A 71,423-nucleotide genomic window follows, 5' to 3' on the forward strand; every position below is an offset into this window, starting at 1 on the left:
TCATTTGTAGAGGTTTGACTGTGTTTGATGGAAGTCCAGCCAGAAGAGCATTGCAGTAGTCCAGCCTAGAAATGACAAGGGCCTGGACAAGAAGTTGTGCAGCATGCTCCGTCAGAAAGGGCCTGATCTTTCTGATGTTGTGTAGTGCAAACCTGCAAGATCGAGCAGTCTTTGTAGTGTGGTCTTTGAAGGTCAGCTGGTCATCAAAGATTACACCAAGATTTCTGACCGAAGTTGATGGGGTAATTGTTGATGAACCTAACTGGATCGTGATGTCATGCTGTAGAGTCGGAGCGGCAGGGAGGACAAGAAGCTCAGTCTTTGCCAGGTTGAGCTGCAGGTGATGTTCTTTCATCCATGCCGAGATGTCTGCCAGGCAACCTGAGATCCTTGCAGCTACCGTTGGATCATCTGGTTGAAAAGAGAGATAGAGCTGCGTGTCATCAGCATAGCAGTGGTAGGAGAATCCATGTGCCTGTATGATGGGACCCAGTGATGTAGACATAAACATGATATATTGAAGCAAAATCACATGACTTGATGCGCATTAAGAAATTTATTTGTTAAATGTGTTTCCATCGTCATTTATGTGCATTTCTTCTTATCAGATAAAACATTTGACTCAATTGAGCGCATAAGTTTTTTTATGCGCATTTTTAGAATTTCTGTGCATATTGCCATTTCCACTCCATTCCAGAATATGCATAAAAATAGGTAGTTGGAAACATAGCTAGTGAAGCACAAACCTTCAATTGATTTAGTTTGAAAGATTTGCTGCATTTTAATGATCAAAGACCAGAAACCACTCATTAATTCAGTACAACCACAAAATAGCAGAACGGTCCAGTTTATTAAACAATAAGAACACTTCAGGATGAGGAAAAACAGTAACAGTAAGAAAACAGTAAATAATGCAGGTTGCTTCTAAGTTAATCTTTTTTCTAGTATAGAAGAGCTAATTTAATGCAGCTAAAAAAAGATCCTTATGAAACATCACATCTTCAAACTGTCCTATATAAATCCACACCCAGAGAAACATCAATGGTAAATCTATTATTCCTGCGGTTTCTGGCATGATCACCTCAAGCCTGTCTCAGGAGAGAGAGAGAGAGAGAGAGAGAGAGAGATGCACTGTGGGTGGAAATCCCGAGGCTGTGATGATTCTTCAGGAAATGTGTCTGAGTTGCAAAGGGCAGCATTGAAGCCTTTTTCTGCCACCACAAAACAGCAGTCTGATATGGACCATATATGAAATCTTCAACCCTCACACACCACAGTGACTCTGGAAAAACCCCTCACTGACCAAACTGCATGTATTCGGAAATGTACATCAATTACAAAGTACATATAAACATGATTAGAAACAAAACTGAGGCTTTCTGTTGTCCGTGTAAATGAGCTATAATAAACTGCCATGAATTTTTGATCTGGAACCAATTCATTAGCAGAACCAGGTGACCGCAGTATCTGGCCAAGCCAGTGGTTCAGATTTTCACTTGCCCTGTTCAATTTTCCATTACAATTTCGATACCACAGCAAAAACTACTAGACTACCTAATGTAAAGTTAAGTAATAAAATGAGAACAAATTACAAGCAATTTCACAAATAAATATGATAGAACAGATTCAACTGTTCTCCTAGACCTACATGAACTGTTTATTTCAGTGTATTTAGGTAAGAAATATTACAGAAATTGAATAATCAAGTGTACACTGATTCTTATTAAAGTCATTGAGTCAAGAGCAGTGAGTGATTTTCCTCTTTTTCTTTCAGTAATGACAGACAGCAGCGGGTTTATTAGGCTGCTGTCACTTTAAGACAGAATGCACAGATCAGACATGCTGAATATACGGTTTACATTCATTTTCCTCAGCATGTGCTGATTTTGGTCGATCGGCAATTCATTTTCTCAAAAAGCTAAAAATGTAAAATTGAGTACTCTCGCATTTTCATGCGCTTGAATGGTGCTTGGATATTTAAATTGGCAAGACTTAAAACCACATGCATATAATAAACTACACTTACAGTTTTGAGTTTATAATCTGTGATCTACATGCTTATAGATCAAATAGTATGTTCATTTCATAATTATACAGAATACAAAAAAAAAATTTCACTTACAGTTTTTAGGGTTCTTCTGCAATTCAGTGGTAGCTAATTATTATTACTGTACTATTTATTATTAAATATTTAGGTCAGGTACATTTTCTGTAAGATGCTGTAATATTCTAGTGCTTTCTGGAACATTCCAGTATGGTTTTCAGGTACTCTTCACACCTCTGATATTTAAGGTTTACAGGTTGTTTTAATAAAAAGGTTTGGAGTGTAAATTCATCTATAGACACGTTTGATGATCAGTGGGCTTGAGTTTTTACCTTCATTGTTTAGATTTGGGCAAAAAAATGGATAGAGTTTGTCAGTGAAATGCTGAGCAGTGAAAGAGTAGATATGAGAGCCGGACTCCACATCATGAAAGGACACCAGACCGTCCTCATAATCCACAAACACACCGACCTGCTGCGGCGTCACTTTCAGATCCAGAGAGACAGGACGACCGTAAAGAGCCTTATATTCATTTCCATCGCTCAGATTCACAGCCCAGCATCCAGTACCAGGACATAGTTTCATCCTTTCCTTCCTGTCGATGGATTCTCTGGCCACTCCTAAAGTCCAGTCAGTATTTCCCTTCACCTCCACCTCAAAATAAAACCTCCTTGAGGAGAATCCCACCTTACCCAGGACGCAGGGATATCTCTCAAAACTCTTTGGGCTGTTTGGGAGTTTCTGTATAATGTCGCCATGTGCCACTTGTTTTCCATCATCAGACAGGATGAGATACGGATAAGCTGTATCAGGATCCAGAATCACATTCACTGAGAAAACAGAGAATATTAAAAACAGTATTAGATTAGAAAGATTTTATGATGATGATGATGATGTTTGTAAAATGTATTCCAGATTTTCATCAAATGGTAGTGTAGTTAAAAATCTGCGAGTATATGAATGTAAACTGGTGCAGTGCAGACAGACAAATAGGCAGTAAAAGACCTCCAGTCTTTTTGTAAAAGACCTTTTTTTGAAAAAGAAATGCATATATTTATGTAGTGTGAAGTCTGATCTTTGAGAAAATATAAAGGGTCACTAACTTTGTCAATTCTTTCACTGCTTTTTTTAACATTTAAATGAACTGTACCATAAATTCGTCCTATGGTGTGACATAGCAAAAACAATAACAAAACAAAACAAAAAACAACCAACAACTCTTAATAATACATAAATAGCATGAGCGAGATTTATCTCCATTGTTAGACACTTATTTTCATATAATGCTATTTATTTAATATGACTTGTTGGACAATTTCAAGACAAACTTTGCTGTCATCTGTTCAAAACTGCTGAAAATTATACCATTTTGAGCTGAGTGATATTTATATCTCCCCTACTGCAATATATTGTTATATGTTTTGTTTTTTTAAAGATGTTTTGAGATAAAAACAAATCTGTGGTTCTTTTATGTGTGTCACACTAAAGGACAGAAATGGTGGTTATTAAATTATTTCTATTGAATTTAGAACATGTCAAAGGAAAAAGAAAGTTTAACTTTGATACAAACATTATCAACATGTTTTTAAACAAAACAAAAACAATTATTTTCATCAACAAAATTCAGTCTCTTAGTTACTCAGTACGTTACTGAAACTCTTCTAGCCCCCCGCTGCATGTGCGGCACAGCTAAATATGATTGATATTCAAACTATATTCATTAAAAAGAGTAGCCATATAGTTTTAAAAGATTCATTCGCATCTTAAGGCATCATTTTAATTCTATTTTCTTTCTGAATCGTTCTCTTAGGATCTCCTCCCTTCTGCGTGGATCCCTGTTCATTTTCTGTCTATATTCCGTGCCCTCTCTCTTCCACTAATTTCTCTCCCTCAATTATTTCTGTTTCAAAAACAAAGTATCACATTTTATACTTATTTTCATGACACTTTATAACAGTACAAGTTTTCTGTAAAAACATCAGAAAACAATTTAATTAATGTAATTATTGCATTTAAGAACACTGAAAATGATCAAAAAAGAATAAAAAGTAGTTGAATAAATTGTATTTAATTATTTTAAATGCTTTTTTGAGACCTTGTCCTCTGGTGTGAGATCTTTGTCCTGTGGTGTGACAGTACAGGCGTCACATGTTCTGTCACACCAAAGACGGTTTCAGCCTTTTCTGTCAATTAATGACCTTGTTATTCAAAGCTAACCTGTCATTAGCGGTTAGCAAGACACATCTGCATCATTTTCCATGATTATGTAATTTAACATGCAGTTTTTAATGGAAAAATATAATTTAGGGGTGTCACACCAAAGGACAACAAAATGTAACACTTTTGTAGTGGCTCCAAAAAAGTTAAATATTTGAACAATTCTGAGACAAAATGTACCACGTGCTTCACAGGGGCTTCAGTAACACGACCATGAATGAGGTTCTTCAACTAATTACAGTTTTCTCTGGAATTGGCTGATTTAAAATCAGGATTTGGTGTCACACCACAGGACATGGTTTTCAGAGACAAAATGTATCAAGTTCCTATGTTTTCAGAAATATATGGATGAAAAAAAAATTATTGCTATTTACTAAAATAGATACTTGTACAATTATACCAGAGGTATTTATTAACATTTTTAAGCTTTTCTTTTTCATTTATAAAAGTTGTAATTTATTGAACCATGCTTGGGACAGTCACACCATAGGACAATTTTGAGATTTAGCTCAATTTAAAAAAAATCTAATAACACTGCAGCTTTTATAACAACAGGTCCATGTAGGACAAAGACATATTTAACCATTTACTGCATTTTAAATAATGACAATATTAATTATATTCATTTTAATCTTGTGGTACAGTGAAAATGCCATGTCACGTCGACAACCCACCTGCATTCTGCTGCATCTTCCTCAGCACTACAGAGACAAACGACAAGAAACACATCATGAGAACTTTACATTTTTACATTCTCAAAACACTTCGTTCTGTATGATTCATAGGATTGTTTCCTCGTGAGGAAAATCAAAGAAGGTAACAGAAAATGGCTGTTTCTCTCTGTATTTTCTCATCTAAACATGTTTGCAGATGTACCAAAGCCTCATGGTTGTTACAGGGATGAAGCTTCTAATACAAGATGAATTTACTGCATATTTTCTCAAATTAGGGGTGAAAAATGATCTGTCGTCTTCAAGAAGAACAAATGATCACATACGTCTCTAATTTCAGCTTTGACCAGACTCATTCATCATTAGTGATATTGCAGTTTTTCTTGATAGCTAACACAATTCATGAAACAATTCACCATTTTCTTACAACACAGAATTTCAAAACTACACTTCAACTTGTAGAAACTTTAAACTTCCAGGTCAAAATCAAATATTTTAGTCAAAAACATATTCTCTTTTGTCAGAATCAAACACTTCAGAAGTCACACAAACCTGACAAATACAAATACTGCTTTACTGCTTATAGTGAGATCAGTCCAGAACACTTACAAAAACCTTCTTTTGGGAATCAGGAATCATTTGAATGTCTATTAGAGTATACAACATAAATAGAGAGGTGAAAACAGTGAATTTAAAAAATAAGCTTTAAAAGTTGACTTATTTTGCTTCTGTAAAGAGATCTTGCTGTAGAAAAAGGCAAAAGAATGCTAAAGAATTGAATCTGAAAACACAAAACAGTATACTGTCAATTACTGTATATATACAGTGTGTGCATAATTATTAGGAACGTTGATATTCTGACCATATTTTTTTTCCATGCACATTTGACCAATTCCAAACCACATCAATCTTAATAACTACTATTTTGTTTTTAATCATTTATAAGTGATTTATAATTGCCCATGAAGGCTAGAAGTGGAAAAACTCTTTATATTCAGGTGTGCAGAATTATTAGGCACGTTTTCTTTTACAGATAAAATGAGCCAAAAAAAGAGGTTTAACTCAGATTGAAAGTGAAAAATGATTAGATCCCCATGACTCATGAGAAATATTCAAAACTAATGCAATACAGAAATTGCAAAGTTAAGGCATGACCAGTGGACAGCAAAATGCTCATCGGGTCAGCACGGTCAGAAAAAACAGGTGGAGAAGAAAAGACACGTTAACTGCAAAAGAAAAGAAGTCATCCCCATCTTCACACAGATCTTTAACAGTACCACTCTTTAAAGAATTTATCTTCCAGAATTTGGCAGTATGTTTTAGGAGATCATTTTTAGTCCATCTCCTGTCCTGAAAAGTCTGTCTTGCAGAATTGACTAAAGATGAGCTCCTAAAACTCACTGCTAGATTCTGGAAGATAGATTCTTCAAAAAGTGGTATAAGAGCTGGTCCTTCAAGAGTCACTCTCAGCTTATCTGTCCACAAAGCCTATACAAAATCAGTCTTCATGTATTTCACAACACTTCAGCATGTTATTCTTATTACAGTTTTTCCCGATTGCTTAAACACATTTCTTGAAATTATGGCTCTTTTTTGCGAATCCATAACTTCTAACTCAATTCCCCAAACGTCCTATATTCAGGTCAAAATTAAGCTCTTCACTCAAAACAACTCAATCTTACTGAAAAACCAAACTTTGCTCTCAGACATGACCCACAAACACTCAAACACACACACACACACACACACACACTACAACACAACGCAGTCTTACACACTGATGAGATAAATTCAAAACAATACTACAATAATCTGTAATCTCCCCAAATGCTTTATTCCTCAATTTAATGTACTGTAGAGTACAGTACAATACAGCAAACAACAACAAAAATGATTATTCTGCCCCAGCATCCCGTCTTTGGTCTGGGACAGGCCAAAGAACCTCTTCAGCATCACAGGCTATACTGGCCCTGGCCAGGCAGCGGGGGTAAAATCCTCTCGCATGCCTGATGTCCTTGTGTTATTGTTCACAAACAAGATAGGCAAAATACTGTGGATGACGCAGTCAACATGGGACTGCATTATGTTCTGCGACATCTAGACAGACCAGGGACTTATGTGAGGATCCTGTTTGTGGACTTCAGCTCCGCTTTTAACACCATCATCACATCACTCCTCCAGCCCAAACTAACTCCAGGGCTCTGTCCTCTCCCCACTGCTCTTCTCCCTCTACACCAACGACTGCACATCTAAAGACCCTGCTGTCAATCTCCTGAGATTTGCAGATGACCACACACTCATCGGCCTCATTCAGGACGGTGACGAGTCGGTTTACAGACAGGAGGTTAAAGAGCTGGCTGTCTGGTGCAGTCTCAACAACCTGGAGCTCAACACGCTCAAAACAGTGGAGATGATCGTGGACATCAGGAGAAACCCCCTGCTCTCCCCCCACTCACCATCATGAACACACTGTGACTGCAGTGGAGTCATTCAGGTTCCTGGCAGCACCATCTCTCAGAACCTGAAGTGGGACACTCACATTGGGCCTCATTTATCAATCTTATGTAGAAACGAGCGCAGATCCGTGCACACAAATCAACTTACGACAGAGTTTATGTGCGATTCATGAAACATTCGTATGCCACCAATCTCATCATATGAATGATCGCACGTTGATAAATGTGGCGGCAGAAAACAATTGTCATTTGAATATCACGCCCCTAAAAACACCCCGGTTTAGAAGACACAAAAATCCAAATGTTTCCATTTTTGCCATATTTTTTTAACATCTGTTTGCTAAACTATAATTCATTATGTAGCTTAAACAAGGCGTTATACTTCACTCATGTTCTAATATCTGTGTGAAATCCTTCTCATGCGCAAAAAATGTTTGTTTGGGCACTGCACACTGATTTTGCAGCAGACCTTTTAAAATAAACAGCGTAACTTTTATGTTTGGTTGACTGCATTTTAGTTTGATGAATGGCTGAAATGTCAGGCAACGCTAGAACTAATGTTGTTTGTGTGAGCGTGAGGCGCCTAGTGATCAGATGGATTAAATCAAATAAAGATATAAAGAAAATAAATAAAATGCATTAAGAGTGTCACAAAAACTAGCTTAGCCTATACTTGTTGCAGTTTTTTTCCTTTTGTTAATCTGTTAATTATATTATATTATTATTATATATTTTGTGTGATCCTATTTATTTTATTCCTTTTATAGACTTAATTTCTGTTTTTCTCCGTTCACAGAAGCGCTGCAGGTGCGTGATGCGACGATGTGTGAATTCTCATGGTCTGCTGTTTACGCTGCTATTCGCGCATATAAAGCTAAAGACCTTTATAAAACAAAGCAAATAATTTAAAAAAAAGACATTAGCCTAAATGAACAAAATGCAGCCATTCTACAATTCTCCACCAGATTTATTATGCTGTGCGCAAGTTCAGGTAACTCAACTTGCGAAGACGAGCTGAGACCAGACGTGAGATTTGGTGGTAGCCACCGCTCACGTCCATATGGATAAATTCCAAGTTTTGCGTTGAAACGACCGTACGCCCACTTTTCTGTCGTATGTTCGTTTTGTAAAGGAGGCCCATTGAGTCCGGCAGAGGTTGTACTTCCTTCGGGAGCTGAGGAAGCTCAACCTGCCACAGGAGCTGCTGAAACAGTTCTGCTCTGTAGGGGGGTTTTGATCTCCTCGTGAAGCCAAACACTCAGGAACTCTCGCAATGCAAATCAGACATGAAGATCTAAGAGAAAGACCATTTGCTCATCGGTCCCTTCACCCATCCTTCCCCCTGGGCACATGGTCCTGGTCACTGAAAGTTGACAAAGAAATGCCAAGAACCCAAGTTGCTACTCTTACATAAAATATTTACTATATCTTCATTGACTGTCACTGGCTTAACACGATGTAGCTCTCGTGGTTATAGGAAAAATACACTTTTTGTCATGAGTATGCAGGCGCAGCTCACTTAAAGGTATTATAACTACTCTGCACCCTCTGAGTAAGTTCAGAACTGACGAGTTTATGTCCGTAGATTCACTATCGGCCGAAGTGTAATTCCTATGCGATACCTGGTCCCTAATGAACAGAGAATTAAAAGTATGGGATAGTCAGAATATTAAAATATCTAAATTAATATACAACCGATAGCTGTGGCCAGTTTTTAATTAAAAATTAAAGATTCATCTACAATTGGAGTCAGATTAAATTATTCATGGAGTCAGATTTTTGATTGGAAATCAAAATTTTTACGATTTAGGATAATTTCTTGCAGAAGGGCCGTATAAGACATACAAGCAGACAACCTTCGACGAGGCCGCTGGATTTCGCTTTTTGAGCCGGCGGGTGGATCCTTACAACTCCGCCATCACTGAATCTGTCCTCTGCACTTCAGTAACTGTCTGGTTCAGCTCAGCTACCAAATCTGACCTCAGACTACAGAGGGTAGTCCGGACTGCTGAGTGAATCGCTGGTACAACCCTCCCCACTCTCCAAGAACTGTACTCATCCAGAGTGAGCAAAAGGGCTGAAATCACTCTGGACCCTCACGTCCAGCACACTCGCTCTGAACTGCTGCCGTCTGGTCGACGCTACAGAGCTCTGAGCACCAGAACGACCAGCACAGGAACAGTTTCTTCCCTCAGGCAGTCCATCTCATGAACACCTGACAATAAACTTCTTCTAACACACAACACTATTCATGCATTTATTTATTTAACACATAGACTTATTTATATCTCCTTGCATTTGTACATAACATACCTGTGCACACATCTAATACCATCTATTGTCTATTTTGTATATTGTTTTTTTTTTCCGTTAAATATTTTTTGTATATGGTTGTTCCCTATTTACTTATTCTATTATTATTCTTTATTATCTGTGTCTTGTCTTGTCACTGTCATTCTGTTTGTACTGTGGAAGCTTCCGTCATCAAAACAAATTAATTGTATGTGTAAACATATCTGTCAATAAAGCTCTTTCTGATTCAAGAGTGGTGGAAGAAGACGAAGAAGAAGAAGTAAACTAACAGAAACTCCCCTAATTATCTTTATGGTGTATTTGATATTGACAAACCAGTTTTCTTGAGTTTCTGATGTAGAGTGTCCTGCAGTTGAGTCAAAGCTGTCCTCAAAGTCTCCACACTCTCTTGAGTCTTCAGTCTGATCTCAGGCCAGTATCTGGTGTTTCTAGGGCTGCACAGGGATGAGTAAATCTACAGCAACAGAGAGGAGAACTACTTCAGCATGAGGATTGTTATGGTATCATATACTGCATTATCACTAATCAGAGAGATGTTGACTGACCTGTAGGAGGTGGAGGTGATCTTCAGTGTGAGAGAGCCGCTCTAGCACATTGTTTCTTATTTTTAGCTCAGCGATCTCCTGCTCCAGCTTTTCAATCAGCTCGTCCTCCTGTTTCTCTGCTGCTTTCTGCTGCCTCTCCATTTTATATTGCATTTCAGTCTGACATCTCTCAATGGAGCGGATGAGATCAGTGAAGACCTCAGCACGGGCCACTTTCTCCTCCTCTGAGTTTCTCTGGTCAACAAATTACATTTACATTTATTCATTTCTCAACAGAGAAAGATGAAAGCAAAGACTGATACATATTCAAGTCTGACGGATCTTTTTCAGTTTGCGCAGTTTTCTCTCTGCTGCCCTGACTTTGGCTTGATGTTCATGAAGAACACTGAATAGAAGCAGGAGCATGCGCTGGCCTGGAGGAGAGAGGACATATAGTGTCTAGTCAAGAAGTTAAAGTGGAGCATAAAGTGTCCGTTGATGTATTCACATCCAGACATGAGAAATGGGTGAGTCTTCTGGACTGAGACTGAGAAGCTATGAAGTAGACTAGAAGTAGACTGAAAAGCTATGGCTGGAATGAGATCTTTTGAATGAAGTCTGCTTTGTTGACAGCTTACTGACAATTCCAGAGACCCACAGAAAAAGAGAGAAGTGCATGAGACGAGGTGAAAATAGGATGCAGGAATGACAACAGGAACGTATCGGAAACACATGACAGATGTGGGAATGAGAGGGTATAAGAAGAGTGTGTAGAAAGGAAAATAAAAGATACCCAAGTGACTTGTCGATGTTCTTGCTCGGTGGAGTCACGCAGGAAGAAGAAGAAAATAGAAATAGATCACAGCAGCAAATAAAATTCTAAACACCACCAGAAATAGAAACAAAGTATTAAGCAAACACAAACGTGCTACTGCCTCCTCTGCTGACTAACTGCTTCTCCTCAGAAGAGATCTCCTCTCCTCCTGGAGAGTGGTCAAGTAGTTTAAATAGCACCACTACATTTTTAGTGGTGTTGTCTGCATGCTGCACAGTTTATGTTATTACATATACATTGTGTCCAATAAGCAGCAACTCACTTTTCTGACTTCCGCTGAGTTTTTGATTTCTTGAATTTTCTTTGTTTTGTCCCGGATCATGTTCTGCACATCTTGGTCATCCACTGAGTCTACAAACAGAGAAAACTTGATTAATAGAATGACATGAAGGTAAGTAAATAATAACAGAATTGTCTTGTATAGGTAAAATATTGTTTTCATATTGTTAGTACTTAGTACCGCTTGTAAAGAAATAGTGTTGAAGGTGTAATAGCCATCAGTGCAGGACAGACACACGGATGTCCGCTTATCTCTACAGAACAGCTCCAGAGGTCTCTCATGTTTCTGACATATATAGTCCTCCAGATTACTCACAGGATCCATCAGTTTGTGTTTCTTCAAACCTGTCACTCTCAAATGAGGCTCCAGGTGAGTTTCACAATAAGAGCTCTGACACACCAGACACGACTTCAGGGCTTTCAGCTTTCCTTCCTCACAGATGTCACACAGAACATGTATTTTCTTTTTATAGTGATCTATAACCACTTGGAATGTGGTATTAATTTTGAGGTCAGGTCTTGTGTTGAATGTTTCTTTACAGTATGGACAGCTGCAGGTCTGGCTGTTGTCCCAGCACTTATTCAGACAGGTCTTGCAGAAGCTGTGTCCACATGGAGTCATGACTGGTTCAGTGAACACATCCAGACATATAGAGCACTGAAGCTCCTCAGTCAGTGGATCATTGGATGACATATCTGGAAAGAGAACAAAGATAACTGACATATGGGTCAAAGACAAAAGGTCACCATTTTGGTGTCTGCACCAAAGTTAATTTACAAAAGTAATTTTATATACATAGAAAATATTAAATCCAAATAATGTTAATGTCTACTTTAATGATTCAAATAACTTTTGTGAAAATAAAGGGTGGAATGTGAGGTAGTGCCCTCTTTCCTCTGCTGAGAAAGGAACACTACAGAGACCACATCCCACCTGATGGGGAGGTTAGTATGTGGAGAATACAGGGAAGAGTCCCTGTGGAGGGCTCTGCCTAAAGACTTGTGACAGAGTTAGCTCCGTCCAGGGAAAGACACGGGGTTCAACGATAGGAAAACTGAACAGCAAAGGAATACATCATATGGGGTCACCATTAACGGACCACTACATATGGTGCACTAGCCAGATTACAAGGGCCATAAATAACATCACAAATAACATAACATAAATAAGCCAAATAACATCCACTATGCAGTTGGCCATTATTTGTTTGGAGATAGCTTTCTCTTTCTGCTGACTTCTGAAGCAGACAAAGAGCTGCTCAAGACCATCTGAAGCTCTGTATGTGATCCAGGTATATGCGCAAAACACGCACTGGGCACAACAGAGACAGGGCTTGGTCTCCCTCATCACGCGGGATCACTTGCAGGTTCACATGTTCCCTAAAGGGAGTAGTGGGAACTTTGGGCATGTAGGCGGTCCAGAGGTCTCAGAACAATGTGACGGCATGCCAGACCGAACTCTGGGCACATACTGCTACTCCTACCCTCTTGACAAAGGTGAACGAGATCAGGAGGGTCGTCTTCATAGAGAAGGCACTGAGCTCAACTGAATCTAATGGCTCAAACAGATCTCTCTATAGAGTCTCTGTAAGACCAAGGAGAGATCCCAAGAGGATATGGGGCACGGTCTTGGATGATTAATCCTCTACATGCCTCTCAGGAACCTGACAATCAGACCGTGCTTCCCCAAAGTCCTGCCATCACTGCTGTTGCTGCCATGTATATAAATGCCTCATTCATTCATTCATTCATGTACACCCTAAAGGTAGAGACAGACAGCCTCCTCTAGGCCCTCTTGAAGAAAGGAAAGCACTGACTTGATATCACTGTGGATCCTCCACCTGAGAGGAACGAGGCTAGTAGAGGAACAAGGTGCTCTAGGCAGTTGTTGTGCCAATGCAGACAAGCCCTCATTCAGTTCCCTGAGACAGCACACCCCAGCCTGTCTTGGAGGAGCCAGGTGTGACAACAACACACCTGGACACTCATTCTAGGGGAACACCTGCCCATGCACATCTGCTGTGGTACCATGCACATCTCGGCACTTGAGACATTTTGCTGAATCATTCTGATGAGCCAATGTAACCAGTAGGACAGTGCCTACCAAGCATCCAGACTCTGTCCGAGAGACACCAATGGAACAACATCAGGGTACACTTACCATCACACTTACCTGTCTGTTTGTGCAGGCCTGTTGCAGCAGAACATGGGTTCCAAAATGTTTGTGTCTGCCGGGGTTCTAATGTAATCAAATGTGACATGGCCATCACAAAGGGCTGTGATTGTCTAGTATTGGGGAATGACCCAGGAAAAGACGTCATGCCTGGCGTCCGGTAAAAGAAAATCCAATTGAAAAGTCTTGTCCTGAACTGCACTTACTTCTATTTTACATCTTGAAAGAATCAGATATACTATCTCTGGGAACTCGGAAAAATTTGACAAAATGTGGGAACCAATTTTTACTTTCCTGTTGAGCTACAAGGACCAATGATGTATTCATTTATTTTAGATTGGTAGCAATCCCTTTTTTTAATTGGTAGCAATCCCTTTACATTTCTGTGTGTAGCTATATGATATGACGCTGGTTTTACTCAAATGAAATGGTAAAATAAAGTGACTCTCAGAGCAGTTCTGTAGATGTTGTTTATGTATTTATGTCCTCATTGAGACGGCAGATGCTGAAATCACTGCGAGCGTCACGCGCTTCAGTGTGTGTAGTAAAAAAAACCCTGTGCGTCTCTGCCATTCATTCACACAGAGACGCGCAGAACATGGGGGATTCATATCTGAATCGACTTCTGCAGCATAATATTTACAGATACTAGTCCATGTCGGGATTTGATTTAAGTGTAAAGACCAAGCGGCAACCTCCCGCTCTCTCTCGTGAAGCCAACACGGAAGTGACTAAAACTGCAATTCATCAACTGGCCGCTGGAGGCTGGCTGCAAAAGGGAGTCAATCCCATAGACTCCTCATGTTAAAATGCCCAACTTTACAGCAGAAAAAACATGTTTACAGCCTGGTGCAAAAAATGATTTTGGTCTATATAGCAAATTTTGCCCTTTATGACAACTGTAAGGGGGTGAATTTTTTTAGAACTCATCTGTTTAAATTATATTGACCCTTAAAGTTCTGCATAATTAGAGCGTGGCCAGTTGAGTGACAGGCGGATTGCCGCTGCTGTCACCACTGGCGAGCTAGGTGGGCGTGGTTTCAGCAACCAGCTCCACCCATGTACCGCCTTTTTGCCCATTTTCGATTATCCGGGAGTGACGCGTGGTGACGCGCTTGCCAAGATGGCGGCGGTCAGCTCCGCCCACTTTAGGCTTCAAAAATGGTCTTCAGAAACCTACGGGTGACGTCACGGACACTACGTCCATGTCTTTATACAGTCTATGGTAATGACCTACTTTTGATTAATTCATCCAAACTTTGATAAATTGCATGACATTCCGTGTTAAACTGTAAATACCGTTTTTATAACTGGATTCCGAGATTCCGTCCGCATTTTCTGCATCGCGGAAATCATCGGGCCGTACGCGTCAAGAACTGGGTTGACCGGGTACTCGGTACCACCGGTACTTAAAAAAAACCTGGTACCGTGACATTTTCATTTTTTAGTACTGACTTGGTACCGAAGTACCGGGTCTTTTGACAACACTACCGTCATTCTCCTATTTTGTCTGATTTTTGTGCTTCATTTTACACATTGCACAGATTGTTGTTATATGAAGGGTCTGTTTGTCTGTTATTGTTTGTTCTTCATGTAATTAAAGAAAAAAGAAAAAAGAAAAGAAAAGTCTTGTCCTGTCCCTCCAACAGGAGTGAGGCCCATCTCATTCTCAGGCATTAGTGGTCTCTTCCATTGCTAGGTTAGCGGCCTGTTGACGAGCAGTGGTGCTGCCTTTCTGTGAGAGGACTGTTGTTGTCTAGCTGCCAGCTGTTTTTGCAAAGTCCTAGACAATATTGCCAAAGACTATATAATACCTAAGACGTGTCACTCTTATAATTTTGAATGGGGAAAAATGCAATGCTCAATATGGCCGGTCTATGGAAGGAAGCCCCGCCCTCTGAGTAAAAGAACCAATCACTAATCTGTAAAGTCAGTGCATCACTGCAGCTGTGAGCTCAGGACCGCCATCGATGTGGGACCGGGCAGTAAAATGTGCTCTCCATGAATTGTCAGCTCTTCATGCACTTCCAGGAAGAAAGGAACTGCTCTGAGCCCAGACCAACCGCGAACACTCGGGATAGGGTGGAGGATTTCACTCCCGTCCGATTCTCGTGGAGGACCGGGCAAGCATGGCCACCAACTCGGCATCAAACTCAGGCTCAAGCTGCATCATGTGATGCAACGTCTAACTCTTCTGCAAACTCCACCAGACGCAACGTGCAAAACAAAGAATGGGAGATCCGTGGAGATTTTCCCAGTGGAAAAGCTCCCACTGTTGCCCTCTAATCGCCCTGAGTGCTTGCTGCCATGGCCTCATGTGTTGCAGAAGGACCAGGACCAGGACCAGGGAGCGGCTGAGGTGGCTACTTTTATTAGAAAAGAGGGTCACAAGCGCAGTGTTGGCATGGCAACGCTCTCACAGTGAGAAACCACACTCCCACAAACTCCGTCTCAGCATGTGTGCCCCAAACACACGAGACAGTGAAAAGTGAGCAAAGTGAGCTTAAATATTTGATAATATCACCTTTTCATGGTGTGGTAACCTAAGATACAAAACCATGTCACGTCAAACCAACACTTTTATTGTTAGATTTTTTGAAAACTAAGTCTACAGTGTGAATAATTTTGATTAACTTTTCAGGTCAAGCTCACGGTTTGATACAGGCCTGTTGATAGACTGCAATGTAAACTAACGTAGAGGTTTCGTCATACAGCATAATGTTTGTCATTCGGTGTAATGCAGATAAATGAGCAGTGTTTAGCACTGACAAATATCTGTTAAACTTTATAAATACTAATATTTATTGAATTGTTTTCGTCGTATTGATTTCTTTGAGATGCCCATGTAAGTTGCTACGAACCGCCAAATAACACAGAGCCAGTAGCCGGGGCCGCACTCTTAGCATTAAATGAGAAAGGTATTGTGGATTGCAATTGTCAGAATAACAGTTTACTAATATTACTGAACAAAGAGTCTCTCTACGTCACTAGTTCAAGAGAGGCCACCCAAAATACCCATCCTGATAACATAATTTATGTTGGCAAACAGAAAAGTATTCATAAATGTAGCTGCAAGCAGTAATAATTGGGTTCAAGCACACCAGAACAAAGTGACAAGCTATGCAAGGAGCATCAGAAGAGCACAATAAAATGATTATTTTTCAACATCTGCTTCTGCTGTCATTTACTCAGGAATATTAAAACTAATTTAATGACACAGACTAATACTAAAAAAAGAAGAAACTATCCCTTTTTGGCAAAACGTTTTTAATTAAAAAACGAACCATGGTCACTCAGCATAATATATATACTAATCTATGAATGAATCCGTATACTTAGTCTGACCTGTACTTATTAAAATGTATAAAAGAATGTGATCACACTAAATGCTGACAAATGGGTAACAGTTGTTTAAAGGAGAGTGGCAAAGTACAAAGACTTTAAATGACACTGAATTAGTTTTTTGGGGGCCTCAATGTGACCCTTAAATAAAGTCTTTTAATGTCACGATTTTTTCCTCTAAATATTAAACAGGACACATTCTAATGGATTTTATTAATTTGTTTGTTTGTGTTTGATGCTTTGACCTACATATATAACACTTGAAGACTACTGGTGTAAAGAAACTCTTGAGAGAATGTCCACAATGTGCAAAGCTTGAATCTGAACAATACGGCCCCTCGTTCAGCTTAACTAGTAACTGCGGTTTATGTTAAAGGAAACATTTCCCCCTCAAAACAAACAGATATTTTGTAATGCCAAATGTTATTTAGTCCTCAGCAGACGTCACTTCCAGCTGCAGTACAGCAGGTTTGTATGCATGGCATTTACTTCCTGTTTCTGAAGACTATCTCTGAATGACAAAACACCAACATTTGCTGCAAAACCAATCAAATGACTTACTTTTAACTTAATTCTGACACCATTTCAGTCTAAACAACTAAAGGAGTATTTATCATGATTAAACCTGCTTCTGTTCAAATAATTACAGGTTAACGTACACCCTGCTAAACCAGACCCCTTCCACTAGAAACCGGTTCAGGACAGTCGGTCTTATACTTCCATCACTTACTGTGAGCATCAGATGTGTCTGCTGTTTAAGAGGCTGATCGTTGCAGGCGTCTGTTTCGCTCTGATGGAGTCAGTTTCACTTTCTCTGAATCTCTCGTGGATCTCCAGTGACGTCTGGATACCAGCAGCCTTTCATAACAGGCCAACACACGCTTTGTAAAAAAATATAAAAATATAATTCAAAGTGGTGAGTATTTACCATAACCTTTTATTATTTTTGTGAACATTTTCACAAAAACTCTTTTGCAGCAAACAGAAAAAAGTGTGACATTCGGAAAACTCAGAATACACTGTAGCAGAGGAGCTGGCTCTGAGTAGCAATAAGGGGCGGCCGATTATGTATGGTATTACAGGTGCTGTACAATCTGACCCTGGTGCTGGCTCCTCGAAGCAAGTGACACTGGGTATGCATTACTACCTTTTAAAAGGTTTACATGTGGCTGGCTGTGTGTTCTGCAGTAGAGGGAAATACAGTGTCCCTGTTGAAACCGGCACATGTTCACACAGTCTCCCACACAGAGCTGAGCTTGCAGCAGACAGAACACTATGAATATGCTTTACAACAGTTACGCTTTACATTGGCCTACTTTAATTTATTAGGGTGAAGCAAGTGACGAAGACACCCTCTCTGTGTGTTCTGAAACCATTGCTGAGGTGAATGCATTTGTTTTTTATGGCACACATTTTAATGTCACACAAATGTGACTGGCCCTTATTTTTTATTGTAGGATTTTTCACAACCTGCCCCACAAACTGATGCCTCTACCTCAATGGGCTTCAGAAGGAATGTGAACAAGGTACTGCTTTAAACCCTTGACATAAATTACAGCCAGTCCTGTGCCTGTATTAACTCATGCCTTGTCATCTGATTTACCTTAAGACTTGTAATGACTGTTTGTGGTGGAATTATGTTTCAGGTGGAAACTGACTCAGTCAGGGCCCTTTACAAAAGGAGCCTAGAATTGGACTGCACACTAAAGGAGCTGGACTGTGAGCTGAGGAGCCTCCAAATTAAAAAAATTAAATTGGAGATCAAACAGCTGGAAAAACAGATCTCAGTATGTGAACTTACTAAAACAGGCAACACATTAGTATGAATACTTATTAATGCATCTTTCTCTCTTTCTCCCTCCCTAGCCACATCAACAATAAAACCATTTGAGACCTATCTGCAGTTTCAATGTGCTTTTATTAAGTAAAATATTGTATGGTGACTGCATCTCTGACAGCTGCGCCAGCTGGGTGGTCAAGTGTGATTGGGTCAGTTTCATCGGGGAGAAGCTGGTTTAGTGGTGGTGCTTGCTCCGTTCTGATAGTGGCTATATTGTGCAGAATGGCACATGCAGCCACTATCTGTGATGCCCGCTCTGGTGACACCCTTAACCGCCGAAGGCAGTTCAAACGTGCCTTTAGGATGCCAAAGGTCATCTCGATCTTGACCCTGGTTTTACTGAGGGCCACATTGAACCGGTTTTGTGGCCTTGTCTGAGGGTCAGGATAAGGGGTTAGTAAAAATCTCTGGCATGCATAACCCCTGTCTCCTACCAACAGGCCATCAAAAAGCCCTGTCACAGAACAGAAAAGGGGAAAATTGTATAAGTTTTGCTTTGTCAATTAAAAAGAACACTTTAAAGTGTTTTGTACTGTAACTTGCCTTCCTCAAAGCGTTGACACAACACAGACTCACGGAAAATTCGTGAGTCATGCACTGAGACCGGCCATTTGGCATCCAAGCTTGTGATCATGCATTCATGATCACAAGTTATCTGCAGATGAAATGTACAGTAGATCATTGTAGAAATAAGTCATCTTGAATCTATAGTACACCTGCCTGAACATTGAGGCTGTGAAAGGACTTTCTATTCACATAATCTGCCTCATGTTCTCCAAGAGCTGTGGAGATTGCAACATGTGTGCAGTCTATTGCTCCTATGACTCTAGGGAATCCTATCATAAGATTAATATATATTTTAAAAGATTTAGAATAATATTAACATGTATTGTATAATTTAAGTGTTCTGAGTGAAATCTGCTTTCTGGGGAGAAAAAAAAAAAATGAATGTATAAAAGTAAATCTGTTCATGTAGTGTCACCCTATTAATCTTACCGGCAATTTTATAAAAGCCCTCTTTTATGGACATGGTCGATAAATGTCCAGGGAACACTATGAAGCTATTCATGTACCCCTGCAGTGCGAGGACCACCTTGCGAATGGTTCGACAAACCGTGTTTTTCCCAAGGTTCTCTGCATCACCGACCGCATACAAGTACGTACCGCTTGCAAAAAAACGCAACGCAATGCATACCATTTGCGGTACAGTAAGAGCATGACATCGACGTGTCACATTTGATATGTGCGGCTCAAGAAGTTCGCAAATATAAGAGATTCCTTCCACGGAGAATCTGTATCTTTCATACAAGTAAGTATCAGGAAAATCTAGGGGATTTTGTCTGTCCCTAAAAACTCTTTCTCTACGAAGTGCTCGTCTAACAATTTGTGCGGAGATGTCCACAGGATTTGGTAGAAAAGGTGAAGCCATTGCAACAGACACTGGGATATGTGACGTCACCTATATGTTTCTTTGATCACAGCTGATTGGTCGAATTTCAGTCTGAGATCTCGAATCCAGAACATAAGCTGCCCCGGAGCAGGTTAGCCGTGCAGCATAAGATACCATGGCGACAAACAACGCTTAAAGCCGAGCTACCTTCATAGTTCCTAAAACCTAGAGTTGGCGCAAACTAAACTGAAACTTACCTGGCTAGCAGCTAATCCGGCTTCATGGTACAGGCCCCGGGTGTCTTCAATATTGAACCTTTTCACAATATTCTAATTTTCTGAGATACTGAATTTGGGATTTTCCTTAGTTGTCAGTTATAAAAAAGAAATAAACATTTGAAATATATCAGTCTGTGTGTAATGAATGAATATAATATACAAGTTTCACTTTTTGAATAGAATTAGTGAAATAAATCAACTTTTTGATGATATTCTAATTATATGACCAACACCTCTCTCTCTCTCTCTCTATATATGCAGACATACTTACCTCATATTTTTCTGACCATAAAGCTATGCATGTGTATTTATTTACTCCTCGAGTAAAAGATCCTCGTAATGGAAACTAACACCTCAGTTCTTCAGCATAATGAGGTTTCCACTGGAATTGATCATTTAATTTCCTTTAATTGGGATAAAGCAAATACAGAGGACATGTATAATAGGGGAATTTTCTAAATAAGAAATTGGAAAGTATTGTCAAAAATATTGTAGAGAACATGATAAAGATGTTATGGTCAGAATCACTGCTTTGTCACAAAAACATGGGAGTAAGTGTCAGACTCGGAGAGAACTGAAGTTATTGATCAGAAACATGTCTTGCCGGTCAGTCAAACTCAAAACAGTCCTGAATGACTGCTTGCTTCTGTTTGATTCTAATTACGAAGTCTGATTACTGCTTTTTTGGACCTGGATTTATGATAATATTATTTGACCACATGCATGGTCAGTACCTTTTTTTTTTTTCAAAATGGAAAGAATTATCTTCTAAAACTATTCACAGGTTTGACCCTGTTAAACATTACAAAAACATAAAAATAACATTGACCATCCTGCTCTTTTTGTAAATATTTGCCCAAAACTGTAAGTCATCTGTTTTGGGATCGTCCTTTTGGAGTAATCTTAATGCTTTAATTATTCAAAATGTGTTTTGTGATTTTTCATTGTCTTATAAACATGATTTTTGGGTTTTATATCATTAAGTCACTGCATAAATATACTATTGAATGTAAATACACAAAAAGTGAGCAAAAGTTGAATCTGTATGTAGATTAAACAAGATGTAAACTCAGAAGTCGGAGTTACAGCAATTCTGCTTTTATTTTATTATTTTGTTCCTGCTACAGAATAAAAAAGGTAATTGCAACTTATATCACGATTTCCGACTTCTCAGAATGACGAGTTCAGCCAAGCTTACCATTAGCACGCTAACATCTCACAGTCCAGACCTTTTTCTTGCATTCAGAAGAGAGTCAGAGCTGAGAGATGTGGTAAGCTTGGCTGAACTCGTCATTCTGAGAAGTTGGAAATCGTGATATATAAACTCAGAATGGCAAGCAATTATGATGACCTTTTTTACTGATTTATTCAAGCAGGTGCAGTCTTGGTGAATCTGCCCTGAAGTCTGACAGTGAACACAGCGCAGGGCTCACCGGTCACATGCTGAACTCAAAACATCACATATCTTTAGTGAGAACACTTTAATGATGAGCTCAGCAGATACAAACCCAGAGAAATACACACAACCTCAAAATGAGTCTATTTACAGATTTACAAAACGTGTGCGTATGTGTGTGTGAGTGAGTGAGAGAGAGAGAGAGCGTGTGAGTGTGTGTTTTTTTTGTGACAAATCAGGACATAGATGTGTATAATAACAAGGGTATGACAGGTATTACAAGGAGAAGGTGACTTTTCAGGACATTACTCCATGTCCCCACTTTTCAAAACGCTTATAAATCACACAGAATGGAGTGTATTGAACATCTGAAATAGCAGACAGTCTCCTGTAAGGGGTAGGTTTAGGTGTAGAGTTGGTGTAGAGCAATAGCACATACAGTAAGTACAGTATAAAAACCATTACGCCTATGGAGAGTCCCCACTTTTCACAAAAACGAACATCTGTGAGTGTGTGAGTGTGTGTGTGTGTGTGTGTGTGTCTCGAGCAGCATCAGAGCCCAGAGCAAACACAGACTCTGGAAGACCAGTGACTCTCAGAGAGCTCAGGATCCATCTATCAAACTACATCTACTCCTACTGTGTTCATCACCGCAGGTAAAAAAGTCTAGAAATACAACACTGAGCAGAGTAAAATATCACTTATACTTTGATTCAGTTAGGATCAGATGTGTTAATACACTCAGATGGATCTAACTAAAAAGAAGTGTGTCAGTCCGCTACCGATGCTATAGTGTGACGTCATCACCAAAACTCAATATATTATAAGACAAAAACTCTTAATTTAATAAATATGAATTATGATGCTTCAGATCAACTGACATTTACAATAAATAGAGCTGTCAAACGATTAATAGCATCCAAATTAAATGTTTTTGTTTACATAATATACGTGTGTGCACTGTGTATATGTAAAGACACATACATCATACATTTTGAAAATATTTACATGTATTTATATGGATATATTTATATTCATATAACAATATAAACATATTTAATATATAAACATAACATATTTCTTAAATATATACGTGCATGTGTGTGTCTTTATATATACATAATAAACAGAGTACACACACATACATTACGTAAACAAAAACTTTTGTCTGGGATGCGATTAATCGTTTGACAGCTCTAATAATAAGTAAACAATCTAATAAATAACATAAAAACAGAACAAAATCGGCCCATAAGCCCCGGGCGATGCAGCGGAGCTCACTCAGAGCGCGGAGGTGTGATGAAGAGTGGTCTGCTCCCCGGAGGAGCGTCACGAGGACGGAGCGGGGCCGGGGCCGGGGCCGGGGCCGGGGCCAGCTGCGCCGGACACTCGAAGTGCACGCAGTGAAAGACCTGCAGGAATCATGGGAAGGAGGTCAGAGACGGCCAGCGCTGTGCTGTGCTGAGTTTCTCCACTCGCTGCTCTCACCTCGTTGGCAGTGTTGTGTGTTCCCACGATCCGAACGAACGCCGCGGGCTGCTTGTCGAACGAGAGCGTCTGCCAGGACCTGACGGAGAGAGAGGACTGAAACCTGCTCTTACAGCTACAGCTACAGCCGCACTCACACCAACACTCAGCAGGAAACACACTACAGTCAAACCATTTTAAACTGCATTTATTTGATCCGAAGTACAGCAAAAACAGCAACATTGTGAAATATTTTTACTATTTATCTGTTAAAATGTAATTTATTTCTGTGACGCAGCTGTATTTTCAGCATCATTACTCCAGTCTTCAGCGTCACATGATCTTCAGAAATCATTCTAATATGCTGATTTGCTGCTCAACAAACATTTATTATTGTTATTATCAATATTTAAAACAGTATTTTTTTCAGGATTCTGTGATGAATAGAAAGATCCAAAGATCAGCATTTATCTGAAATAAAAAGCTTTTGTAACATTATAAACTATAACATTCAAAAGCTTGGAGTCAGTATAATTTATTTATTTATCTTTTTTGTGGGAAAGAGATTCTAGAAATTAATACTTTTAATTAGCAAGGATGCTTTAAATTGATCAAAAGTGATGATAAAGACAAGATTTCTATTTCTGATAAATGCTGTTCTACTGAACTTTCTATTCATCAAAGAAACCTGAAAAAATTCTACTCAGCTGTTTTCAACATAATAATATTAATAATTGTTTTTTGAGCAACAAATCAGCATATTAGAATGATTTCTGAAGAATCATGTGTAATGATGCTGAAAATACAGCTTTGAAAGCACAATAAATTACATTTTTAAATGTATTCAAATAGAAACAGTTATTTTAAATAGTAAAAATATTTCATAATGTTACGGTTTTTGCTGTATTTTGGATCAAATAAATGCAGGCTTGGTGAACAGAAGAGACTTCTTTTAAAAAACATTAAAATCTTACTGTTCAAAAACATTTGACTGGTAGTGTAACAATTAATCAAGTTTATTTAATAATCAAGAAATTGCACATAAGGCAGTTCTAATATGGACTTTTTAATAATGATATGTTTTTACTCTGATTTGTAGAAATAATCTGTGGCTGTAATTAAGCTTGTTTACATGTCAGATTTATTCAAACATCATAATGCCCCTCTCTAAAGGCACTGAGTCTTTCCTGAGGTCTGTATCTCTGAGTCCAGTGTGGTGTGGAGGACGGCGCTCACCGGCAGGCCACGGCGGTCCGGTCCAGCACTCTGGTCCAGTGCTGCTGGTCGGTGGACAGCTCGATGTAGTAGCTGTAGGAGCGCTCGTCACAGTCCCACAGCAGCAGCCTGCAACAGCACAAACACATCACTAGCGTCCGTGACACTCAGACGGCCTTCAGCGCTGCAGTCAGGGTCGGGATGAGCCTCTCGTGTCTCCACCGTGCTCCACTCACCTTTACACTACACGCTTTCTTAATAAATGCACTTGCCCTGCCAACACAGCATTTTATTTACATTTAACCTTTAGGTAACATTTATTGAACTCTTAGGGAAAAAAAGGATCATATTATGTTGAGGATCATATTTGATGCATCTGGTTTCATCATGGCTCGTATAATCTGATACTGTGAGAATATGGAGGAAAAAACGGATCAGTTTTATGCAATTTATACGCTGAAATTCTGATGCTTGTAAATCAATGAGATCTTTATAACAGTACAGCAGATATTTACATAAAATGATCTAAATATCAGCAGTCGCTCTATATCTCCAGTAATATGTCTCAGTAAGATGAGATGTAAATGATCCAAACATATAATGCAGTGCTGATGGAGAGATGAAGAGATAAACGCTCCTCAGAAGATGAGATGAAGATCATTCCTCCGCTGAGGAACAGTGAGAGTAAAGCTCCTCAAAAGATCCTGAGGATCAGATTTGAGACGCTCTGTTTCTAGAAAATGATTGATGGAGAATCAAGTAAAGCTGAGCTGCTTCAGTCCAGTAAGTGTTCATCTGGAGACATGACTGCAGTTATTCTAACGCTTACTTGATCAAAATCAGTCACGATTTGACAGCAAGAAAGACACTGAAGCAGCAGCTGAAGCTGGACGTTTCTACAATTACACTAAAAGAGCTTTTACTGGAGAAAAAACGTAAAACATTGTTTATTTTTGGCAAACTGATGACACTGCATTTTGATGCAGTACCATAATAATATTTCACAAGATCGTTTGCCCTGTCTTTTTTTCTTTCTATCTTTTTTTTATTTTTATTTTGGAACTGTACAACTTTGGATAAAACCACTTTTACCCAGCTGTCCAATCAATGGAGGAGGGGCGGGACTAATGCTACACCGACCAATCATCCTACTTGTACAACAACTGAACAAGTTAATATTTCTGGTTATTATTTAAATATTTTTATTCATTATTATTTTTTTATCCAGTATTTTTTTTTTTTGCATCTATGCAATATACTGGAGCCAAACCTGTGTCCAGAATATTTCACTGCGTTCCTGGACATGCAATTTGCGTAGCTGTAATTAATATGAGGGGATTACGCTAATTGTGAATGAGCGTGCACGAGCGCCCTATTTACGAATGATTGGAATTGCACGATATTGGATTTTTGCCAATATGGCGATATTTTTCAACTCATTTTGACCAATAGCCAATACTGATATACAGTGAGGAAAATAAGTATTTGAACACCCTGCTATTTTGCAAGTTCTCCCACTTAGAAATCATGGAGGGGTCTGAAATTGTCATCGTAGGTGCATGTCCACTGTGAGAGACATAATCTAAAAAAAAAAAATCCAGAAATCACAATGTATGATTTTTTAACTATTTATTTGTATGATACAGCTGCAAATAAGTATTTGAACACCTGTCTATCAGCTAGAATTCTGACCCTCAAAGACCTGTTAGTCTGCCTTTAAAATGTCCACCTCCACTCCATTTATTATCCTAAATTAGATGCACCTGTTTGAGGTCGTTAGCTGCATAAAGACACCTGTCCACCCCATACAATCAGTAAGAATCCAACTACTAACATGGCCAAGACCAAAGAGCTGTCCAAAGACACTAGAGACAAAATTGTACACCTCCACAAGGCTGGAAAGGGCTACGGGAAATTGCCAAGCAGCTTGGTGAAAAAGGTCCACTGTTGGAGCAATCATTAGAAAATGGAAGAAGCTAAACATGACTGTCAATCTCCCTCGGACTGGGGCTCCATGCAAGATCTCACCTCGTGGGGTCTCAATGATCCTAAGAAAGGTGAGAAATCAGCCCAGAACTACACGGGAGGAGCTGGTCAATGACCTGAAAAGAGCTGGGACCACCGCTTCCAAGGTTACTGTTGGTAATACACTAAGACGTCATGGTTTGAAATCATGCATGGCACGGAAGGTTCCCCTGCTTAAACCAGCACATGTCCAGGCCCGACTTAAGTTTGCCAATGACCATTTGGATGATCCAGAGGAGTCATGGGAGAAAGTCATGTGGTCAGATGAGACCAAAATAGAACTTTTGGTCATAATTCCACTAAACGTGTTTGGAGGAAGAAGAATGATGAGTACCATCCCAAGAACACCATCCCTACTGTGAAGCATGGGGTGGTAGCATCATGCTTTGGGGTGTTTTTCTGCACATGGGACAGGGCGACTGCACTGTATTAAGGAGAGGATGACCGGGGCCATGTATTGCGAGATTTTGGGGAACAACCTCCTTCCCTCAGTTAGAGCATTGAAGATGGGTCGAGGCTGGGTCTTCCAACATGACAATGACCAAGCACACAGCCAGGATAACCAAGGAGTGGCTCTGTAAGAAGCATATCAAGGTTCTGGCGTGGCCTAGCCAGTCTCCAGACCTAAACCCAATAGAGAATCTTTGAGGGAGCTCAAACTCCGTGTTTCTCAGCGACAGGCCAGAAACCTGACTGATCTAGAGAAGATCTGTGTGGAGGAGTGGGCCAAAATCCCTCCTGCAGTGTGTGCAAACCTGCTGAAAAACTCTAGAACATTTTCTCAGGTGTTCAAATACTTATTTGCAGCTGTATCATACAAATAAATAGTTAAAAAATCATACATTGTGATTTCTGGATTTTTTTTTAGATTATGTCTCTCACAGTGGACATGCACCTACGATGACAATTTCAGACCCCTCCATGATTTCTAAGTGGGAGAACTTGCAAAATAGCAGGGTGTTCAAATACTTATTTTCCTCACTGTATTTCCTATTGTTTGGAAACAACAAGTCTCTCCTGTGTGGAAATTATAAGAAAATTATTTTTCATTTTGGTTAGTTTATAACAAGAACTTATTTGTTAGAATTAAATAAACAATAAAGTTATTTTATAATAACAATACATTGAAGCTTTGAAAATAACTATAAACTATCAAATCGCTGCATTTTCCCCCAGAGAGATGCAGTTGTAACCTTAACATTTTATTTTAAGATTTAACATTTGTAGATGGTCTAAAGCAAGAGAGTTTTGAAAATCCTGAAAATCTTTTAGAGCTCATAATTTGTTTAAAAAAAAAAAAACATATTACACATTAATGAACAAATCAGTATATATAAAATTATTTAATTTACAAGTATCATTTTTGTGATTTTTTTATTCATGTAAGCTACAGCTTCTGGCCTTTAAATCAAAGCATACAGGTGCATCTCAATAAATTAGAATGTCGTGGAAAAATTCATTTATTTCAGTAATTCAACTCAAATTGTGAAACTCGTGTATTAAATAAATTCAGTGCACACAGACTGAAATAGTTTAAGTCTTTGGTTCTTTTAATTGTGATGATTTTGACTCACATTTAACAAAAACCCACCAATTCACATCTCAACAAATTAGAATATGGTGACATGCCAATCAGCTAATCAACTCAAAACACCTGCAAAGGTTTCCTGAGCCTTCAAAATGGTCTCTCAGTTTGGTTCACTAGCTACACAATCATGGGGAAGACTGCTGATCTGACAGTTGTCCAGAAGACAATCATTGACACCCTTCACAAGGAGGGTAAGCCACACACATTCATTGCCAAAGAAGCTGGCTGTTCACAGAGTGCTGTATCCAAGCATGTTAACAGAAAGTTGAGTGGAAGGAAAAGTGTGGAAGAAAAAGATGCACAACCAACCGAGAGAACCGCAGCCTTATGAGGATTGTCAAGCAAAATCCATTCAAGAATTTGGGTGAACTTCACAAGGAATGGACTGAGGCTGGGGTCAAGGCATCAAGAGCCACCACACACAGACGTGTCAAGGAATTTGGCTACAGTTGTCGTATTCCTCTTGTTAAGCCACTCCTGAACCACAGACAACATCAGAGGCATCTTACCTGGGCTAAGGAGAAGAAGAACTGGACTGTTGCCCAGTGGTCCAAAGTCCTCTTTTCAGATGAGAGCAAGTTTTGTATTTCATTTGGAAACCAAGGTCCTAGAGTCTGGAGGAAGGTGGAGAAGCTCATAGCCCAAGTTGCTTGAAGTCCAGTGTTAAGTTTCCACAGTCTGTGATGATTTGGGGTGCAATGTCATCTGCTGGTGTTGGTCCATTGTGTTTTTGAAACCAAAGTCACTGCACTCGTTTACCAAGAAATTTAGAGCACTTCATGCTTCCTTCTGCTGACCAGCTTTTTAAAGATGCTGATTTCATTTTCCAGCAGGATTTGGCACCTGCCCACACTGCCAAAAGCACCAAAAGTTGGTTAAATGACCATGGTGTTGGTGTGCTTGACTGGCCAGCAAACTCACCAGACCTGAACCCCATAGAGAATCTATGGGTATTGTCAAGAGGAAAATGAGAAACAAGAGACCAAAAATGCAGATGAGCTGAAGGCCACTGTCAAAGAAACCTGGGCTTACCACCTCAGCAGTGCCACAAACTGATCACCTCCATGCCACGCCGAACTGAGGCAGTAATTAAAGCAAAAGGAGCCCCTACCAAGTATTGAGTACATATACAGTAAATGAACATACTTTCCAGAAGGCCAACAATTCACTAAAAATGTTTGTTTTATTGGTCTTATGAAGTATTCTAATTTGTTGAGAGTGAATTGGTGGGTTTTTGTTAAATGTGAGCCAAAATCATCACAATTAAAAGAACCAAAGACTTAAACTACTTCAGTCTGTGTGCACTGAATTTATTTAATACACGAGTTTCACAATTTGAGTTGAATTACTGAAATAAATGAACTTTTCCACGACATTCTAATTTATTGAGATGCACCTGTACTCATGATTATATGACATCAAGTTTTATTTAATCAGAAACAGTCTGTTTACTCTAACCCTAACACACTCACTCACACACACACACACGCACACACACACACGCACGCGCACATAGCCTCTCACACTGACACACCTGAGCGAGCTGATGATGTAGGGCTGTGCCAGCTGGATGACGATGGCTCCGGAGCCCAGCTGGTGGCAGGTGTAGCCCGAGTCCCAGTCGTAGTTGTGTGTGTCTCCGTTCAGGAGAGCGTTTCTGCAGCGACTCACTCCCTCGATCACACTCGCACACGCCGAGACCGTGGCCACGTTTTCACTCGGCACTGCAGACACGCGCAGGACATTCGCTCACAAACACAGACGCAGCACAGCAGATGAAATCACTGCACCACAACACACCGTCTTACCCACAAGCCCCCTCTCCAGAGTGAAGGGACGGCTGGTGAACATGCACTCGAAGGCCACCAGATGGAAGACTTTATTGACGGTGTTGTGTGTTCCTACAATCCTCACGTACCTGAGACAAGAGCAACAGTAAAAACAGATGTGCTTCTGCTCACGTCACACGCTTTCACATCTCTCACCATGCCACAGCTATTCAGGAGTTTCACCCTGAACTCGTGTTATTTGGTCAGCATTTTTACATGAACAAGGTGGATAATAACATGATATGTGTCCCTGCAGCACAAAAGCAGTCATAAGCAGCACAGGCATATTTGTAGCAATAGCCAACAATACATTGTATGGGTCAAAATTATACATTTTTCTTTTACGCCAAAAATCATTAGGATATTAATTAAAGATCATGTTCCATGAAGATATTTTTTTACAATTCCTACCGTAAATATATCAAAACTTATTCATTCACCTTTTAGATGATGTTTCAGTATCAATTTGAAAAAATGACCCTTACGACTGGTTTTGTGGTCCAGGGTCACAAATTACTTATACTCCTGTTTATAGCTCCTCTTCTATCAAATCAGGACAAAAAGTGAGCAGTTTTCATTCTCGTCTCTGATTTATTGTAATGATTGCTCGCTGGATTGGTTCACATGCTGTCACCAGTGGTTTCTGAAGCCCATAACACCTGAAACTGGCAGTTCTTGGCCAGAATGAGCGGAAATGTGCCGGAGAGCGTGTGATCTCCACGGCGCTTTACCTGCAGACCCGAGGAGAGAAGAAGAGGTTCTGCCAGGAGCGGCACAGGAACCTGGAGTGATCCACCACTCGAACCCAGTCCAGCTCATCCACAGACACCTCGATGTAGTACGAGTACGAGCTACAGGAGAGGAAGAACAACTCACGATCAGCTGCCACACACCAAACACAACCAGCTCAAACAAAACACAGTTCGTTTAGCAACAGCTTGAAATCCTCCATACCGTAATAATTCTGATATTAGAACAGAACTACATTGTTCAGGTCACACTGTTGTTTTGAAACGACACCAATGTGCACGGTAACACCCTAAAATGACCGTAAACTACTATTTAAATAACTTTAAAGTTGATATAATAGTATAGTAATAATTAAAGGAAGTATGCAGACTAAATAAATAAATTAAAGCTATTAAATGAATGACTTCATACTTATCAAATAGGAGGCAAAGTGTGCATCTTGGTAATAGTCAATCAGTGTATCTAAACTGTAATATTGGAGTACCTCAAGGATCAATTCTGGGCCTTATCCTGTTTAGTTAATATATTAATGACTTGCCGCTAGTCTGTCCATCTGTTAGCATTGAAGGTTGCTGATGACAGAGTTTTATATGTGCATGCTAAAAACAAACAACAAGCAGCAAATTACCTAACTGAGGCATCGGTCCATGTTGCTGATTGGCTAAGTAACTCGTATCTACATTTGAATACAAGCAAAACTGTTTATGTTCTTTTCACAAAAACCAACAGTGATTTGTTAAAGGAGAAAATCTCAAGGTTGTTTCTGATTTTAAATATTTAGGAGTAATTGTAGATTCACAACATGCCGAAAAGGTAGCCAATATTATTACAGTTAATATGGTTAACTTCAGGCATATAAGACCATACTTAATAGAGGCAGCAAAACTTTATCTTGATCTTTTCTCATATTGCATTTTGTTATACTAGTTGGTCACATTGACTTGTGTATGATTTAACTGGTTCTCACGATGAATACAGCTATAGATGCTGGAATGGTGTTATGAAGAAAATAAAACAAACTAGTTGGTCACAAGCGAGCACAACAATTTTAAAATCAGCGGTCATTATTGCAATATAGTTCAAAGACAATTTACTGAGTTTTGACAATATTAAACATTTGGTCGATGCTTGCTTGATTTTTAAGATTTTAAATGGTTATGCACCTCCCCCATTATTTGAAAATGCAGATTCAGTGTCTGACAGGTGAAGCTTGTGTCAGAAATAGCAGAAATTCAGTGGTAAACCCTGAACAGTGTAACAAACAGTTTAGTCTCCTCAGATGCACATGATCTGCAGTATGGAGCGTGCTGATCTGGAGCGAGATGTGAGGAGCAGGGATGGGCATTTTCCAAAAAGTTTGCATTCGAATATTTAGGCTCATAAAAAAACGAATATTCAAGGTTAAACGAGGTTTAATAAGAAAGACATCATTTTTAATTATCTACTTTTTGTCACGATTTCTGAACAAGCTTATGATTAGCTGTTACACAACAATGTTCTACAACAACGTTACGTTATATCACAAGGTTTTATTTTGGTTGAAAACATGCGGAAACAAAACAAAAAAAAACATTAAAAAAGCATTCAAGATCAAGCAGACTGTGCCAATTACGGTACAGAACGTAGGCTACATGTACTCGAGTCGGCCTATATTTATTGTGTTTACATTGTTTCACGTATTAATCCTGAGAGAAACTATAACATCCACATGCTCGGGTGAAAGTCTGTTCCTCAGTTTGATAACAATAAGAACGCGCTGACAAAGATAACGTGTGCTAACAGTTTCTTAGCGCTTTGTGTTAAACCACTCTCCCTCGAGGAACCTTTATATGCGTCTCAAGATCATTTCACGATCAGATGCGCTGTCTTCTCGGCTCACTCGCGCTCACCTGCAGTCTTTCCTCAGTCCACCGTGTTTGGATTTCATCTGATTTCTCATTGTGGAGGTGATATTATGATAAACCAGTTTCACTAGTTCATTTGATCAGAAGTAATTACATTTAGTCAGATCATTCAGATCAAAGTAAATCCAAACTTTGAGAGGCAGATGACGACATTCTGTGATCAAATACTATCAACCTGCACACGCTCCACAGCGCCACACAGTGCATGTAGTTATAACTGCTTAGGATTTATCATGGATTCCCTGCATTTACGGCCAGCAAATCAACAAATAGTAAAATTCAAAAAGTGTTTTTATTGTTTGAATAATTACAGACTGCATCTTCTAATGTTTGACTATTGGTGCACACCCCTAGTGCGGAGGCTCACCGGCTGTCCCGGTCCCACAGCAGCATGCGCATGTGGTTGATGATGAAGGCCTGGCCGAGTTTGACCTGGAGCCCGGAGCGCCCCTCCTCCTCGATGGGGTGTCTGGAGAAGCCGTGGTCCAGATCGTAGTTCTGCGTGTCTCCGTCGAGCAGCGCCGACTTCAGCTCGCCTTTGACCACCTGAGCACCGTACTTCATCGTGGCGATGTTCTCCTCCGGAACTACACACACACACACACACACACACACACACACACACACACACACACACACACACACACACACACACACACGCACACGCACACACACACACACGCACACACGTTTGTTTCTGTGAATTGTGGGGACTTCACAAAGACTTCTATTACTTTTATACTGACCAAATTATGTTTTCTATCCTCTAACCCTAAACCTGCCCCTTACAGAAAACCTGTTTGCATTCTTACACTTTCAGATAAACATCATTCACTATTTTTAATCTTTTTTTTCCCTGTCAAAAATGTCAGGTTTTACTATCCTTGTAGGGACATTTTTTCTGCTTGCTGATCTCTGAACAGAGACGGTCAGCGCTGAGATGAGCTCAAACTGAACCAGTCTGAGGTTCTGCAGGAGAGCTGTGTGTTTGCTGACTTACCCAGCATGCCGCGGTGGTTCAGGTCCATGTCTCGGGTTTCCGAGCGCGTCTTGATGGCGTCCAGAAGGTCATCGGGACTAACCAGACCCGACGGTCGCACCACGTTCAGCATCTCGGTCAGCGTCATGAGCGGCAGACGCACCGCTGACATCACTTCCTGTGTGTCCGTGCCGTCGCCGTTCTGCCGACACCAGCGGGCCAAAGCCTGGAAGATCTCCCGCTCGCTGGCCGCAAAAGAGTCGCGCCGGACGACGGTCAGCAGAGCCGCCTGCAGGAGAACAAGGGTTAATGTGAATAACGGGAGATGGAAACACATTCACCAAATAAATTCCTCCGTGCGCATCAGAAACATCATGTGTCTTTGCGCTACGGGACGGCAAAACCTGACTAACCAGAGGACCGAGCTCACTCACAGCATCTGACATGTTGTTCTGGTCAGTCTGAAATGCCCGAGCAAAGTCTGTCGTAAAAGTATTTCTCTATAATTGTCGTACACGACAGCAGCATCCACCTCTGAAAGCAATGACGCATTTATTGTGTGAGTTCAACAGTAATTCATTATATATGAAAATTATTATATTCAGTAGCTTCTCCCACTTATCTCAGTGATATTTAGTGCCACTTCAAGAATGTGACCATTCTGAATGACATTCAATGAGAAAATCATGCCTGTCATACGATATAGTCTTATCTTTTGATTTATTTGCTGCATTTGTTGTAAACTTTATTACATTAATAGAGTAAACATTTAAATTAAATAACATGTAATCACCGTAATTAACCAGCTGATTAATCACAGTTTTTGAGCAGCTATCATTTTTTTAGTTGGAGTGGAAAATTATAACCAACCAGCCCCTCATATATATGTCCAGTGTTACATCACTGAGCTTATTGGGGATTTATTATCCTCCAATATCACTGCAAATAGGCTTTCCATCTAACAGAAATCAATATTTACATAGTTCAATACAGGGCTGGGTGATAAATCGATAACGATAATTATCGTGATATAATTTTGCTTGATAAACCGATAACAAGAGTTCGATATAATGTTTCTGCACCAGAAGCAGAAGGAAACAGCGCGACTCATCTGAAGCGCAACACATGTAGCGTTTATCGCTCGGCTCAGAGTTCAAACGACAGCGCAGCGGTTGCGAGCGTCAGGAGAGCAGATGTGTGACTCGCTGACGAGTCTCGGTCACGCGACACTAAACAGAGCTGTGAGATCCAGTGTGAAGCGCTTGAGTTCAGCGAGGAACACAAATAACTCTGTTCACAGCCGGATTATACAGCGCTGCACAAGCGATACAGTCAGAAGACTTCTCACCATCATTTACACACACTACCTTGGAGAGCGTGAGGAGCGTGTCGGCCCGCAGCAGGTCCGGAGCGTGCCGGTCCATGTAGCAGCAGCAGGCGGCGGCGAGGGCGCTCAGCGAGTACAGTGCGGCCGCGTCCAGCACCAGGCACACGTTGTGTGAGTTCAGCACGGTGCGCAGGAACTCGGACGTGGAGTCCTCCAGCGGCTGCAGGCCGTAGCGGTGGGCCAGGCCCAGGAAGTCCAGCAGCAGCTCCTCGCGCGCGGCGCTGAGACTGGCCCGGCCCGTGTACAGATACTGCAGCAGCATCCCGAAGGCTTCGGCCCGCGTGTCCTCCAGACGCACCTCGGCCTGCGGCTCAGACTCCTTCATGCCGCCGTACAGCAGAGCCCTGCGGAGAACATCACACCCCGCTCAAAGAGGAGAAAACACGCAGCTGATTTCACAAAACGGCCACACAGACTACAGACAGCAGAGTGACGATACGATACTGATCACGATACGGTATGCGTCACGATATGGGTCTGCACTAAATTTCACCCCAGCAGAATTTGCTATAACAGCGGTTTATTAAACACTGCATTAGGGGTGTTTAAATTAATTGTGTCTACATTAATAAGAACAATCAATAGAATGCAATAATAAAAACAAATACATAACACAATCCAAAATAAAAAGGACAGCCACCAATATATAATTCTAATGTTTATAACCGAGTACTAGTTAACCATTTCTTTAATTGAAGCCTGAATACCTTACATGTATCTAGATCTCTATGGTTCCACTCTCGTGCAGCTTCACCAGAACATGCGGATTGACTAAACTTACTCCGTCTGAGTGGTATAATACAGTCTCCTCTCAATGCACCACGTGCAGAACGATAAACAGCTCTTCTAACGTTGACTAACTGATTAAGAGGGGTTAATCTATTTGGTAGACTTGTTTTATGAAACAAGCCTCGAGGCGTCAGAAGTCACTTAAGTTCATTTTTTATTTGCTGAACCAAAGACATAAAAGCCATCATATTTTTTCCATCGCAACGTATTGCATCGTAATACGGGTGAATTGTATCGTATTGCTTCGGTAGCTGCTTCATGTATCTTTAATGTATCGTGTCAGCCTCGGTTATGAGATGCACATCCCTGCGGTCTATGATGCATCGTGATGCAGACGTGGACGATTCTGCTTCGACGCAGTGATAGATCACAATCAAGTATAGTCTACTGACGTCACGCCAGCGTAAAGGGTTACTCCACCCCAAAATTAACATTTTGTCATTAATCACTCACCTTCATGTCGTTCCAAACCCGTAAAAGCTTTGTTTATCTTCAAAACACAATTTAAGATATTTTGGATGAAAATATTTGTCGTCTCTGTGTCAGCGTAGCACCATTTTGGAGAATATCCGCTGAACGCAAACTGCGTATCCTTGTGGTGCAGCTGACACAGAACAGCGTCCAGCGGATATTCTCCAAAATGGTGCTACGCTGACACAGAGACGACAAATTGTTGAATAAAGTTGTTGTTTTGTCTTCTTTATAAAGTTCAGATTGAGCCACTGATGTCAGATGGAGCATCCTGACGATGTGTTTCTGGATCCTGACAGTGTTAATAGTTTGGCAGTCAATGGGAGTCACAAACCTCCCGGTTTTCATCCAAAATATCTTAAATTGTGTTTTGAAGATAAACAAAGCTTTTACGGGTTTGGAACGACATGAAGGTGAGTGATTAATGACAAAATGTTCATTTTGGGGTGGAGTAACCCTTTAAAAATGGCGAAAGGAGGTGAAACACCAAAGCAAGTATTAAAAAATGCACCCATTATTTTTCAATCTGAGATCTGGACACATTTCGTAAAAACACAAGTACAGAAGAACTGATTCTGAAAACTGGTTTGGTTAAATTGTTTTGATTTATTATTAATTTGTTATTATTTTAAAAAGTAGCCTTCTTATAAAATTTTATAAGAAATGCACACAATAAATTTCATATAATCGTGTTATCGAATAGTTGACATGATAATTGTAACTGAATCAAATCGTGAAACCTGTGATGATTCACACCCCTACACTGCATATATCCAGCTTTTACAGCTGGTTTGGTATCAACATTTTTGAAATGCAGTTCTTGTTGTGGTGAAAGGTTGGTGATGCAGCAGTTATGTCCAGATGTCAGACAGAACGAAAGGTTTATTTCTCTCTTTATATAAAACCCCAACATATCTCACTCCAAGAAGAATTAAGAAGTGAGCTCAATAACCCGAGTAATTGGGCTCTTTGGACGTCGGTGTTCGCGCGGGTCAGACCCAGAGGTGTCCGTTACTCGCTCCAGGGTCAGAAGCAGTTACCTCAGAGGAACCGATCTACCTGAAGTAGTGGCATCTTGCCGCCAGAATGACGCGATGCGCGGGAAAGCGCTTGTGCTCCACCAGGAAGGTGACGTCACTGTAGAGCTGTCCCGCCACCAGCGAGCCGAGCTGCTCCGCCAGCAGCTGCGCGTGATCGATCTCCGCCGCGGAGCCGCTGCTGCTGCTGCTGCTCATCGCCGCTGTCGCATACCGCCGCGCCGCGGGTCTACTTCAAACGCGCTGCTGCTTGACGCTGGCCATTTTCTGGAGAGACGCTGACGATGTGCTCGTGACCCGGATGTTGATGTTGTTGTTTGTCTCGCGCAGCGCGCTCTGGCGGCTGGAATCAGTTCTGTCGTCTTCAACCGCTAATATTTATAATCTCTCGGTTAAGATAGTTATGCGCAGAAACACTTTACGTGCAGTTATTATTGTTTAAAATCGTGATCCAGTAACCAGGTACCACGTGACTGTAAAAACACAAAATAACATACAAGGAGTAATTAGTTCCATATACAAGTACAAGTGATGTTGTACAGTCTAAAGCATGTAAAACAGAGAATAACCACAACAAAACATAAAAATAAATAAATAAAACAAGATAAAAAATACCAGGATAAAAAAGTGCCATATATTAGGGCAGTTACATGAATTTGTCATGAATTGTCATGTTTTTATAAGCGTCTCATTTTGTGATCTCATATTATAGTTTCAAAATATATTTTAATATCACTGTTAGAAAATGTAATATATGATGGTTTCTTCTGAATTATTTTTGACTTATGAATATAAAACTTTGCTAAGATTATCAGATTAATAATGTAAATCTATTTATCAAAAAAAAGGGGGGGGGGGGGGGTTTGAAAGTAAAATATCACGAGGTTCTAAATTAAGGGCTTTGTTTAATTTTTATAACCTACAATTTCAATTTCATTCTGTGGCGGAAACAAACAAAAAACATAACATCATTGTGAGATATAAACTCAGTAAATTTAATTTTCTCACGATTCTGAGTTTATAAATCACAAATTTAGTTCCATTTTTCATATTTTGGAACAACAAATACAGTAAAGTGATAAGTTACATTAGAAATGAAAAGGGCTTTGATCATTTCAGCTGCAGTGCGCTGAATTAAACAACAAGTGCACGTCAAACTTGCATCATTCATGCCATTATTTCATGTTGCTTCATAAAAGCCTTTATTAAAAAGGTTATATTTTGAAGCGACGCGACTGCAGCAGTAATGTTTTAACCTGTTCTTTTGGATGATGAAATAAATACACGGCAGTGCTGTCAAACAATGGGTCAGAGATGGAAAAAATAAAGACATTTACAGAGGTGAAAGTGTGGATCACGTACTTCCAGTACTCTGTCAGTCCAGGCCCCAGTATACTCACAGCAAAGTACTTTGTTTTACACTCGAGGTAAAAATACGCTTGAAATACTCGATCAACGGTGTACCGTTTGTGGACATCCAGGGGACACTCATGCTGCTGGGAGCAATGCTCAGAAGAGATGTGCAAATAATTATATGTGACCCTGCAGCACAGAAGCAGTCATAAGCAGCACAGGTATATGTGTAGCAATAGCCAACAATACATTTATTTTATGCCAGAAATCATTAGGATATTAAGTAAAGATCATGTTCCATGAAGATATTTTGCAAATTCCGTACCGTAAATGTATCAAAACTTAATGTTAGATTAGTAATATGCATTGCTAAGAACTTCATTTGAACAACTTTAAATAATTTTCTCAATATTTAGATTGTTTTGCTCCCTCAGATTCCAGATTTTCAGATAGTTGTATCTTAGCCAGATATTGTCCGATCCTGACAAACCATGGAAAGCTGATTAAATCCCAATTTCGAAAAATTGACCCTTAAGACTGGTTTTGTGGTCCAGGGTCACATGTGTTGTGTGCAGCGATCATTCTTTCAATAGTACAACAAACACGCAACAAAAATGACTGCATTCTTCAGCTTTCTCTTAAAATATATCAGGGCTTTAAGCTGATGCTATTGAGATGAAGTTAACAGATAGAGACTCTGGGTAACTTGTATACTCTTGTAGTCTGCAACAGTTACCTTCTCAAACACCAGTGTTTCTCACAGCTGGCCGTTAGGAGGCGCTGTTTGGTTTCTAGTGTCCTCGGAGCTTGTCATACTACATTTGACACTGTGCCTATCAGCACCTTTATGGTCATTGTTTGTAAAGGTGCTGATCAGTTGGCCAAAGTTACACAACCTGCAGCACCAGCACATAAAGCATTATGTGTGTTTCAGGTTTAGTGTCAGCGCTCCACAGCGAGGAGCTCCAGGGCTGCTCTGAGACATGTTTTCCTCAGCAGTCTAATGATCTTGTCTGAAGATAAGTGGACATGCTCTTGTGATTACAGTGTGGTGCTTTTATGGTGGTTGTTACGGTACTTTTTGGCACTTGAAACTTGTGGCTCTTTGAGGATAAGATTTATGTAAAGATTCTTCAGATTCTCCTTTTGTGCTGTAAAAACAAGCATAGCCGATACTGCTTTAAAGCGATATAAATAATGACAGAAATTTCATGCTCAACTTCTCCTTTAATAACTCATCTTCTGAGGTCCTCTGAAATCTCTTACCAGCAGCTAAACTGTGCTTTTTTATTTCATAACAGGGCAGATCAAACAGTGCAAAAGTGTGTGTTCGAAACATTCTTTATTTTTAGTATCAGATTACATTTTTAAAACAGTTCATGCAGAAATCTGAAGGGTTCAGATGGTTTCCACACTAATGACATGAATGCAGAATCACTGTCATGACTACCCAGGAGGAATAAAGTGCACTTTCACGCTCTAATTTTGTACTTAATATAATAAAAATTAATCTACTAAAATAATCTTAAAATGTTCTCAACTGTGCTATTTTGGGACACCATAAATATCAACTAAAATGTGCTTTTAACATACTTTCTCTGTAAAAAGAAAGTAAAAAGTATTTAGTTACAATTACACTTGAGAGTACTAGTGTATGAAAGATGGTTTCAAGTGATACTTTTTTAAAGCAAAGGATGTTAAAAGCACATTTTAGTTCATATTTATAGTGTCCCAAAATAGCACAGCTTAGATATTCTTAAGATTATCCTAAGAAGTACTAAAAAATAATTTTTAGTCTATTAAACTAATAATCAGTGCATGAAAATATAGCACTTTAAGTACATTGTGGAAGTGCACTTTTTTCCTCCTGGGTTTGACCACAAAATTCACAAAATAAGCTAATGTTAATGTATAAGACATAATAAAAGACAGTTGTGGAATGATGTTTTAAGTATTCACTATTATATATTTCTAACAAATACAACAGTAACAGGCTCCTGTTAAATAAGGATGAGAATGACAGGTTGGTTTCAGATTAATCAGTTACAGGATACAAAAAGAAAACTTTCCTTTTCGATGTACCTAATAATCCTTTGTTACGTATCAAAACCAAAAGGAAGATCATGCTACAAATAGAAAAGTAAACATGAACATAAATAACAGATTAGGCAGACAGTTAGAGACACAGTAACAAATATAGGCTACAGAGACAGGTGTTTTTTTTAAGCTAAGCTCTTTGAAGCATCATGGTGTTTATATTTACTGGAAATGTTTCCACGTATATCTATGTTAGAGGTCTCAGGAGAGAGAAAAGGCCTTAATCCAGCTAATCTGTAATCTCACTGTGCGTGTTCAGATCAGCAGTGGACGGCTCGGAGTCTGTGCCGCTGCCGTCTGCTCTCATGGACACTGTGATTGCTCTGTGAAAAAAACACGAAACAAACATAGCAGGAATCAAACTCAAGAAAGGAATCAAAAACCAAATGATGTTAGAAAACTCTTTTAGAAACCTTTTCTGTCTACAAAATGTCTAAACAGCTTTGAAACTTGAAGGTTAGTTGAATACTTTTAAGTTCTACAGTATACGATAGCTATCTGTTCTTAATGTAGGCCATCAGGACAGGTGAGTCAGTGGATCTCTCGGCTCAGGGCTCCAGACAGGTGCACAGATGCTAATCTACAGGGATTGAGCTGAGTCTCTCTCAGATTAACACTGCTGATGAGATTAACATGAAACGGGGGCGAAACTGGGTCCAGTTCTTCAGACTCACATCCCCCTATTTCAGACATTGTCTGTCATATAAGACTTGTGTGATGTGAAATAAATATGTGAGAAATTCCCCTTTAGTTAAAAACTTCCCCATCTTCTTTCTTGTTCTTGTCATCTCAGAGAGCCTGTTATTGTTGTTGATATGCTGTCTTTGTAACCTGTGATTATGAAGATTCCAGTCATAACAGGTTCTTCCAGTTCTTCTGGGTATCTGCAGGTTATTGCACTTGTTTGACATCACTTTTATATGAAGTTGAAACATTAAAGTTTGATGGTTTACATATAGTTACACATCATTTATTTTTTTTATTTCTCAGAGACCTTTGAAAGATTGAGGTTGGCAGACAAAGAAATGGTCAATTCTACCAAGAGTCATCATGCTTTCACGATGGGTCATTGTCCATGAAACCAAATGTAAATGAAAACAATTCAATTTAACGTAGTTTGACATTTTCAGTAAAAAAACCCCTCCACTGTAGAAAGTGCTGTGTAACATGATAAAAGACCCCAGTGTTCAGAAAATAAATTGTTGGAATATACAATCCTTCTGGCAAGAAACACAGTTAACTGCAGTGACTCCAGACTGTTTTCAGTTTCCAGGCAATATGGTAAATTGACATCATAAAATAGAATATGTTTTACAGGTGTGAGATTGTCAGCACAAACGCAACTCATCCGAACAGAATTTAGATTCAGAATGACTAGTTTATGTTCACAGAATAAACAGAAATGATCGTAGAATAATTAAAATTACTTGACTTTCCGTGACACATTTTGTTCTATGAATAGAAACTGTTTTTGAAGCTCTGTAGGTACATTAATGCGTTTTACACAGCTGCAGCATGGCAAATGCTTTCATTTTTTATAAACTATTTCTAATTACCCAAGTGGATTGTAAACGGTAGATAGTTACAGGAAATTCTTAACATTGTAAGTGGTGATGGGCTGATTAAATCAGTTGTATGGCAAGATAGTAGGAATCTTCACAATGAAAAATATGCAAACCAGTTTCAACAAGAAACCCCAAAGCTGGGGGAAGGAGATGGGTGTTTTTTTTACCTGAGATGTAGTGGCTATAAACAAGTAGCTGATATATGAACTATTTTTAGACTAAACGAAACCACAATTATGTCGATGAAGGCAGATCAGATTAAAAAGATTGAATCATCTTCCACTGTTTTTGAATCAGGTGCATCTATTGTGTCTGTTTTGTAGGTCACTTACTGCACTAAATCCTTCAACTATTCAGAACTACACTATATGGACAAAAGTATTGGGTCACCCCCTTCTAATGAACCGGTTTGTCTACTTTAGTAATTTCCATGAGTACAAATCTTAATGTTGAAGCATATAATGATATTCTCGGGAATTGTGTGCTTCTAATGTTAAAGCAACAGTTTGGACAGGACCCTTTTCTATTCTAACATGACAATGTCTCTGTGTATAAGACAAGGTTAAAAAAGAAATGATTGATTTGGTCAGTGTGGAAGAACTTGACTGGTCTGCAGAAAGCCAAGTCCTAATCCCAGCTGAACACCTCTGCTGTGACTTTAAATGCAGATCTTGAGCCAAAAACTCTTCACCAAACACCAATTACTTGTACATATGGGTTCAGTCATTTTATACACTTCCAAAACTGTTGCAACAGAGATGTAAATACAATTTTTAAATACACAAATTATGTTTCCATCTTTGTTGCCACAGTTTTGGAAGTGCCTTTTTCTGTTCTAAAGAAGGGTTTGTCCCAATACGTTTGTCCATATAGTGTATGTACAAGTCATTGGTGTTTGGTGAAGAGTTTTTGGCTCAAGATCTGCATTTAAAGTCACAGCAGAGGTGTTCAGCTGGGATTAGGACTTGGCTTTCTGCAGACCAGTCAAGTTCTTCCACACTGACTCAATCAAACATTTCTTTTTGAACCTTGTCTTATACACAGAGACATTGTCATGTTAGAATAGAAAAGGGTCCTGTCCAAACTGTTGCTTTAACATTAGAAGCACACAATTCCGAGAATATCATTATATGCTTCAACATTAAGATTTGTACTCATGGAAATTACTAAAGCAGTCAAACCTGTTCATTAGAAGGGGGTGTCCCAATGCTTTTGGCAATATAGTGTATGTCATGTCATACATTTGCTATATATTGCATCACATGCAGTGACACTGAGATACTCACCCTTCACTGGCCAAAGGCGTGACATCATTGTCCTGGCCCTGTTGTTTTTTCGCATTAGGCAATGACTGTGGCTGCTCACTGTGGGATGACCTTTCACCCGATGGATTGTGTCCCGTAAAAGAAGGTTGAAGACGAGTAGTCGGCAGTCTACCTCTGGCAGGTTCTCCCCATGGCCGAGGTAAAGTAGATGTACATGAACGTGTCCATACGTGAGGGAGTGATTTGTTCTCCTGACAGAACATGGACCGAGCTTCAGAAAATGATTGTGACCCAGAAGCGGGGAGGCTGTTTTCTTCAGCCATCGCACATCTGTTTATACTAGAGGTGGCAGATGTTGTGGATGGAGGACTTGGCACTGTGTGGTGCACAGTGGGACAGGAGGGTGGAAGCCGTGCCCTCGAGACAGGTGGAGTTGTTGGAGGAAAAATCTTTGCTTGCATACTTGCAGTCTCGCTCTCATTGTGGTTTTCACATTCTTGATAAGGCTTGGAACCACGCAAAGCTGCATTAGCCCTGGCCGTTTTGGCAGAAGACTCCGCAGGCAGATGAACAGCTTTTTGACAGTTCTGGTCAAGGGTGTGTACTGCATCTCTTTCAGAATCCACCTCAATGGTTTTTTTGTATTCCTGTTCAATGCAGGAACCGGGCAAAGCATCTGGCCTCACAGGCTGAGTCGTTGAGAAGCTCATGGAGCCCCGCTGTCTGCTTGCACGGTTGGAGAGCACAGTCTCTCTTTGCGTTGAAGTGCAGAGTCGTTGCCCTCTGCACTGCATATCGTGGGCCCCCACTTCGGTGGGCAACCCTAAACTGCTTTCAAATGAGTTGTCCATGAGCATCTCTGGGGGTGGAGGTGGGAGGCTGTCTATATCCAGCTGCTCAGGTCTGGGCTCAAGCGGATGGATGTTACTCTTGATATTCCCACTGGTGGTAAGTGCTCCTCTGCTGTTCTGCAGCAGTGGGAGAGTGCATTTCTTGTTTCCCCTGACTCTTATTGGTTTTTGGTCTAAAGGACTTTGTCTCGAACTGTCCTTCACCCCTTGGCTAAAAGTGTTAATAAGCCTCTTGACTGCATTTCGCCCAGGTGGTTCTGGAGTAAACTTTGGAGGAGAGCTAGGTGGTATTGCCCTGAAAGGCCCTTTGCTGCCATACTGGAGGCCATAGTACCTGGCTGCGCACTGTCCTCCTGATGAACTTCTTCTAATCTTTGTCCAAACATGATCCCCGTGTGCAATTTCTTCTGGCAAGTTATTCTTTCTCCTCCAGTGAGGTGTTTGCTTGCTCCTTGGGTTTCCTTGTTGCTGATTAGGATCTGATCCTTCTGCTTTGCTACACAAACACTCAGCGGATTGTGAGCGCTTTGGTCCCCTTAAATGGCGGTACTTTAGTTTCACCTGAAAGGTATTGTCTGCAGTTTTGGGCCGTCTGGTTTTTCTGGTCTTGACCTGGTCTTGCTTTTGAAGACTACCCTGAACCGGAGGATGGGTGGAGTCTGGCTCAGAAGACCCACGCATTGTTCCCCTCGTCTTGTAGGTCAACCTACCACTGACTTCATTCTCAAGTTCTGCATCCTCCTCCTCGTCATCATCGTCTTCATCATCATCATCATCATCATTATCTGTAACCTCCTCATTGGCGTTAAGGAACGGCTGATCTGGAGAGCAACTGTTGGTCAAGACAGATGTTATTCTGCTGTTTGCTCCTGACCCAGAGCTCCCTCTGTTTCGACGGAGACGCTCCAAGCCATTCTGACACTCGTTGTCTGCACCTATGCCACTGTCCTCACTGTGAAGAGCAGAATCTTCTGGACTTGTTTTCCTCAGAGCAGCAGCTTCCACACGGGATACAACCTGCTTCAAGCGCTCCTCGGCCACATGCTTAGCGAGCAGCTTCTCTCCTAATATCTGAGACAGGGACCCGTAGTATTCAGCTAGTTCCTGTAAGGCTGAGTCACTCAGGCATTTCACAGAGTCTCCCACAGAGATCATTTTTGCTGTGGAGTGAAGAAGCATCTGCTGCAGCAGTTCGGAAGGAAGCTGGGAGAAATTTAATTCATTGTTGGGTTTGGTTGTTGTAGGTGGATAGTCTTTAAGTGAAGCAGGCCATGTCATGTTGTGTCCATGTTCCCTCAGCAGCTGCTCGCCCTCAGCGGCCATTTCTTCCAAAGCCTGGTTAATCTCTTCATAGTGCAAGACTACCGATGCTACTGTGGTCTGGACAGAGAGATGGGTCTGAGCAGCCTGGCTCAAGAGGCCTAAAAGAGACTCATATTTTGATATGCTGGGGTTCAGGTACGCATAGGCTGCCTGGTGGGCTTTCAGTATGAACTCTGCCTTTGACTGCGCATAGGAATTTTTTCTCAGTCTATGTTTCCTTTGCTTCCTCCGCTTTCCTTGATTAACTTTTGCCCTTATCTCCTCAATTCCTTCTCTCTGGTTTTCTAAGAGACCCTCTTGTGCACTTTGTCCATCCTGAGTGCGGACCACGTCTAGCATCTGCTCAGTAGCATCTTCTTTGACTGTCACAGTGGCATCACAAACTACATCAACTACTGAGGATATCTTACCTTGCACATATTTTTCATTTTCTTGTACCTCTGTTGCTGTTAGTCCTTCTGTAGCTGTGCTTATCTCTGCTTTGTTTAGAAGTTGTGCCCCATCAGAAAGCAGTTCTGCATTCTTGTTTTCTGGTGATGCAGACAGTATAGCTTTTTTACTGAAAAGTTGTCCTTTAGAGGGAGAGCAGCCCATGTTGATGGGAAAAACCTATTCCTTTTGATCAGTTTTATCGACTGCAGTTTTAAAAGTTTTGTGTCAGAAATCCTCAACTTGGTTCTTGCTTGCGCACCATACCAATTGTTCTTAAAAAGCCTTAACTGTCTGAGTCCACAATTCCTGTACTACTCTATTTCTTTGACTGTTTTCGATCAAGATTTACCACTGCCCAGCTGGAGTTTTGTATGCCATAGAGAGCCCAAGATTGAGAAACAGGACTGAAGCTTCCAGTCTTTCCCACATGCACATATGGTCACGCTATGAGCATAAAGCGCATGCGTAAGACCATAAGCTCATCTTGCTAATAAGATAGCCTTCTGGTTACCTCATCTTCTTCTTCTTTTTTTTTTTTACTCCTGGTGAATTCTGATTGAATTATCAGTATGTGAGTGTTATAATTAAAATATATTGTAAAAATGTGAAGTGAATTTGGTGATTTCTAAAGTGGTTTCAATTTTGTTTCTATGTGCTTTCAACAAACAACAGTAGTACAGATTAAATTAAGTTCAGAGTGGCTTGGAGCTGGAGTATTTCTAGTTGTTTACTTCTGACTGAAATCCCCCTGGACCTCTGCCAGTAATGTCTGCAATCTGCTGGCAAAGGCAAGGATTTAAACAGAATGATCCAGCAGACACTGATAACAGCATTAAAGTTCAAAGCTCAAATTCGTTTTTATTGTTTATTAAATGTAAAGACACAGTACAAAAATAGGTGTATAATTTCTGTTAATTTTTGTGATTACAAGCAAGAAAGTAATTTAGCAGTATTACAGAAAATTTGTCACATAGTGCATCGCAGAATAAAGTAATGATCAAAACAAAGCAATAGGTAAACCTTAACAAAGGATGACATAAACACATAATTCAATTCAATTCATAGCCGTCAGTAATTCATATAGTCAAACAAACAACAACAAAAACAAATATAATATAATGAGATTAAGTAAAGACCAACTTATACAAAAGGGTTGTTAAAAGTTCCTTAAAACTGGCTTTGGACTGAGCTGATCATAGAATGTTGTTCCAAAATCTAGATCCCAAAACAGCAAATGCTCAAACTCCCTTAGTTTCTGGTTTAGACCTTGAAATGAACAATAGGGTTTTTTTTGACGATCATAAAGACCTTGATGATATGTTTGGAGACATTAATTCTGAAATATAGGGAAGGTCTACAATGCAAATCTTAAAATGTAATGACTAAAATGGGCATCAATTTTATATTTAATTGGTAGCCAATGTAGTGGCAGGCTAATCTGGGGTAATATGGGTGCTATGAAGAGTTTGGGTTTGAGTTTGAGTCAGGAAAGAGTAGACTTACTAAGGCATATGTACAATAAATTACAAGGTATAATGAAATAAAAATACGTAAAAGCCTTTACGGATCTTAAATATTTACAAACCTTCTGTTTTTTTTGTTTTTTTTATTATTTTGTAATTGATAAATACAGGATTTAACTACTTCTTTTAACATGCACATCTATGGACAAATTAGAATAAAAATAGATTAAAACTAGATTCTGAAAAACCATTCTCGCCTTCACCACCAGCGCACCTAGTATTGGTTTTACCATGTTTGCAATAACATCTGAACCAATTTATACACCATTACATTTAGTACACTAATTCATAAATGCAGAGTTCCTGTTTAAGTATAAATATATGTATAAAAAATTTACAAAAATTAAAACATTCTTTTTGCACCTTTAAACAACGAGTACAGTATTGGTACATTTCCAGTGTATGTAAGATGGAAAATCCACTTTAAGTATTTGCTAATTGTAAATTCAGTTGCTGGAAGAATGCACGACATCCTATTTATTTTTATTGAGTAGTGTGTCTTTGTCTCAACTTGGCATGACGGGACACTGCTAGGTCTTTACTGCCTCTATCTGTATTTAATAAGTCCACGGTCTTTATAGAACTGGATACATCTTTAGAAACTGTGCTGATCTCTATCACCGATGATCCTACTGAAGTAATTCGACCCGCCTCATTTAATATAGTGATGTTTGCATTTGCCGTGTCATCTTTAACACATCTAGCCAACCTGCCTACAATCAAGGCCCTTGAGTTCTCTGACAGTTCCCACAGGACTATGTAGCACTTTGGGACAAAATGACAAAACATTATGCCATAGTTGGAGGCCAGGATGGCTGAAGCTTGAACAATGTGCCGCTGCTCTGTCTTGTTTCTTTCAATATAAATGGGAATAAAGCAGAGCCAGACAAACAGATGAATCAACATGCTGAAGATTATGACACCGGTCTCGTTGAAATCATGGGGGACTTTTCTGCCCTTGAAAGCAAGAAAGAAACAAATGAAAGCCAACAGAGCTATGTAACCATGCATCACCCCAAAACCTATAATGGAGCCCTCGTCACAGACAACATATTTTTCCATGCCAGTTCCAGGCCACTTTAAATCTGGGCGAGGAGAATTGAAAATCAGCCAGAACAATAGGATGATACCTTGACCACTGGTAAGCAGGACCAAATTGATCAGAGGCTTGTAGAGTTTTTTTAACTCGTGCTGCCTGTCAGGATCAAAAGCCATGAAAGCCAGGAAAGTGCGGTAGGCTTTAACCAGTATGCATGAAACACACAGAGTAAAACCGAGACCGTACACGGCCTGTTGTGCCCTACACAGATGCTCATTTGGCCTGCTGATGAACATGATTACGCTGATGAAGCTGACTGCCAACCCCAGCAGCATGAAACAAGACATGTCATTGTCAGCCTTTTTGATTATTACTGTGTTTCTGTGCACATAGAAAATGATGAGCGAAGTCAACACTAGAACCAAGCCTATTGCTGTAGCTGCTAACAGAGCTATGGGATAACTGTCCTTCCAATCCAGATACTTCTCCTCGAATTTCCTGCATTTACTGTCTCCCTTATTAGACCACATTCCATCGAGACATTTCAGGCATTTAGGTAGATCTGAAAAAGAAAACATGCGTACAGTCATCAGATTTGCAGTAGAAATGCTAAATATTTAATGCTATCTGTCTTGATTAGCTTTATTATTATTAACTGTTTATTATTTTTATTATTGTTACTGATATTGGAAGCATATCATATTTCTCTGGATCTTCCTGGAATACTTGATTGTGATTGGTCATTGGTATTGTTCAGGGCTGAGTTCTGCCCCGACAAAACGTAGCAAAACGTTTTTTTAGACGGAAATGGTGGTGCGTTGAATACTCTGTTCTGATGACGCAAGAGTTGCAACTATGGCAGCTGTGAAGGCCATTCTTTGTGGTGTTTTTGAAGAATTTTCGTAGCTTGATGAAATCAGTATAAATACATGTTTAATACTGCAAAATACGCTCTACAGAAATCTTCAATTGTTGCATATGCCCAGCTGCACCGGACACATTTGTCAAAGGCTTTACTTGAACCCATTGTGCGAGCTGTCTCTTTAATACCGCGTGGTTTATATACATGTTTCTGCTGATTGGGCTGACATTTTTGACACACCCACCAAACAAGAGAAAACATATCTCAAACCCCGTTGCACACCGTTTCCGGAAACCGCAGCAAAACGTTGTGCACCGGTTGTCAGGTGAAGTGCTGTACTAGTTTCATGTGCCTTGGATCACTCCACACTGTCTGTCCTCTCACTTAATAAAATAATTTATGCTCTAATATTTAATGTTTATCTAAAAATGTTTTTGGTAAGTAGTGGAATGATATACAGTCATCAGCTTCACATTGGGTTTTTTGATTCACCATAACGACCATCTGACTTTTAGGTAATTTAGATTATTGTAGGTTTTCATGTCTTTTATTTTGCATTGTCAGAGTTATATTCCTTGTTCGTGTCATGTGGTTCCCTTGCTTCTCATGTTATCATGCCATATGTATCCCCTGTTCATGTGTCTTGTTCTGATTGGTTGTTTGAGTCATGTGGTTCTCAGTTCTGTTTTGTGATTGGTTTATCATCTTGATTGTTCACAGGTGTTCCTTGTTATTCATTAGTCTCTGTGTATATGTAGCCCTCGTTTTTCCATTGTCTTTTTTCTAGCTTTGTTCTATGCAACCTGCTATTAGGTGAGTTTGTTTCAAGGTTATGCCAAGTCAAGCCTCTGTTTATCTTGTATTTGTTCATGTTTTGGATTTAAATGAACTTTAGGTTCAGCTTACATGTCTGCAGTGGATATTGGTTACAGATACAGAACACACCTTACATTATACCTGTGGTTCTTAATACTGGTCCTGGTGACCCCCATCTCTGCACTATTTGTATGCCTCCCTTAAGCTGATGCACACTGTACGATTTGGGCCATGATTTGGCTGTCTGAGACAAGTTTCGCAAATCCTAAAAGATTCCTCTGATCCTAGGCTAAAATCTGTAGTTTTTGATCATTAGTTTGATATGTTTAACGACAGCCAATTATTCACCGTTTTGATCAAATTTGACCTCAGGCGAAAGTCTTGTAGTGTGACTTCTACAACGAATGTCAAAGTGTCTTTGTTTTTCAAGACAAGCCATAATCAAAATTAATGCTGGCGATTTTCGTTGTTACGGTGTCTGTCCACTGGAGCGGAGCAGAGGAAGCGATTTTAATTCATTTATTGAAGTTGAGGTTCACGCTCACGCATTCCAAATGTTGTCTCCGTTTCATAGAAATGAACTGAAAACGCTCATTCTGCTCCGCACCAGTGGACACGCACTGTTAACTACCGTTTCATTCCTGCGTGTGATGCAGCACCTTCACCGAACGTGTCATGGGTTGATTTTTCTCGCACTGCGCAGGTCCGTTTTTAGTGCATCTTGACGGTCGTACAATCTGACATTAATGACAGCTGAGATCCTTCAGTGTGACATGAGGATCATGTTCATGCAGTCTGACAAACAACAATCATAAAGGCCTATTAAATCTCACAGTGTGCAGCGGACACAGTTCAGTTTAGTCCATGGATCTCTCTCCTAATGAGCTGATGATCTGAATCAGGTATTAAATAAGGGAGATATGCAAAGGCGAAGGGTCCACAGGACCAGGATTGAAAACCACTGCATTATCTTGATTAAACAAGTAGACAGATGTAGACAATTGAACTGTTGGAACTATGAGAAGCAGTTGATCGGGGGAACCTGAATGTGGCTTAAGAAAGTCCCAGATATACTGAGGGGTGAGTCCGTAACTTAAGAACACTATTCTATCAACCAGATCACATAACAGTTTGTAAGTATGACTCATTGTCTCATCATCATGGGATTGTGTTGGAAAATCTAGTAAAACTGGGATGAAAATGGGTCTTTGTGTTCTCTCTATTTTTAGCTAAACAGCTATTAGCCGAAGTGTCAGCATGGGTGCTTCTTTAATTTGCAGACGTGAAACTAAAGAAAGAAGCAACAATAGAACATGAATTCTAATTACCCCATCCATCAGTATAATTTCCTTCACCACACTGAACGCAGTTGTAGCAACAGGGGATCTTAGACTGGTTCTTCGCAGTACCAGGTGGGCAAGACTCTGAGCACTTGGACGTGGGGAGCTGGAGGATAAAAGAGAGGTGTGCTTTAAAAGGTTAAAGAAGACATTGTAACTGTGGACAATGATTGTCAGCTGTTTTCTTGTGGTGGCCGACCGAATAGCTAGAATTGAAGACAGCACAACTCACTGTGTTATTTATCCACTGGAATTGACTGAGGATCTCCACGTCTCCATTTTTCAAGAGGAATTTTCCCACAACGTCAATAGTGCGTTCATCATTATTTTCCTTCCACATTATGAGGTCATAACCATCTGAAAAGTCACCGTTTTCATCAAAGGAATATGTATTGCCATCGAGCGTGAAATTCGCACTGCGCATACTTTCCACTAGCTGCAAAAAAATTTAAGTTTCCTTGAGATTAATAGAATCATGCTTGTTACATGCTTGTTACAAGTACTCTTCCTTAACTCTAATAATAAAAGACAGACAAATGTTACGGTTGTAAATTATAATTGTACTGTAAAATAAAAAAGTATATTTGATAAAATATAATAATAATTGCATTTACAAATTCTAAGATAAATGTCTTAAATTCTTCACTTTTTAAACAACGTCAAATCTACAAACTCATATTTTGGTGGGATACTGCTGACATGCTGTAAATTTCTGCCTATAACAATTCAAACATGTCAAACATGAACTATGAAGAGCAACCTAGACTAACAAATGTCATGTTAGCGAGCTGAAACTCACTGTAAAGTGTTGACTTGAGAAATCTCACCTGCCAGGGTGGGAAGTTGGTTTCTCCAGAGCAGGTGGTCTTGTTGCATTTCAGGAGTGCCCTGAGCCCATGAGCGAAAGCATATATGGCCACTCTCTCTCTGTAGGCCTCTCTCAGGTCCACTGCGTGCAGCACGTCATCTACAGCACAGGTCGAGGGCGACAGGGAGCAGTTCAGTCTCAACTGCTTGTACTCTTCTATGAAGTCATTTCTTGCTCCTGGCGTTGGCCTGAGGTTTTTCAAGTAGTCTTCGAACCCTGGAGTAATTCCCATGGAAAACGAAAAGCCAAATATTTTGCCCACTTTGTTGATGTCTTTCATTTTTGTTAAGAAGCGGTTCATGGACCAGGCGTCGCTCGCGATCCAAATTCTGCTTGTGTTGGTTTGGATCATCTCCTTGAAAAGCTTCTCCACCAGCTGCGGCTTCAGAATGAGCAGCACGACCTTGGCTTCAGATTTTTGTATACTCTGAGCTACGTTTTTGATAACCTTGTCGACATCAACGTGGTCCAAGTAGTGAGGAACCACTTTCTCAAAGTCAGCACATATTTTTCCCTCTGACTGTTGCGTGAAGCTTTGGTAGGCCGCTCTACCGTAGTCATCATCTCCATACACGACTCCAACCCAGTTCCAGGAGAAGTGGGACATGAGATTGACCAGTGCCTGAGTTTGGTAGATGTCGCTCGGAATCACGCGCATGAAGGATGGATACCGAAGTTTGTCGCTCAGGACAGGAGAAGAGGACGAGCAGCTGACCTGTTGACAGATAAACCTCATGCCTTAGTTATCTGCAGCTACACTAGCTTTGTCTAAAGGACAGACCAACATTTGTTTACAACAAAAGTTTATCAGTGATAATCTTGCCATTTTTTTTAATCTAGATGTGGGCCTGGGTCATGTTTTGGTCTTTTCCATACCCAAAGTATCACATGATTTAAGAATACAGGATAGATAGCGTGCAAGTCAGGACTACTGTTTTGACCGGTGTGGTCCATATGAATGTTTGTAGTGTGGAAAAGAGAGAATAAAGTTCCACAGGTTTGCAATGACGTGGGTTAGTAAAAGATCAACATTGTTTGGTGAATTATTCAAGTAAACATTGACTTTAACAGTTAACAAATTACCTGAGGAAACAGGTAGAGGCTGAGGAGCTTGGCGATAGCAATGGATAACTCTGAGTATCTTTCTCCCAGAAGAGCTTTCACTGGTGGACGGAAGTCTGTGTAGTCCAAAAGGGCCGGCAGAGATCCGTTAATAGCCAGTAAATGTTCCACACAGTGCAGTGCTTTGGTGGGAGATGCACAAGGATCACAGACTTCATATCCCAGCTTAATCCCCGGAAGCAATGTAGAGTTATTGATTTCTTCAATCGTGTGGATGGCACTCAGCGATTGTAGAAATGTGGTCAGATCAAAACTGGAAAAAAGAGAAGTAGACTTCTTAGTTCCGTCATGACAACTCTCAGAGGGATTTGCATAGTAATGTACATGACAGTGTTAATGTATTTAGTCTTGGTGGAATAGATCTGCTACGCTTCTGCTGCAGAGCAAGAGACTTGCTACTGCCAATACAACCACAACACGCTGCTGTGAGCATGTAAGAAATACTGCTGCTGCACATATAACATATGAATAACCCCCATAGCATGCATGATAAGCCCATAGCAGATCTATACAGGTGGAACTGGGGAAGGTGGAGGCTTAATGCTACAGCAAGCATTAACCAAATATTTTAATGTTGAGCAGCGAGCTCATTGGCTACCGATACAGGAGAGAACCAGTCAGATGTGCCGTGTGATAATGACGTCATTAGGTCATATTGAGTTAGATCTATCGGACTGCGCCATCTAGAGTTTCATGCCAGAACTTTGTATTTGTGCATTAGTTTGGCTGACCAGATGTCCCTGTTTTCTGGGGACAGTCCCAATTTGCGATGTATCTCCCCAGCCCCTGGAAATGTCCCCAAATGTCTTCAGCAGTACACATTTCCGTTGTCTCCCTTATTGTAAAGATTAGCAGGGGTTGTATAAAATAATGTGAACACCCATTATTATCATGTAGGCTACAGTGAAAAAACAAACAAATATTGCAATTGTATTTTAGTTATATTTTTGTTGTCCCTATTCTCTAGGTTGTATATCATTATAGTGTAAGTCGTGTTCAGCAGTCTCAGTACAAGTTGTGGGTGAAATGGGTGATTGTCAGACGTCCAAAAAGGACAAATCACGAGAGCCCATTCAGCAGGAGCATCTGTAACCTCAACAGCCCAATTGTTACGTTTTTTAAGAACAACAGTCTTTACGATTGTGACTGCTGACACAAAGAATGGCAAGACTTCATCAGCAAAGAAAAAAGTGGGTGAAAACTGAAAGTGAATGACAGGCACTGTCGAGCACTAATAAAGATTGTGTCCAAACAGCACAGAACTACTGCAGCAAAGTGTCAGCAAACCTCAAGATTCACCCTGAAGACCTTGTTTCTACCAAAACCAACCACAGAGAACTTCACAAAGCCAACATCAATGAACAAGCTTTAATCCCAGACACCAATATTAAAATGCTGTTATGATCATAAAACCTGGAGAGTTGGAGCACAAGATGAACTTCAACATCTGCCCTTGTCAGACCTGACTTACATGATCAAACCACTGTGGACATTTTTGGAGAGAAGAGAGTGAAGCTCCAACTTCTCTAAAACACAGGCAGATCTTCTGATAGACGACAAACAACTGGAGACTATTCAAAAGTTGTATGAATCTATCCTGAAAAGGCTGGAAGCTGTATTAAAGGCAAATGGTGCAAACACCTTAATCGTGAAATATTGCCTATTTCCCAAGTGTTTACATTATTTTGTCTAACCCTTGCATTTCTAAAAGCATAAATTATTTTTTCATAATGCTATTTTAATCTGTTTGCTATTTGCAGTGGTTACTATTTTTCATATGGTATTTGGTGAATTGTATTAAAACCAGTTAGGATCGGGTTGACCTGCAAACATCATAATAATTGTTAGTTAAAACAATAGTACTGTAAATGGAACATACAACAAAAACCCAAAAATGTGTTCTCCTCATTTTTAGTTAATCAATTGTAGGTGAAGTTTCAATCATGTTTTGACCACTTAACTAGTAAATGCCGCTGGCTTCCATTTCAGAAATCAGGTCAGCATAGTATTAGTAAGAATCCAAATGATCAACATTTAAAAACATAAGAAAGTCTTGTGCATACTCACCCAGAACAAACGAATGGCTGTGGTTTAGCTCGTTTGTGAAGGTTGATTACTTTAGTGTGAACTGAGCTCAAAATTGCACAGTTAACATCTCCATCCAGGTAAGCTCCGCTCAGGGGGTTTTTGCAGTGGACCCACAAACCCGAGCACAGCATCATCACGCCCAGCACACAGAGCTGAAGATGGCACCTCATCATGGTGAATGTGTGCAGTCATTCTGTTGATGAGCTATTTATTGTAAGACTGGTTCTGCTTTTTGGGTGACGTGAGTTGCAAGGCTGGCTCTGGAGGTAACTGTGTCTGAACGTTACCTCTGATTTGCTTCTGTAGGATTTCCCATGGGCAGAAAAAACAGAAGTGGAGAAATTCACCTGCTCAGTCACATTTCTATCATCCGTGATGGAATGTGGACTCATTCTGCAGGTTACAGTAAAACGGTTTTCTTTTCATTTGCAGTGATAAGAAATTATGGGAAAATGCATAAATGATAGAAGCGGTGTTGTGAGCTGAAACTTCAGAATCTGGTGCTTTAGTAGGTCTGGAGGTGAAACACTCAGACATCAGTTATGATAAATCAGCAATCATATTGTTAAGTTGCATTAAAATTGATACATGGGCATATGAACCTGTTTTAAGAGGTCAGCAGGAGTGCTAAGAAAAGACATGACCAAAGAAAAAAATGGTGACAATGGCATTGGAAAATGACAAATCAATCAAATGAAGCAATAATTATAAAGTTAAAAAAGCAGTGAGAATAATAGGAAAATGAATACAAGCAGAACGTGATCTTAACACAATAGTTAACTTAACACAATCCGTGTTTCTCAGCAGTGGAAGTCGTCATAGTTGGGTAAACATCGAGAGCAGTGAATGGGAGATGACCACAAATATATATTTTTTTGCATTCCCATTTGCTCAAATAGCAGTAGAAAAACTCCATGATAGTGTTTTCACGACTTTCAGTCAAAGGAAATAAATTGAGAGAGACTGATAACGGCAGTCAGAAGAGAAGACAATGCCAAATTTACCATCACTCCCATAGACGCTGCATTAGAAACACCCTCGCATTAACGTTACGTACTTTCTTTTTATTTGTCATTTGATGCAAAGGCGATATAACAAAGTATAGTGTTAAAAATGTACATACATTAAAAAATATAAAAAACTTTGGAGGATTTGCGATGCTTATGACCGTTGAAATGCATCATCGCAGTCTTGTGAAAAGGGTCCATGTAAAATCCTACATACTGACACTGACATTTTGTGCCAGTTAATATCGGCAATCTCAGGTCCACACTGTTCTCAAGTCAGTCTATTTGTGACTTAAATGAGAGATTCATATCATACGCTTTCATGTTACTAAGGAGCCTAAACACTACTGAAACTGAATCGACTTATAATGTACAAACGCTATTAATTATATATATATATATATATATATATATAATTCTGAATCTGAAAACAAATGAGTAGATACACAATAAATTATTTCACTACATGTTCATTTTCCTTCACCTGAAACACTTTCCCAGAGAAACCAAGTCATCTGATAAAGACAGACATTTGGAAGATGTTTGTGCCCATATTTCATCATGTGCATTCATCACAAACATCATACGATTAAAGTTGGTAAAGTTGGTCTGTTCTGTATGACAGATTTATGTTCTTGAAAACCTCAGTATGTCTGAACTGTGAGTTCTTCTCACATTTTTCCATCATCGTCCTCATCAGAGCCATCGACCCATGATGCTGTGTTTGACTTCTAAAGATATATTTGACCGATCTTGCTGGACACAGATTGTGTTTAGTTCCTGAGTGATGCTCATGAGCTTACAGCAGAGTAATAAAAACAGCAGTCTTTGGATCGGGTCCAGGAATGGGATTTTATTTTCTTCAGTTCTTTAAAAGCAGAACAAAAAGAGAATGCAGTAAAGCCAGATATACACGATTCCTCACTCAACAACAGCTATGAAATAAAAACAAACCTGAGCAGGCTTACTAAGTGTGTGACATTTAATAGTGTTATCGTTGTCTTGAATCAAACCAGGAATGTGCCCCAAGCGTTTACTTTCACTCTATTTGTCAAAATCATTTTAAGCAGCTGCTGTGAAACATAAAGTGTCTTTGTTAAAGTAAATTGAAACTGCTTGAGATGCAACACACCATTTAGACTCGGGGATAAACAGAAATGTATGTTAAACAATAGAAATATGCCATAATGCAAATGCAGAGGCACAAAAAATGTGATCTTTTGCATGTTAATTCAAGTGAATTCAGAGTGAATTCAGAATTCAGAGTTTGCAGAGTGAATTCAAGTGTCAGTGTGCAAAATGAATGTGAGCAGTGTGTGGTATTTACTACAGTAAACTACTCTATAGTAACTATAGCAATTTAAAATAGTAGATTGTGATTACTACACTGTTTAATGGAATAATTAATAGAAACTGCGGGTGCAGAAACAGCACAGAGATTGTCCTGTGGACCTTGATGTGTTTACATGAGCAGATGGATCTCACTGGAATAAAGGCTCTGGAGTGAAGGAGCCCTCTAGTGGATCCTAAAATGTGTTCATTAGTCTGTTCTGAAGGAAGGATTTGCCGCTTTATGCAATTGACTGAGCTACTACTAATTTTGGTTACACTTTATTTTGATAGTCCACTTTAGACATTCTACTAACTATAAGTAACTTTGTAACTACATGTCTACTAATTCTCATTAATTAGCAGCTACATGTCTACTAACTCTCAGTAGGGTAGGTTTAGGGTTAGTAGAGTAAGTTGACATATACTTGCAAAGTTTCTGATAGTCAGTATATTGTATGTTGTGGACCCATCAAAATAAAGTGTAAGAAGATATTAAGCAGACAGTCTACTAATACTCTAATGACTGCTAGTTGACATGTAGTTGCAAAGTTACTTACTGTTAGTAGAATGTCTAAAGTGGACTATTGAAATAAAGTGTTACCCAATTTATTATTATAGTTTATTAAAAGTGTAGTAACAGTGTGTTTTTGTTTTTTTCTTGGCGGGCTGATTACCATTTTTATTACCACAGTTTTACTTCAGATACCCTGCAACACCCTGGTTAATTTGTTTACCATGGTAAAACTATAGTAACCATGTTTTTTTGGTTTTATTTGTAGTAAAACCATGGTTAATTTCTGTAAAGGTTAATATGGCTAGAGCAAGAACATGTGTTCATGTAGCTGATCAGTAACTGAATTTAGTTCATTCTTAGCCAAAGTATTTTCTACACTGTGTTTTAGGATTATACACTATTTACATTTATTTTAAATAGTTATAAATTGTAATGTAAATAATGTAGATTGTTGTCACCAAAGACCAGAAGAGATTCTGGTTCATACACCTGAGACCTCAATTAAAAAATGTTGCGCAGAAACCATCCTAAATTTGATCTTACGATCATCTCTCAAATATGCGTATGTGTGATTCATAGAATGAACGTATGAACAGAACACGCACATCTCTTTCACATGTGAAATCTGTCGCAAATGATCTTGAACTTGCACGCAATTGAATGGTTTCAGCTCTCTGCCTTGACTCATAATTAATGTCATTAACATGTAAAAGATCACCAATCATCATAATTTAGAACAGCGAGCTGCAAGAACAGCTTACATTTTCAAAAACCTGCAGCACTCGAATAAGAATAAGTGTGTACATCTGCTCAGACCCTGTGGAGTTTCTGGGATGTAATGCTCCTGGTGTCGAAACAGTATTTAAAGGCTTACTCCACGCCAAAATGAATATTTAGTCATTAATCACTCACCCCCATGTCGTTCCAAACCCGTAAAAGCTTCGTTCGTCTTCGGAACACAATTTAAGATATTTTAGATGAAACCCGGGAGGCTTATATCCCATTGACTGCTAAACAATTAACACTGTCGAGGTCCACAAAAGTATAAAAAACATCGTCAGGATGCTCCATCTGCCATCAGTGGCTCAATCTCAACTTTTAAGCTACGAGAATAGTTTTCGTATGCAAAGAAAATAAAAATAACAACATTTATTCAACAATTCGACAGTCACAAGCCGTCCGGTGTTCATCCAAAATATCTTAAATTGTGTTCCGAAGACGAACGAAGCTTTTACGGGTTTGGAACGACATGAGGGTTTAATGACAAAATTTTCATTTTGGGGTGGAGTAATCCTTTAATGTTTTAATATGATAATTGTACACAGTGAGCAGTTTTCAGTTGAAGGTCGTCTCGGCTCCACCACATTACTGTCAGGATACTATTGCCATTTATATTAAACTCTGTTGCGCTTCTTCTCTGTCTGAACTCATGTTTAGCCAGACAACTCACAACACTCATCCAGATCATTTGCAACACATTGTGCAATAAAACTACCCAGTAAAAAATATTTCCCAAAGATGTAAATAAAACACATTATTTGAGTAGGTTTTACAAGAAAATACTATTTTAGTTTTTCAAATAAAACAATTTACGTTTAATTCAGTGCTGTTTCTTTGTAATTGTTTGTGAAATTTACTAGCAATTTTTGAGTAAAAATTGTTTTAACACCAGTTGCTTTACTGTTTTTAGTTTAGTTTAGTTAGAAGTCAGAAAGAGCTTTATTGCCAGGTATGTTTGCACACACGAGGAATTTGTTTTAGTGGCAAAAGCTTCCAGTACACAGAGTCAACAACGACAACACACAGATCATTCAAAAATAAATTGTGAATAAACATACACATGTACGTATATACTGTATATATATATGAGCAGTGAAAAAATCCCATTTGCACCATCAGGGCAATAATTAAGAATTTCCAATCAACATAAAATGTTATGAATATGCCTGGAAGGGGACGTGTGTCTATATCGTCCTAATGCACGGTGAGGAGGAGAGTTTGAGCGGCTAAAGACTCTCCAAGGAATTGCAGAAAATAGTTGAGTCTCAAACAGCCCCTACATCATCACATGTTGTTTGGGAGGGTTTCAAGAAAAATTCTCCTCGTTCATCCAAAAACAAACTCCAGCATATTCAGTTATCAGACATGACTGGAACTTCAAATGGGACTGGCTTCTATGGTCAGATGAAACTAAAACATGAGCTTTTTAGCAGCAAACACTCAAGATGGGTTTGGTGAACACAGCGATAAAATGTACCCCATGTGTACAATGAAATATAATGCTGTATTTTTGATGTTGTGAGCCTATATTTCTGCTGGAGGTCCTGGACATCTTGTTTAGACGCATGGCATCATGGATTCTATCAAATACCAACAGATAAAAAATCAATAAGTGACTGACTCTGTTAGAAATCTTATAATGGGCCATGTTTGGATCTTCCAACCGTACAATAATCCAAACACAAACCTCAAAAACAACACAAAAATGGGTCACTGAGCACAAAACCAAGCTTCTGCTGGTCATTCCAGTCCTCTGACCTGAACCCTGCAGAACATGAGTGACCTGAAGAGAAGAAGCTGTGAATCTAAAGGGTCTGGAGTGATTCTGGAGGAAGGAATGGTCTCTGATCTCTCGTCAGGTGTCTCTGACCTCATCAGGCATTATAGGAGAACATTTAGAGCTGTTAAACTGACAAATGGAGGTTTCAGAAAGTATTGAATAAAAGGGTGCCGTTAATTGTGGCCAATGTGTATTAGAGAAAAACATTTATTTCATAATGATATTTCCCTCCATTTTAAATTCTTATTATCCAATGAAAGGCTACATTTTTGTACATTTTTAAAATAAAAGATCAAAAGGATTAACGATACAGATTTATTTTCACAGCCTTGTTTGATCATACTTATCAAGGGTATGAATAAATTTGAGCTCAACTGTATATATATATATGTACACACACACACACACACACACACACACACACAAATAGGAAAAAATTAAAAAAATAAAATATATATATATATGTATATATATATATATATATATATATATAATAAGTTGAAAAAAATAGAATAAATTGTATATACAGGTGTGCTATAGATAAAATAGAATAGGAATAGATTAAAAAAAAAATAGTTGTAGGGATATACTAGGATGTAGGGTGGTAACAAATAAATATAAGGTTATTGCACATATCTTTATTGCACAATGGGGGGACATTTAACTGTTCATAAGGTGGATTGCCTGGGAGGAGAAACTGTTCTTGTGCCTGGGTGTCCTGGTAATTGGGGCTCTGTAGCGCCGGCCAGATGGCAAAAGTTCAGAAAGGGGATGACTTGGATGTGAGGGATCCAGAGTGGTTTTCTGAGCCCCTTTCCTCACTCTGGATGAATAAACCCAGCAGGCACACAACATCATAAGACGTTGATATTTGTGACCCTGGAGCAGAAAAGCAGTGTTAAGACGCTGGGGTATATTTGTAGCAATAGCCAAAAATACATTGTATGGGTCAAAATTATTGATTTTTCTTTTATGCCAAAAAATCATTAGGATATTAAGTAAAGGTCATGTTCCATGAAGATATTTTGTAAATTTCCTACTGTATATATATAAAAACTTAATTTTTGATTAGTAATATGCATTGCTAAGAACTTCATTTGGACAACTTTAAAGGAGATTTTCTCAATATTTAGATTTTTTTGCTCCCTCAGATTCCAGATTTATAAATAGTTTCGTCTCAGCCAAATATTGTCCGATCCTAACAAACCATACATCAATGGAAAACTTATTTATTCAGCTTTCAGATGATGTATGAATCTCAATTTTGAAAATAATTGACCCTTATGACTGGTTTTGTGGTCCAGGGTCACATTTGGTTAAATTTCGGTTGAGATGTTGGGTGACCAAAATCCAATGTTAAGTCAACATCAAATTGACGTAAAATATTTACATCAACCCGATTTTAATTTTCAACCAAAATGCAACATCTGTCCGACATCATGTCCAACGTAAATCTGACGTTACATAGACGTCAGGTGCCTGCTGGGCAGTTCTTGAAGGGTGGGCAGGAGAGCACCAATAATCCTCTCAGCAGTCCGCACTACCCTCCGTAGTCTGAGGTCAGATTTGGTAGCTGAGCTGAACCAGACAGTTACTGAAGTGCAGAGGACGGATTCAGTGATGGTGGAGTAGAACTGTGTTGAACCTCCTCAGCCGCAGAATGAAGTACAACCTTTGTTGGGCCTTTTTATACTTTATAGTCTCCCTTTGTAGAAATTTGTCTTGAGCAATCAAGAGAGCAGGTCGACATACAACAATTCACTATAGTTACACTTACTCAAAAAAAAGGAAAAACTAAATCAGGGCATCAGCTCACACTGCTTCTGGAGAATATGGCTTGGATCACCAATATTTTTAAGACTCTTTACAGACCTCTCAAAGATCTCCTGAAGAGAGGTTAGGGGCAACATACCAATAATAGTATATTAGTATAGTATAGTATACAGTGTTGGGAAGTAACTAGTTAGATGTAACTAAATTACACAATTTAATTACAAAATAAATGTAATTGTAATCAGTTACAGTTACTGAGAAAAATTGTGTAATTAAATCACTTACGAAAATGTTACCGATTACAAATTATTATTTGTTTTTACACACACACAAACATATATGAAAATCATGACAGCAGGTTTCTCAGATATTACAGGTATTTTTATTATTCAGGGGTTTGAAAAAAACTCCCATGTTTTTCACTTTTTTAATCATAAAAATCCAGAACTACTCCGCACACCTGAGGATGGAAGTGAGCGCTCAAGATCACAGTAACCCGTCCCAAACCAGACCAGACAAGACCAGACCTGACCAGACCAGACCAGATCAGACCAGACCTGACCAGACCTGACCAGACCAGACCAGACCAGACCAGACCAGACCAGACCTGACCAGATCAGACCTGACCAGACCTGACCTGACCAGACCAGACCAGATCAGACCTGACCAGACCAGACCAGACCAGACCTGACCTGACCAGACCAGACCAGACCAGATCAGACCTGACCAGACCAGATCAGATCAGATCAGAGAGGACCATCACAGAGCGTCTGGACCAGGATCATCTTAATGAGTCCATTCCACTGCTCTCAGATCAGCACACAGACACACATCTCATATTAACTCATACTGCACAGTTTGCATAGCTTGGGTATAAAAGTTTTAAAATCAAGACGATCGAGTTGAATTCATATACATGATGTACATAAAAGAAGGCTAAGACAACAAACAGGAAGACAATATTGCTTGTGTAAGCTCATGACCGTCATGCTGTTGTTCATCCATTGCACACTAAATGCCACACACACACACACACACACACACACACACACAGATTTCCATGTTTTGTGGGACTCTCCATAGGCGTAATAGTTTTTATACTGTACAAACTGTATATACTATTGCCCTACACCAACCCTACACCTAAACCTACCCCTTACAGGAGACTACAGGCATTTTTACTTTCTCAAAAAAACTCATTCTGTGTGATTTATAAGCCTTTTGAAATATGGGGACATGGGGAAATGTCCTCATAAATCTCCTTGTAATACCTGTCATATCTTTGTCATTATACACATTTATGTCCTCATTTGTCACACTCACACACACACACACACACTAGCGGAAGCGGTCTAGTCCGCGCAGTGTGTGGGCTCTGGGCAGGGGTTTGAGCGCGGCTGGGATGGGCAGCGTGTCCAGGCTCGCGGGGAACTGCTCCGGCGGCAGCTGCGTCAGGATCGCTCGCATCGCGCAGAGGAAGAGCGGCGCCGGCTCGCGTCCGATCAGGTAGTGGAGCGTGTCCTCCCCCAGCAGCGTGGCCCAGCGCCGGGGCTCCTCCAGCAGCGAGCTCCTCATCGCGAAGCGCGGCTGCGGCATGAACAGCAGCAGCTTCTCCAAACAGCACTTCTTGGCCGCGGCGTTCGCCTTGGAGTCGCGCAGCTGCTGCAGCACCACGTCGAGCGGCGTCATGCCGCTGCTGTCCACTGCCCGCGGCGACGCGCCGCTCCCGAGGAGCAACATGACGGCGTCGGCGCGCAGCAGCTCGCAGGCCAGGTGCAGCGGCGTCTTGCCGTCCTCCAGGTGAGCGCAGCCGCCGCGGCGCAGGTAGGAGCGCAGGCGCGGCTCGCGGTGCGCCGCCTGCAGGATGAGCGCCAGGATGTCGCGTCGGTCGTAGCGCACAGCCATGGCGAGGTGCGGCGCGGAGGACGCGCGGCAGCAGAAGCGCGCCCCCGGCGTGGCCAGCGCCTCGTGAGCGAAGCGGCTGAGCAGGTGCTGCGCGTACGCGCGGTGGTCGTGCACGATGGCGTAGAGCAGCGCCTCGGAAGGGCTGTAGCTCCGCTGCGTCGCGTCCTCCTCCCAGTAGAAGGTCTCCATGGTGCGCATGTCCTCCAGCATCCACACGGGCTTCAGGTCCCGCACTGCCTGGTAGAACAGGAACGAGACCAGCGCGTGCTGCTTGCGCTCGGCGTCCATCGGGGCTCAGGCGGGGGAAAGCAGACGGGATTCGGCGGAGCTCATCTTGACGCTGCGGCGACGCGCTGTCACTGACCCCCTCCTCTGCAGTGAGAGCGCGCTGCGCATGCGCGCACTCCTGCTCGCAGCCACATTACTGTCGCGCAACTGCTCCTTTTGTCATAGCTGTGTTTGCTGAAAAGTGTTTTGTATAAAGGAATTCATCCACAAGATTCCACACAGTACGCTTTTGATGACTCTTTGAAAAAAAAGAGTCCCTTTTCATATTAATTTTATAATTATTTTTATTACTTATTTATTGCAAGGTGTTACATTCATAAATGCGCATTGTCAAAGAAATTTCCTGCCTTTTTATCTTAAAGGAAAATGCTGATATATAGCCTATATATTTAGATTCTTAAAAAAATTAAATAAAAAAAAAATACAAATAAAAACTCTAAAATTAATTTGCTTGTAAGACTCTTCTATGGTGTAAAAGGCTACGTATAAGACAATAATATGTGACCCTGGACCACAAAACCAGTCATAAGGGTCCAAAAAAAAAAGCTGAATAAATAAGTTTTCCATTGATGTATGGTTTGTTAGGATCGGACAATATTTGTCTGAGATACAACTATTTGAAAATCTGGAATCTGAGGGTGCAAAAAAATCTAAATATTGAGAAAATCTCCTTTAAAGTTGTCCAAATGCAGTTCTTAGCAATGCATATTACTAATCAAAAATTAAGTATTGCTATATTTACAGTAGGAAATTTACAAAATATCTTCATGGAACATGATCTTTACTTAATATCCTAATGATTTTTGGCATAAAAGAGAAATGTATAATTTTGAGCCATACAATGTATTGTTGGATATTGCTACAAATATACCTGTGCTGCTTATGACTGCTTCTGTGCTCCAGGGTCATAAATAATACGCTTAGGTTCATTTCAGCATGTCATGTATAGCAGTCCTCTTAGAATAGTTTGTGAGTTGTCTTTATGCTTGTATGCTGCAGTGGATGTTAATAACAGACGTCAAATTATTTCCATAAACTCTGGCGGTCACCTGTTGTCATATTGTGAGTTTCTGAATGAATTCACCGGTTCCTTCACGAGGGCCTCAGTCTTCTTTGGTGCCTGAAGCACAGGATCATTTGAAAGTGATAGGAAATATCAGTTCTTTCTCATTTGACCACGACTGCATGCTTTTATTGTGTACAGGTGTGCATAATATATATTTTTAACTCTAAAATGATTTTTTAGAATTTGGAAATATGCATAGAATGTACGTATGTCAAAGACAGTCTGAAAGTTATGTTCATTATAATTCAAATTTTCATTAAAGTATGAGCTTTTTACTTGCGGTCTCGAGATTTTTAGACCCTACCAAAGGAAATATAATTATCTGCCACATACAAACTTTCCATACAAATATGTTTTAATATGACCATCATTATTTACCTAACCAACATCAGATTTATACAGACATCTGGCAAATGAACTTGATAGAATATGTTTTTTCTTTATTACTGTATTGTGCAGAGCTCACACTATTCTCTCTGGTCGTCCTCGTGTGCATATATTCTGAAATCAATGCAGGTTTATTGCTGACTCCTAAATTCAATATTTAGCATCTCTGAACTGTCCAAACCAGAAGCTGTGATTTTACAGTACAACTTCACCTTGCAATGAATGCTATAATGGGCTTTTACAGTATGACCTACACTGTAAAACCCAACAAGTTAGGGTAACTCAAACCGTTTGAGCAATTCCCCTTGGCTTAAACCATGTAAGTTTTAAAACTTGCAGTTAAGTAATGAAGTGATTAATTAAGTGCTGATTGAGCATTAGTGATGAACACCTGCTGTTAACAAACAGAATCACTGAAGAACTACTACAACTGACTTCAGCCATAGCCTTAGATGAAATCATCATTTACACAGTTTTTTTTTACCTCAGTACACTGGAGTTGAGTGTTCATTAAGCATAAAAACAGTAAACTTACCCCGCAGTGGGGTTGATTGTAACAGAGGCACTCCATGTATTTGACATCAGCTTGTAAGGGCTGTGATATAGTTGCAGAGTCTGAATTGGTTCCTTTCGAAGTGAACAAATGTGGGTGCTTTGTATAAAGGTTTGAGCACTCTAGCTCAAAAATTCAGCGAGTTACAGATGCTGAAAGAATCCATACCCAGTCTCCCCTAAAACTGATTTTTTCTTTCTTTCTTTCTTTACTTTGATGTATTGCATGTTCAGATATTCATACAATAAAATATTTTGGGGGTCATGAAGTTTTAGTGAAAATCACTATTTGGTGGGGAAAGAGTTAATAAGGGTGTTTTATTTGATTTATTTTTGCATTTATTGTTTGTGTGTCATAAATGTCAGTTTGTTGTAACTAATAAATGCATACAGTAATATCTTACCCAAACAATACAAAAATTCATTTAGATCTCTTGTCTAAAAACAGCAAAAACAGCTCTTTCAGTACTACAGTAAGAAAGGTAAAGAGCCGCAGGACCTCTTCATGTGCACTGCACTTGACTTTTAGGATACGACAGTAAACATTTTAAAAATAGAGACATTTGCAATTATTGTAAATATTTCATCATTAAGGATACCAATGCAATATCCTTTCAGTAATCCATGAACTGTGAGTTATTACTGTATATACTGTACTATGATAATACTATTGAAGAGCCCATGATAATAATTATAATTAATAATAATAATAATAATAATAATTTTATACATTTATATTACGCTTTTCTAAGCACTCAAAGCGCTTTACATGCGTGTGTTCGCGTGTGTGTGTGTGGTGTGTGTGTATTTCTCCTATGACAGTTTTGTCATATTTTTAATGGTTTTTATTTGTAGTATTTATGTCTATTGCAAGTATTGCAAAAACCCAACAAGACACATGAAAACACAGGTGAGGGCTGTTTCTAGAGCGCATCTGTTCTCTGTAGTCTGTTGTGCCGCCTGTAGTTGGAACTGTTACTGTATTTTGTCATTCATTACAGCAGGGACACGTTCAACCTGTAGTTTGATTTGATTCTGTTGATGGGACAGCAGTGAACTCGAGCGGAACATTCTGCTCTTTGACAAAATGGTTAAACATGTTCATGTAAAAATAAATACACCTTCTACCTTCTGTCCACAAGAGAGCAGCAGCGCATCACTCCATCATCCGTGTGATGCGACAGACTCCGCGGGAGCATGCAGCGTGCAGTGTTTTCTCTGCCCAGCGTTCAGAACCAGCTGTCAGTGTTGACAACTTAGCAGCATTGTTACTAAATGTAGCAACTTTTCAGACTTACAGTAACTCTTTCTTCCAAAATTTATTTGCCAATCTTTATTAACTTTTGATAAGTGACTCAAACAATAAAAAATAAAATTTTTAATTCAATTCAGTTCAAGTTTATTTGCCCTGCTAACAAAACTTGAATTGAATTTAAAAACCATTACAGAAATTCCAATGGTTTCCATTAAAATACCATTATAAGCCATTAGCTTTTTCCAGTAAAACCATTACAAAATTCCTTTTTGTAGTGTGTTTTGGGCATTTTTCCAACAGGATTTAACATCCCAACAACAGAATCCATCACATACCAGTAGACACCATTATAGTTTCCATTAACACCAATACAATTCCCATTATAACCCTTAAAACCATTACATTTTCTATTGTGTTTTGGGCAGGGTTCTGTTGTTTTTTTTCAGCAGGGTGTATAGCGCTTTTTATGATACAAATCGTTGCAAAGCAGCTTTACAGGAAATTACGTTTCTACAAGATATTTATATTTGATTTTCCATCTAAATGACACAAAAAGAGGAAACCAAAGATGCCTAGAAGTACACACATCACGTGAAATAAGTTTGCTGCTATTTGCAATTGTTCAATTTAATAATAATAATAGTAATATAAAAATAATTGAATAATTGTTCATTTATGATACACCTTGTTAGTAGCTCGTACCTGTGATTGTTGATCAGTTTGTACACTAAGAAAAATATCTAGAAAAATGGAAAAGGTACTAGTAATTTTCCAGGACATTATCCGTTATAACCCTGTGACCCAAAAAAAAGAAAGAAAGAAAAAAAAAAACACACACACGACAAACAATGCATAATTAAAAATGCAGGTAAAAAACCTGTGGAAAATATTTCATATTAACAGAGTAGATTGTGCCCTATTTTCCCCCAGAATGTGTAGTTTTACTAGTTTACTAGCAATAAATGTTTAAAAATAAATAAATAAATAAAAATAAAACTGAAATTGTAATTCATGTTATTTTATGAAAATATCTAAATGAACATATATGAAATATATTTTTGACTGAGATTTGATGTAGTGGCAATTTTTGCGTGGTGATTACGTAATGACAACCTTCCTTTAGAAACTTCCCGTGAAAATCAGTTGGCAACACTGCAAGCTTCGTCAACGCAGAAACAGGAATCTGCTGAACTGAAATCCAAAGAAATTCAACACGATCACTCAGGAACTTCATTGGTGCAACTCAACGAGAAAATGGCAGACCACTTTTTATTTATGTGTCTGTTTAATGTTTCCACGATATAAGCTGCTTCATGCTGTTTCATCCAAGTTAATGACTTTGGAGTAAATTACAGCTTTCTGGGGAAAAAACTTCATTCAATATGGAAAGTTATGAAAATGTTTATGAAATATTCTGTTAGTGTTATTTGAAAGATTGAATATGAATTCCATGTAAATGTTGTATGATCACGCTTATGATTATAATGTAACATGCACACAAAACATGAATATCTCTTTATTTCTACTTCCTTCAGCTCAAAATACTCTTCTGCTCCAGCTCAAATGTAGGAACTGATCTGGAACTGGAATACTTCTGAATGATGCTGGAGAATTCAGTCATGTTTTAGTCATGCAAACAGCTCTGTAACACCAGACTCGAGGAGCTTTCTGAAAACTGCCTCTAAAATTAGCCGGCCGGTCGAGCCAGTAAAGACTGCACGTGTTGTCCAGGGCACCGGATGAGGGTTTCTGGCCTGTTTTATAAGACAATGATTAAATTGCCAGGCTAAGAGCAGGACTTGAGCTCCATTAATCACTCGCTCCCTGAAGACAGTCATGACACTGTTTCCCCGTCTGAAATGAATCCACCCTGAGCCCAAATGAAGGAGCAGGTGTCTGTAGTGGAACACACTGATGTGAATGTGTTTCTGTGTGAATGCTGGCTCTGTGACGCGTACTGCAGCATATACTGTATGGTAAGCTGTCACTGAACTGGTTCCTGCTCACTCCTGCATTTCATGAGAGTTTGGGTCAGTGGTGCATGATTTCATCCTCAAAACCCTCAATAAAAGCACACAATACCACTCAGACCATATTTACCAGATTGACAGAGGTTTCAGGTTTCTGACGACCACAATGTGTTTTGTGAGGTGAATTATTGGAGGCCATGATTAATGTTACTTTCATTTTTATTTTCTCCATGTAAAATCTGGATCCTCAAGCAAAGCATCTGTTTTGTCAGATCACGATCATCATCTCAATAACTGACCTGATCTTTGTTAAGATCTTGCTCCGATGTCCTTCAGTGAAACACTGCTTAAGATTTCACCACCAAATATCTCTCACAAAAAGATAGAACTTGTTAGTATATTTATGTAAATATACAGTATACACATTGCGTTAAATTTATTTTACTTGGCAGACTTGCCAGTTGTTTCTTGTTTTACTTCACATTCGCACTTATGCTTAAATAAGGTGAAAGAAAAGTCGGAGTCGGTCGATGTATTCTGGCGTTTAATCTCCTATAGAGCGCATCCGGGGCGAGGTTTATTTGTAGGTCACGCATCACTCTGGTTCCATCGACAAAAACCCTAGGATCCAATATTGATTATTGATATTTTTTTGTTTATTGATTCTTACACATGTTGTTCATCATGTTAATCCTCACAAATGAACACAACTCCCATGAATTTTAAATCTAAATACATTTAGCAAAAGTAGTAAGCTGAACGTAGGGTATAAATGAACTTCACCATAGTCACATGACTTCAACACCACCGCCATTAAACTTTTAAAAACATTTTCTCTGAAACTGTGAGTTAGAATAGCTTGAAAGAGTGTGATTATAAACCTCTGTAGTCTCATTTAGACACTTGTTAGCAACAAGTTAAAGCTCCAGAACATCTTAAGGGTATATAAGTGATGTATATACTGTCATAGAATAAAACATGAACATATTTAGAGCTTGTGTTAAACACAGACCTTATTTCAGGCATTTAAACAAAAACCATTCAAAAAAAAAAAAAACCCTTTGACTTAAT

At 39.6% G+C, this 71,423-nt stretch overlaps 5 protein-coding genes and 1 long non-coding RNA gene across 9 annotated transcripts; 1 reads left to right on the forward strand and 5 right to left on the reverse strand.

Annotated features, from left to right (window-relative positions):
• Positions 1-831: 831 nt before the first annotated feature.
• Positions 832-17,654, reverse strand: LOC131527059 (E3 ubiquitin-protein ligase TRIM39-like). The gene is made up of 7 exons (XM_058755898.1): positions 17,585-17,654; positions 11,494-12,035; positions 11,323-11,397; positions 10,247-10,480; positions 10,017-10,155; positions 4,936-4,962; positions 832-2,874 (listed from the first exon to the last, which is right to left on the reverse strand). The coding sequence occupies exons 2-7, from the start codon at positions 12,031-12,033 to the stop codon at positions 2,333-2,335; spliced, it is 1,557 nt and encodes a 518-aa protein (XP_058611881.1). The 5' UTR covers positions 12,034-12,035; positions 17,585-17,654; the 3' UTR covers positions 832-2,332.
• Positions 17,637-18,825, forward strand: LOC131527060 (uncharacterized). 3 transcript variants are annotated; one of them, XR_009267600.1, is made up of 3 exons: positions 17,637-17,770; positions 18,184-18,380; positions 18,501-18,752. It is a non-coding gene; the product is annotated as an uncharacterized LOC131527060 (long non-coding RNA). The 3 variants fall into 3 exon arrangements; XR_009267599.1 differs by lacking the exon at positions 17,637-17,770 and adding an exon at positions 17,863-17,987; XR_009267598.1 differs by lacking the exon at positions 17,637-17,770 and having other exon boundaries at positions 17,997-18,380; positions 18,501-18,641; positions 18,721-18,825.
• Positions 18,770-20,285, reverse strand: LOC131527055 (putative nuclease HARBI1). The gene is made up of 4 exons (XM_058755893.1): positions 19,691-20,285; positions 19,415-19,530; positions 19,238-19,349; positions 18,770-19,148 (listed from the first exon to the last, which is right to left on the reverse strand). The coding sequence occupies exons 1-4, from the start codon at positions 20,121-20,123 to the stop codon at positions 18,775-18,777; spliced, it is 1,035 nt and encodes a 344-aa protein (XP_058611876.1). The 5' UTR covers positions 20,124-20,285; the 3' UTR covers positions 18,770-18,774.
• Positions 20,286-21,828: 1,543 nt separating this feature from the next.
• Positions 21,829-37,558, reverse strand: LOC131527053 (BTB/POZ domain-containing protein 9-like). Of its 2 annotated transcripts, none has more exons than XM_058755890.1 (10): positions 37,222-37,558; positions 34,883-35,246; positions 33,537-33,804; positions 32,904-33,123; positions 30,614-30,733; positions 29,862-29,971; positions 29,588-29,777; positions 24,462-24,569; positions 23,247-23,325; positions 21,829-23,170 (listed from the first exon to the last, which is right to left on the reverse strand). In XM_058755890.1, the coding sequence occupies exons 1-10, from the start codon at positions 37,395-37,397 to the stop codon at positions 23,036-23,038; spliced, it is 1,770 nt and encodes a 589-aa protein (XP_058611873.1). In that variant the 5' UTR covers positions 37,398-37,558; the 3' UTR covers positions 21,829-23,035. The 2 variants fall into 2 exon arrangements, with proteins under 2 accessions (XP_058611873.1, XP_058611874.1); XM_058755891.1 differs by having other exon boundaries at positions 37,203-37,335.
• A 9,384-nt stretch (positions 37,559-46,942) lies between these two features.
• On the reverse strand, positions 46,943-55,916 carry LOC131527117 (G-protein coupled receptor family C group 6 member A). The gene is made up of 6 exons (XM_058755976.1): positions 55,723-55,916; positions 53,617-53,908; positions 52,493-53,248; positions 51,898-52,101; positions 51,654-51,771; positions 46,943-49,209 (listed from the first exon to the last, which is right to left on the reverse strand). Exons 1-6 carry the CDS (start codon positions 55,914-55,916, stop codon positions 48,092-48,094), a joined length of 2,682 nt encoding a protein of 893 aa, XP_058611959.1. The 3' UTR covers positions 46,943-48,091.
• Positions 55,917-63,288: 7,372 nt separating this feature from the next.
• On the reverse strand, positions 63,289-66,161 carry zgc:112001 (uncharacterized protein LOC550384 homolog). The gene has a single exon (XM_058755895.1). The coding sequence runs from the start codon at positions 65,120-65,122 to the stop codon at positions 64,268-64,270; it is 855 nt and encodes a 284-aa protein (XP_058611878.1). The 5' UTR covers positions 65,123-66,161; the 3' UTR covers positions 63,289-64,267.
• Positions 66,162-71,423: the final 5,262 nt, after the last annotated feature.

The sequence above is a fragment of the Onychostoma macrolepis genome, chromosome 20, assembly GCF_012432095.1.
Source record: "Onychostoma macrolepis isolate SWU-2019 chromosome 20, ASM1243209v1, whole genome shotgun sequence".
In the NCBI taxonomy this organism is placed as follows: Eukaryota; Metazoa; Chordata; class Actinopteri; order Cypriniformes; family Cyprinidae; genus Onychostoma; species Onychostoma macrolepis.

Bases quoted from the DNA above. Each gene is read 5' to 3' on its own strand.
- LOC131527059 (XM_058755898.1), bottom strand. From the start codon at position 12,033: ATGTCATCCAATGATCCACTGACTGAGGAGCTTCAGTGCTCTATATGT. The intron at 10,156-10,246 runs GTCAGTCAACAT...CTGTTGCTGTAG, and splicing joins ATCACCTCCACCTCCTACAG to ATTTACTCATCCCTGTGCAG. The intron at 2,875-4,935 runs GTGGGTTGTCGA...CTGTTTTCTCAG, and splicing joins GAAGATGCAGCAGAATGCAG to TGAATGTGATTCTGGATCCT.
- LOC131527055 (XM_058755893.1), bottom strand. From the start codon at position 20,123: ATGGCTTCACCTTTTCTACCAAATCCTGTGGACATCTCCGCACAAATT. The intron at 19,531-19,690 runs GTAAGATTAATA...ATCTTATGATAG, and splicing joins GGGCTTTTATAAAATTGCCG to GATTCCCTAGAGTCATAGGA. The intron at 19,350-19,414 runs GCAGGTGTACTA...TTTCATCTGCAG, and splicing joins TTCACAGCCTCAATGTTCAG to ATAACTTGTGATCATGAATG.
- LOC131527053 (XM_058755890.1), bottom strand. From the start codon at position 37,397: ATGAGCAGCAGCAGCAGCAGCGGCTCCGCGGCGGAGATCGATCACGCG. The intron at 33,805-34,882 runs GTAGTGTGTGTA...GTTCTCCTGCAG, and splicing joins CGCTCCTCACGCTCTCCAAG to GCGGCTCTGCTGACCGTCGT. The intron at 23,171-23,246 runs GTGAGAGCAGCG...TGATTCCTGCAG, and splicing joins CACACAACACTGCCAACGAG to GTCTTTCACTGCGTGCACTT.
- LOC131527117 (XM_058755976.1), bottom strand. From the start codon at position 55,916: ATGATGAGGTGCCATCTTCAGCTCTGTGTGCTGGGCGTGATGATGCTG. The intron at 53,909-55,722 runs GTGAGTATGCAC...TCTTTTTTCCAG, and splicing joins CAGCCATTCGTTTGTTCTGG to TTTTGATCTGACCACATTTC. The intron at 51,772-51,897 runs GTGAGTTGTGCT...TTTATCCTCCAG, and splicing joins TCCAGTGGATAAATAACACA to CTCCCCACGTCCAAGTGCTC.
- zgc:112001 (XM_058755895.1), bottom strand. From the start codon at position 65,122: ATGGACGCCGAGCGCAAGCAGCACGCGCTGGTCTCGTTCCTGTTCTAC.